Source organism: Hyaena hyaena, unplaced genomic scaffold (genome assembly GCF_003009895.1).
Source record: "Hyaena hyaena isolate Hyena2069 unplaced genomic scaffold, ASM300989v1 scaffold_770, whole genome shotgun sequence".
Taxonomy (NCBI): Eukaryota; Metazoa; Chordata; class Mammalia; order Carnivora; family Hyaenidae; genus Hyaena; species Hyaena hyaena.
Genome location: NW_024081405.1, coordinates 357,589 through 429,677, shown reverse-complemented (window position 1 = coordinate 429,677; position 72,089 = coordinate 357,589). Strand labels below are relative to the sequence as shown.

Genomic DNA, 72,089 nt, shown 5'->3' with positions numbered 1-72,089 from the left:
ACTAGGAAGGCCATTCCCCCAAGACCATAAAGAACGTGTGTGTCTGCCCGCGCGCACTCTCTTGCACTTTCTTTCTGAAAAATAAATAAGTAAACATTTAAAAGGTGCTTAAGGATGGCATCAAACCTCTGGAGATGAACTTGAGAAGAAAGAGGATTTAAATGGGAAGTATGCATCTTGGGAAGGATTGGGAATGGGGAGAGACTGGGGCTTACAAGGTGCAGAAAGTGAGTGCTTTCAATAATAAAAAAAGAAAGAGAGAGAGAGAGAGAGAAAAAAAAAGAAAGGAAAAGGAAAAGAAAAAAGAAAAAGAAAAAAAGAAATACTAAGCCAAGACCGGAAAACCTCTGCCCTGAGACCAAGATTCAGGGACAGTCTTCCCCGACAAAACTATTAAGAAAAGGACAGAGGTTTGGTGACAAAACAAAGACTCAGTTATCAAAACTGGGATAGATAATGGGAGCAAGGTTGGAGCTGGATGACAAGATCAGATCTGGAGGAGCAGCTGAGACCCAGCTGAGTCACTGTGACCCGGTGCTGAGTCAGCAGAACACCGCCCCTCTGATTGGTCCCCAGGCAGGGAGTGCGGAGGGAAGTCCAGAGCCCTCGCTGTGAGCAGGGAGGCACCGAGAGCAGAAACCTACCCTTGGCATTAAAAGGGCAAAGATTGGATGGACTCTTGCAGTCAGGGGCTCTCCAGGCACTAGCAGAAGCCAAATTCTTTGCAGTTTTTGCCTCACACTCACCTCAGGGGAGCTTGTTAATAATATCAGTGTTCGGGCCCACATCAGACTTAAGGGCTTAGAATCTCTGTGGGTAAGGACAAAGCATCTAGTTCCGGTGAATTTGATTCAAAATAATATTGAAAACCCAGAAGTTTAGATTCTAAACTTCATAAAGACATCCTTCCTCATCCTGGTTCTGAATTTATGTATTTATGTCTTTCCCCTCACTCTTTCTAGAAAGTAACTAGCCTCTAATAACCATATGGAGCTCAGACTGAAGTAGGTTCAATTAGTTTCTTGCTGTGATAAAATATATATATATTACAAAATATACCATTTTAACCACTTTAAGTGTAAAAATCAATGGTGTTAATTATGTTGTGTAACCATCACCGCTTTTTTGCTTTTTTGCTTTTTTCCTTTCCTAGCACTCCTAACAGAAACTCTATAACCATTAAGTAGTAACTCCTCATTCCCCCCAACCCTCAGCCCCTGGGAACCTCTAAGGTACTTTCTGCCTCTATGAATTTGCCATTTCTAGGCATTTCATGTAAGTGGAATCATACAGCAGTTGGTTTTGCAACTGGCTTCCTTCACTTAGTATGTTTTCAAGGTTCATCCATGTTGCCACATGTATCAGAACTTAATTTCTTTTGGGGCACCTGGGTGGCTTAGTCAGTTAAGCGTCCGACTTTCGCTTAGGTCATGATCTCGTGGTTCATGGGTTCAAGCCCCGCGTCGGGCTCTGTGCTGACTGCCAGCTCAGAGCCTGGAGCCTGTTTCAGTCTGTGACTGTTTCAGTCTGTGACTCCCTCTCTCTCTGACCCTCCCCTGCTCACGCTGTCTCTCTCTCTCCTAGAAATAAATAAAACATTAAAAAAATTAAAAAAAAAACTTAATTTCTTTTTACGGCTGAATCAAGTCTCATTGTATAGCTATACCACATTTTGTTTACCCATTTGCCTGATGATAGACACTTGAGTTATTTTCCACCTTCTGGCTATAGTGAACAATGCTGAAATAAACATTGCTATGTAAGTATTTGTTTGAGTCACACTTTTCAATTCTTTTGAGTATATACCTAGGGGTGGAATTTCTGGCTCATATGATAATTCTGTGTTTAACTTTGCAAGGAACTGCCAAACTGTTTTTTATGAAGGCTACAGCATTTTGTATTCCCATTAGCAATGCATGATGATTCCCATTTTTCCAAATCTTCAACAGTATTTTTTATTTTCCATTTTTAAAAATTATAACCATTGTGGTAGGTGTGAAGTGGTGTCTCATTATAGTTCTTTTTAATATTTTATTTTTTAAGTAAGCTCCAAACCCAATGTGGGGCTTGAACCCATGACCCTGAGATCAAGAGTCACCTGCTCACTCACCCTACCAACTGAGCCAGCTTGGTGCCCTACGTTATAGGTTGATCTGCCTTTCTCTAATGACTGATGCTGTTGACATCTTTTCACATGCTTACTGGCCATTTGGAGAAATGTCTACTCAATTCATTTGCCCAATTATAAATTAGCTGTTCTTCATTTTGTTGTTAAGTTTCAGGAGTTCTGTGTACCTTCTGGATATTAAACTCTCATTAGATAGGGGACTTGCAAATATTTTCTCGCATTCTGTAAGTTGTCTTTTCATTTTCTTGATAATGTCTTTGATGCCCGAACGTTTTTAATTTTGATGAAGTCCAATTTTGTTGTTATTGCTTCTGCTTTTAGTGTCATGTTAAGAATCCATTGCCAAATCCAAGGTCAGGAAAATTTACCTCTATGTATTCTAACAGTTTTATGGGTTATGCCTTTATATGTAGGTTGTTGATCTGCCTTGAGTTAATTTTTGTGTACTGTGTGAAGTAGGATAGTCTAACCTCATTCTTTCCCAGGTGGAAATCCAGTTGTCCCAGAGCCATTTGTTGAAGACTCTGCTCTCTCCCCATTGAATAGACTCAGCATCTTTGTCAAAATCAGTGGGCATATTACTCTTTAAGGGGTACAGAGTTTCAAATTTGCAAAATGCAAAGGGTTCTTAAGACGGATGGTGGTGTGATGGCTGCACAATGAAATGAATGACTTAACATCCCTGAACTGTACACTTAAAAATGGTTAAGATGATACATTTTATGTGACGTGTATTTTATAACAATTAAAGAAAATCAATTGGCCATATATAAGTGGGTTTATTTCCAAACAATCATTTCTATCCCACTGCTCCATGTCTATCCTTATGCCAATATAACACTGTTTTGCTTATTGTAACTTAGTAATAAGTTTTGAAATCAGGAATACTCCAACTTTATTCTTTTTCAGAACTGTTTTGGCCCCTTGCAATTCCATAGGATTTGAGGACTATCTTTCCCATTTCTGCAAGAAAACATTGTTGAATTTTTATTTTTAAATGTTTGTTTATTGAGAGAGAGAGAGAGAGAGAGAGAGAGAGAACACAAGCACAGTAGGGGCACAGAGATAGGGCAATAGAGGATCCGAAGTGTGCTCCATACAGATCGTGACCTGAGCCTAAGTCAGATGCTTAACCCACTGAGCCACCCAGGTGCCCCCTCTGTTGACATTTTAATGAGATTGTGTTGAATCTACAGTTAGCTTTGGGTAGTATTGCCATCCTAACAATATTAAGTCTTTCAATACATGAATACAGAATGTCTTTGTATTATTTAGATGCTCTGTCAGTAATCTCTTGTAGTTTTCAGTTCAGGTAGGTGCTTACGTTATAACATTTTTCTCCCCTTTATTCAATATGACAGGCTTTAGATCAAGCAAAAAGTAGAATGCAACTTTCAAGAAGGCAATTAGTATTTCATTCATTGTGGTGTCACCCATCATGAGCAGAAAAGACTTACAGATCACATGGAATTAAACTAGCATTTGATTGACGATGCTTTCTGTTCAGAGTTCTGAACTAGGTGCTAGAGGGCCCCAATTTGCATAAGGTTAGTTACCAGTGTGACTGTCAGGTAGAAATTGAAACAGTGATGGTAGAATAGGAAATGCTATAAAGCAGCCTTGTGCAGAAAGCTAAGGGCACACAATGGGGGTTGGTTGGGGAAAATGTCAAATAGGAGGCTTTGACCATAGAGTGAGATTTTGTCGATCAGCCAGGGGAAGAGGGAGAAGGGCATGTGTGTGTTTGTGGTGGGAGGTGAGGGGGAGAAAAATGTGGAGGTAAGGTAGAAGTGCCTTAATCATAGCTGATTAGTCAACCAGTTCATTGATTTGAACAACTGTACAAAAATTTTAGGGTGCATATCTTTTTTTTAATTTCTTTTAATGTTTATTTATTTTTGAGAGAAACACACAGAGCGTGATCAGGGGAGGGGCAGAGAGGGAGGAGACACAGCACAGAGCCCGACGTGGGGCTCGACCTGAGCTAAGTCAGACGCTCAACTGACTGAGCCTCCCAGGTGCTCCTAATTTATTTTTTAATGTTTATTTATTTTTGAGAGAGACAGAGAGCGAGCAGGGGAGGGGCAGAGAGAGAGGGAGACACAAAATCTGAAGCAGGCTCCAGGCTCTGAGCTCTCATCACAGAGCCCAATGTGCGGCTCAAACTCACAAACCGTGAGATCATGACCTGAGCCAAAGTTGGATGCTTAATCCACTGAGCCATCCAGGTGCCCCAAGGCACATATCTCTTAATATGCTCCGTTCAAAAAAATATGATACATTTAAAAAGTAATACTTGTGGGACAATGAGAGAAATAGAATAAAGACTATGGAGTAAATAATAGTAATAATTTTATCATTGTTAATTCCCTGATTTTGATACTTGTACTACGGTTATGAAAGAGAGTGTCCTTAGGAAATACACACTGAAGTATTTAGGGGAAAGGGAGCATCATGAATGCAACCTACTTTCAAATGGTTCCGAAAAAAATTATATGGGGCGCCTGGGTGGCTCAGTCGGTTAGAGTCCGACTTCAGCTCAGGTCATGATCTCAGCTCATGGGTTCGAGCCCCACATCGGGCTCTGTGCTGACAGCTAGCTCAGAACCTGGAGCCTCCTTTTGATTCTGTGTCTCCCTCTCTGCTCTTCTCCCACTCATGATCTCTCTCTCTCAAAAACAAATAAAACATAAAAAAAATTTTTAAAGAAAAAAATAATATGTATGCATACAGAGAGAAAAACATAAAGAAGATAATAAAAGTGGTAAAATGCTAATAATTGGAGAATCTGAGTGAAGAAAAGTTTTTATGCTATTCTTGCAACTTTCTTACAAGTTTGGAATTGATTCAAAATAAAAACCATCCTCCCAAAAGTAATGTTGTCGCTCCTTTACAATACAAACTGGGTCCTAAAAGAAAAATGTTTTGCACACACAGAAAATATATCTGAAAAGACACCCCCACTATTTATTAGTGACTACTTCTCAGGAATAGACTGAGTGGAGAAAAGAAGGATTTAAAATTTTACTTTGTAAAATTTTACTTTATATATTCCTGTATTGGTTATTTTATTGAAAGTATGAATTAATCTTGTAATTAGAAATAAAAACACAAAAGATATTAAAAAGAAAACCCTTGGGGGTGATAATTAACAAGAGAAGAATATCTTTCTAGGGCGCCTGGGTGGCTCAGTCTGTTAAGTATCCTGCTCTTGATTTTGGCTCAGGTTATGATCTCATGGTTTGTGAGTTCAAGCATTGCATCGAGCTCTGCACTGACAGCAGGGAGCCTGCTTGGGATTCTCTCTCTCCTTCTCTCTCCCTAACCCTCTGCACTCTCTTTCTCTCTCTCTCTCCCTCTCTCTCTCTCAAAATAAATACATAAACTTTAAAAAAAACACCTTTCTATTGTATGATAACAGAGAGGGAATGGTAAGAAAATGCATTTTTAAGTAAAGAAAAGTATATATTTTTACATATTACATAACAATCAACAAATATATGTCAACATGTAAACAATTATTGGCACTTAATGAGAATGATTTTTTCACATGAAAAGATGCTCAACATCATTCATTATCAGGGAAATACAAAGAAAACCCACAATGAGATACCACCTCGCATCTGTCAAAATGGCTAAAATTAACAACTCCGGAAACAACAGATGTTGGTGAGGATGAGGAAAAAAGAGAACACTTTTGCACTGTTGGTGGAAATACAAACTGGTGCAGCCACTCTGGAAAACAGTACGGAGATTCCTCAAAAAGTTAAAAATAGAACTACCCTATGGCCCAGCAATTGTACTACTAGGTATTTATCCAAAGGATGCAAAAATGCTGATTCAAAGGGGCACATGCACCTCAATATTTATAGCTGCATTATCTACTATAGCCAAAGTATGGTAAGAGCCTGAATATCCACTGACTTGTGAATGGATAAAGAAGATGTGGTATATCAGAGCACCTGAGTGGCTCAGTTGATTAAGCATCCAACTTCAGCTCAGGTCATGATCTCACGGTCCCTGAATTCAAGCTGTGCTGACAGCTCAGAGCCTGGAGCCTGCTTCATATTTTGTGTGTGTGTGTGTGTGTATGTGTGTGTGTGTGTGTCTTTCTCTCTCTCTCTCTCTCTCTCTCTCTCTCTGCCCTTCCCCTGCTCACTCTTACTCTGTCTCTCTCAAAAGTAAAGAAACATTAAAAATTTTTTTAAAAAAAAGATGTGGCATATATACAATAGAATATTACTCAGCAATCAAAAGGAATGAATCTTGCCATTTGCAACAACGTGAATGGAACCAGAGTGCATTATGCTAAGTGAAATAAGTCCATCAGAGTAAGACAAATACCATACGATTTCACTCACATGTGGAATTTGAGAAACAAAAGAGATGAACATAGGGGAAGGGAAGGAAAACTAAAAATGATAAAAACAAAGAGGGAGGCAAACCATAAGAGACTCTAAACTATAGAGAACCAACAGCATTGCTGGAGGGAGAGTGGGTGGGAGATGGCTGACTGGGTGATCGGCATTAAGGACAGCACTTGTTGGGATGAGCACGGGGTGTTATATGCAAGTGAAGAATTACTAAACTCTACTCCTGAAACCAATACCACATTATATGTTAATTGACCTGAATTCAAATAAAGAAGAAAAAGAGAAAAAAATGAGAATGATTATGTTTTTCTGTCCTTGAAAAGCTTTTTTTTCTTTTTTCCAGAAACTGAGAGCTTAAAAGTCTCACCACCCTCTTCTCCCAGTTCAGCGCTGCAATGGTAAGGAAAACCACAGCAACTCTCTTAATAATTTAAGCACAAAGCTCCCATCTTCACCTTAATTACTGCCTGCATTTTGCCGAAGCTAAGGTTGTTTTTGTTCACAATGACTTCTGTAGGCTGACACACACAAAAATTACAGCCTGTTGTAGTTTCCTAAGCCCACCCGCACAATCAAACTAAATTAAGCACTTATTAAATTCATGCACTTAAAAAGAGAAAATAAAAATGATACCAATCAACCAATTTCCTCCCCCAAGTCCCAAAATAGAAGATCATTAAGTCATGCTTTCCCTTGGGTTCGATGTGGCTTAAAATGAAGTGTTGATGAAGCATCCTAAACCAAGGCATGGACTCACCCCCTCTTTCCAGTTTGGAAGGGGGCCAAGGGAGTAGGATACAATTTTAAGGCCTCATTCCATGGGGAATATCTAATGCCAAGCTCAGAAACTTCAGGTGATCAGGACTCAGAGCTTCTATACTCTTTTATGCTGTTGTCTTCCAGCTCATTCCTCCCACGTTAGTACACTCTCCCACTTTAGTCACGGTCCCTCGGCCTCACGACATAGGCAAAGAAGCACAGACTTTTTTTTTTTAATATTTTTTATTTATTTCTAGGAGAGAGAGAGAGACAGAGACAGCGTGAGCAGGGGAGGGTCAGAGAGAGAGGGAGTCACAGACTGAAGCAGGCTCCAGGCTCTGAGCTGGCAGTCAGCACAGAGCCCAAAGCGGGACTCGAACCCACGAACCGCGAGATCATGACCTAAGCCAAAGTCGGACGCTTAACCGACTAATCCACCCAGGCGCCCCAAAGAAGCACAGACTTATCCGTTAATGTCCTGGGTTGTTAACTCTCAAGCCTTGGCAGAGGAGGGGCTAGCTTGACTAATCATCTATTTTACTTGTGATCCTTCTAATAAATGAGAACATTCTTCTAGTTGAGTTGTTTTGTATCCAAGCACAATGTTATTTTTTGACTCCTGATATATTTGGAACTAAAATATGTTCAGTATATAAACTCTGGACATTAATATGACTTTATGTTTCTTTTTCTTCCTTAATAAAAGAAGAAAACAACCTATAAAAGAAAATCCCCAATCACAGGAGGAAAGCTACTGCACTTTTTAAAGTATAAATCTCACATTTTAATGATCACCAATATACCTTTTAAAATATATATTCTACAGGTTGACATTCATCTATTTATTCAAAAATTATTTGTATGGTATCAGTATGATGTTGACCAAACATATTCCCTGCCTTTAAGAACAATATACTTTAGGGGGCACCTGAGTGGCTCAGTCTGTTAAACCTCTAACTTCAGCTCAGATCATGATCTCTCAATTCACAAGTTCAAGCCCCACATCAAGCTCTGTTATTGACAGCTCAGAGCCTGGAGCCTGCTTCAGATTCTGTGTCTCCTTCTCTCTCTACCCCTCCCCCACTCATGCTCACTCGCTCTTTCTCTCTCTCTCTCTCTCTCTCTCTATCCCTCTCTCTCAAAAATGAATAAAAACATTTTAAAAAGTTTAATTTAAAAAAGAACACTATAGGGACATCTGGATGGCTCAGTAGGAAGAGCATGCGATGCGATCTCAGAGTCGTGAGTTTATGGTCCACATTGAGTGTAGAATTTACTTAAATATATAATACTTTTTTAAAAAGAACAGTATATGTTAATAAACATTGTTTTAAATTTTTCTAATGTTTATTTATTTTTGAAAGAGAGAGAGAGAGAGAGTGTGTGTGTGTGTGTATGTGTTTGTGTGAGAAGGAGAGGGGCAGAGAGAGAGGGAGACACAGAATTTGAAGCAGGCTCAAGGCTCTGAGCTGTCAGCACAGAGCCTGATGTGGAGCTTGAACTCATGAAGCATGAGATCACGGCCCAAGCTGAAGTTGAATACTTAACTGACTGAGCCACCCAGGTACTCCAACATTGTTTTAAATTTTTAAACAAAGACCAATATGAAATTACCTAAATATATCATGTTATCTTAACAGTTAGATAATATATTCTTTGGGGCAAGTTTGCCAAGAGACACACAAAAAATAATAGAAATTACTCTCAAAGAATTATATGTTTTGGTGACAATGAAGTCAACTTCCTGTCAAGTTATTTGGATGTATTTATGTATGCCTATATATATTTTACTCTCTCCTGAGATCACTTTATTTTAATAGCATTTAATTTGCATTAAGATGTATTCTGAACCAGGAAAACACCAGGAAAAGAGTGTCTTCATTGAAATATTGCAATTATACCAAAAGGAAGCCCATGTGTTTATTTCCCTCTAGAATTTTAGAAGTAACATTTTAAAAAATCATAACTGTATCAGACAACCAGCTAATCCTTTTTTTAAAGCCATATTTCTGTATTTTTTCCTGCCAAAAATAGTTCCCAGGTAGATCAGAAATTTAAGCATAAACATATGACACCATAAATGTACCAAAAAATGGGTAAACTTTTTATAGTTCTGCATCTTGGAAGTATTTTCTCCATATGACAGTTATTTCAGAAGCCATAAATAAATGATAAAATATTTTATATAAAATATTTAAATTCTAAAGGGTAAACATTACTCTAAATAGAGTTGAAAGAAGAATCAGGAAAAATATATTTGCGACAAACATAACATAAAAGATGGATGTATTTAATAAACAAAGAGCTCTTACAAAAATAAAAGCAGTGATGAAATCAAAGAGAGACTGGGAGATGGGGAGGCAATTTCCATTACCTGCCCTCCATTCTTTGATAAGGACAATTGAGTTTTTTTTGCAATCGTATGTAAAGTACTGTGCAATCACAATTTCAAGGCAAGGTCCTTAGCTTTAACCTTGCTAACAAGGTTGCTCATCTTAAGTTCTTCCTATATAAGAATTCTGGTGTTGCCACTAATAAAAAGGCAATCAACTCAGTGGAATAATGGCCAAAGAACATAAGTAGGCAAGCTCAAATAACCACATGAAAAGGTATTTAGCCTCAGTTATGGTTAAAGAAAGTTATCTCTTTGTTTTGAGTCTATATTTCTTGGATTTTAGGCTGCTTAGTTGCTCTGCATTACAAGCTCTTTCTTATTTTGTTTATTTTTACTTTTTAAAATTATTTTATTTATTTATTTATTTTTGAGAGAGAGAGAAAGGCAGAGAGAGAAGGAGACAGAGAATCCCAAGCAGGCTCTGCACTGTCAGTGCAGAGCCCGAAGTGGGGCTCAGTCCCACAAACCGTGAGATCATGACCTGAGCCGAAATCAAGAGTCAGAGGCTTAACTCACTGGGCCACCCAGGTGCCCCTGCAACACAAGCTTTTTGATAGATTCAAGAAATGTGATTTTGTAGTTAATCTCTATTTTATTATAGTTAGGGTGGAAGTGACACTCTTTGCACTTGCCTCATTCTGGATGGAAACAGAACTCCCCAATTCAGGACCACTTGAGTGGCTCAGTCAGTTAAGTGCGCCTGACTCTTGATTATGGTTCAGATCATGACCTCACGGTTCAGTTGGTCAGATTGAGTCCTGTGTGGGGCTCTGCACTGACAGTGTGAAGCCTGCTTGGGATTCTCTCTCTCCCTCTCACTGTGCCCCTCCCCAGCTTGTGTGCGCTCTTGCTCTCTCAAAATAAATAAACATTTAAAATAAATAAATAAGTAAATAAGTAAATAAATAAATAAATTATTACATCCATGGGAAACTATTAAAACTATAGTTATTAAAGAGAGGTGAGAATATAGGTACAGGCTTAAACACCAAAATTTATTAAGTGAAAACAAACTTTGAGGACCAATGATCACATTTGTGTAAAATAATGCACATGTGTGTGTATTTTAATTGATATGCCTCTAAACAGCATGACTGTTTCTCCAAGAAAAAAATTCAATAAGGAGTGTTTTTATCCTATGTACTTAAAATGCTTTCATATTGTTTAAAACTACAAAGCCTGCTTGAGGTTTTGCAGAAAAATTAAATTATACTTGAGGGGGAAAAATTGTTTTTTATGTCAAAAGCAAAACATCTGCCACTTCAGTTTGACATTTTTTCATGTCCTGTTTACCAAACTAGAAACAAACACTGAATCATAATTAAGTGATATTATTGGAAAGAAGTGCTGCCCCAGGATGGTATGCTTAATGACATATTTGCACAGTGGTGTACATTGATGGGTAAATGCAAAAGAAAGACTGCAGACAGGAAGAAGCAGGTAGCATTAGAAAGAAAGAAAGAAGAAAGAAAGACAGAAAGAAAGAAAGAAAGGAGGGAGGAAGGGAGGGGAGAAATAAGTAGGGATGCCTGGGTGGCTCAGTTGGTTAAGCATCTGACTTCGGCTCAGGTCATGATCTCATGTTTGAGTTCGAGCCCCGCCTTGGGCCCTGTGTTAATACCCTAGAGCCTGCTTTGGATCTGTGTTTCCCTCCCTCTCTGCCCCCTCCCCCACTCATGCTCTGTCTCTCTCAAAAATAAACATTAAAAATTTTTTTAAAAAAGAGAAATGTGGGGCGCCTGGGTGGCTTAGTCGGTTAAGCGTCCGACTTTCGCTTAGGTCATGATCTCGCGGTTCATAGGTTCGAGCCCCGCGTCGGCCTCTGTGCTGACTGCCAGCTCAGAGCCTGGAGCCTGTTTCAGTCTGTGACTCCCTCTCTCTCTGACCCTCCCCTGCTCACGCTGTCTCTCTCTCTCTCTCCTAGAAATAATAATAAAAAAAAAACTCTTTAAAAAAAGAGAGAAATATGTAACATTCATCAACATGACACCTAGTTCGCTTATTTATTTATTTATTTTCAAGTAATCTCTATAATCTCTACAACCAATGGGGGGCTCAAACTTATGACCTCAGAGATCAAGAGTTATATGCTCCACTTTCTGAGCCAGCTAGGCACCCCTGAAATACCCCACTTCTTGTTAGTTTTCTTACTGATTTCCTTTTCTCATATGCAAGAGGAAGTAATAATCCCCAAATCTAAGTATTTATGTCTTGGAAGTCTAAAACTAGATGCTAATTGTTTTTATAAATAATAAAGTCATATTAAAGGTCAGAACAAATAAAGGATCAAGGGAACTTGCTGTCATTGAGTTTACTAAGTTGAACCTTCATGTAATCTCCTTCTCTGCAGACCTTTTATATACTATGCGGTAGTCATTTACAGCAACAAGTCTGGACCTCTTTTCTGAAGGTAAGTTGGCTTGTCTTCTTGACCTGTTATAAATGAAGGGAAAAAATTATAGGCTCTATTTTATTCATTCATTATATCCTTCCTTCATTCATTATTCTATGTATGCATCATTGAATTTTTTTGTATACACTTACATGACTTTTAGTACATTTATTAAACGTATTGCATTATGCAATCATCACCAGAGTCCAGTTTTAGAATATTTTCATCACCCCAATAAAACCCCCACTGCCCTTTCGCAATTAATCCCTGTTCCCACTTCAGCCCTAGGAAACAAGTAATATATATTTTTTTTATCTCTACAGATTGGTCACTTCTGGACATTTCATATAAAATAAATCGTATAATATGTAGGGATTTTTTGGCTAAGCATAATGATTTTTAGGTTCATCTATGTATATACTATGTATCAGTAGTTTACTCCTTTTTATTGTTGAATATATGCCATTGTATCGCTATTACCACCCTTTGTGTATCTACTCAGCAGTTGATGGATATATGTCACTGCTTTTGTTTGTTTGGATTGGTTTTGATCTTGGTTTGGTTTAGTTTTATTTAAGTATAGTTGACCTGCTGCTTTCCTTTGGCTTTGACCTTTGTGCCTGAATGTCAGAGCATAGACTGACAATTTTCTGTCTGTGCTATCTATGTGCCTACTGACAACTTTAGACAGTAAGGCGTATTCTTTTTCTCTAGAGGGTGTGAAGCGAGGCTTTGCCAATTTTGTGTGTCTGTGTGTGAAGGATAAAGTGCTTTCTCGGTGACTGGTAAGGATAAAGGCAGTATAATTAGACCCAGTCACTAGTCCAGTGCATCATAAGTACTCCAAACCATACGCCACTTTGACAGGATGCATGCCCGCCACACTCCACAAAAAATGTACTCACACAGTCTCAGATTGTTGCCACTACAAAACAACAGTCCCACAAAACAAAAACAATGACAATGATGACACCACAGTAAACCTCCCAGGAAATAACAAGAAGGATGATGCTCTTCTGGGGGACATCCTGTGAGGAAAATGACATCAAAGTATCAAATGCCGAAATGAGAATAAAAATGTTACCCTGGGGGTGTCTGGGTGACTCAGTGGGTTAAACATCCAACTCTTGATTTCAATTCGGGTTATGGTTTGTGAGTTTGAGCCCCACATGGGGCTCTGCACTCACACTGTGGAGACTGCGTGGGATTCTCTCTCTCTCCCTCTCTCTGCCCCTTCCCCTCTTGTGCTCTCATTCTCTCTCTCAATAAATAAATAAATAAATAAACTTTAAAAAAAGATTTAAAAAAAGAATTTAGAAAACCAATTTTATCCTGATGTAAATATTATCCACATGCCCCAATCCCCATGATAATAAACAACCCACTCAGAATATACTCTGAGAACTGTATGTAACAGCATAAATGGTCTACTTGAAGGTTAGGAATTATTGTAAAATGAATACATGTCCAAAGAAGTGATTTAATCTTGTATTTTTTAGTTTCTTCTTTTTAAAAACTTTTACTTTTTTAATATGCAAAAGTAGACAAGACAATGTTCAAAAGAAACGCAACTAGCCATAACACAGGCCCCCAAACCATCAACCCAAAGCCTATCTGCCCCATCCATAAATTAAATCTGCCCCTCCTCCTATTATCTCATAGCAAATCTCAAGTATCATATAATTTTATCCATAAATATTTCATCATGCAACTCTACAAGAGAAGTCTTTAGTTAATAATGTAACTACAATACCATGATCACATCTAAAACATTTTAACAATAGTTGCTTAATACAAAAGTTCCCATCATTGTTCCTGTGACTTGAATTTATAACTTCAAGTAATAAGCCCAGATGGCGAAACAACCTCTGTCAGATAAGGACTCGGGGAAGAGAGGTTCCGTGCGAGTCCTGATAGGACACACACGGCAGCATTTCTTCTCACTGCCAAGTGATCCCGTTAGGCTGGGGTTTAAGGAACTGAAAGAAATTCAAAAATAAGCTCAGAAAACGTATGCCATATGGACGCTAAAGGATTACTTTCCCCCTTTGATTATGAAATGACTAACTATTTTCAGCTAAAATGTGTGGGATCTGTTTCAAAAAATGGAATATCTTTTCCTCACTGAGCATATTGATTAGAGACATAATCTAGACTGTCTGGGAATAGTTTCTCTGTAGCTGAACAAATCACACCCTTCAATGCACTGTTTAATTTTAGATACATCTTGTCACATTTATTTAAATGTTTTGGCTCTGGATTTTTTTCCCCTTTTGGTGTGCCTGATGTCCACATTTATAATTTAGCTGTCATCTTTCTCAAAAGGCAATAGAAAAAGCAATTCCAGGTTTTGTCACATACAAGTGGTGTGAACGTATACAAGTTACTTAACCTCTCTGAGCAAGAATTATTTTTCATTTGTTGACTAATGAGGATTTGTGAAGATCAAATGAGATAATGGATTTACCACTGTGCCTGCATGTACTAGATAATCAAAAAATCATAGCTATCATTAATGAAAGAGGAATTTTCTACAAGAGAAACATATAATTTATCAAAAGTTCCCCCCAAATAGTTTTTGCATCGTCATTTATTACTTCTTATCTATTTCTCACCTAAACCATAAGCTATTATGCATGGATCAGTTATCTAAGGAATAATGTTCCTTCTGTCACTGCCTTGACTGTAAACAAGTACTTAGAGTAACATAACTGTAATGAATAGATACTCTTTAAAAATTTTTTTTTAATGTTTACTTATATTGTTTTTGAGAGAGAGACCGAGTGTGAGCAGGGGTGGAGCAGAAAGAGGGAGACACAGAATCAGAAGCAGCCTCCAGGGTCTCTAAGCTGTCAGCACAGAGCCCGACGCGGGACTCATGACATCATGAGCTGAGCCGAAGTCGGATGCTTAATCGACTGAGCCACCCAGGCACCCCACAAATAGACACTCTTAGGTCATTCTATTGTGAACCTTTTTTTTTTTTTTTTTTTTTAATAAATCAGGTCTATAACCAACCATTCTACACACTCTATCTTTTCAGAATAAAATGTCAAACTTTCTGTTTAAAACTAATAGAAAAAATAATGAGAAAAAACAAATCAAAACAAAACCTTCATTCTCTATTTTAGTAATAATACAAAAAAATCCAAGTCATTAGGCTCTATTTCACACCTGACTCTGCCTGAGGTAAGAATATGGAGAATACAGAAAACTTCCATTTTTATTCTTCCATTTGTAGGCATACATGAAATAATTTATAGTAGAATATTAATGAAATAGGATGCTAGTTCAGCAAACAAATCTATTGATGCTCAATGTATAGTTTATTAAAATCTATATTAAATATTTTAGTCAATTTTCTCTGCCTTTACAAGTAAGTTTAAACATGCTGTGAGTAATGGATTCTGTGACTGATAGTTCAAGTTCCTGCCATACCTTACAGTTAGCAATAAATTTTCATTATGTAGTTCTACAAAAATGAAGAGTGTGATAAATCAGCCAAAATATGTCCTGACCTTAACACAGTTTCTGGTACTACTCTCTAGTGAATTACTTCTCTTTCCCAAAAGGGGACACACCACCATAATTCCAGCTCACTGTGAGCTCTGGCTCATTTTTTTGAAGTTTTATTACAATGTGTCATGAGTATTCGTGAAACGTGTCTTGAAATATCCTTTGAGAGGTCAGATTCAAGAGCACTACTGTGGTCAATCACCCAGAAGGACAGCTACATACAAAGTCGAAAGCAATTTCCCACTTGCCTTGGCAACTGGCTACAAGGTGAGCTGCGGGCAGAGTAGCTGGCCATCTTTCCTTGCCATTCAAAAAGCTACCGAAGCCTACTCCAGACTCAGTTCCACATAGATGCTGGTCTACAAAATCCCTGCTCTCAGGGTGAAGGCACAGTAAATAAGAGATTAGAGTAATCAGTGTTAGTTACTCATTAATTATTTATCCAGAACCCACTATACACCAGATGCTCTGTTAGGCACTAAGGATACAACAGCAAGTGAGATAGGCAAAAGTATTTTAATGTGCTGTGATGTACACAGGATGCCATGGAGGCCCAGATAAAGAAAATATAAGTTCGCAGACAGACCAGAAGTTAGGGAAAGCTTTTCAGAGGAGGTGATACTTCAGCAAAGTTTGGAGAGACAAAGAACAAAGATGTTAGATAAAGGAGGCATTCTCGGCACAATATAGGAGGTGTGAAGCAGAAGGATGTATTTGGGAAACTACTGGTAGGTTAATAAAGCTACTGTTTTATCTGAAAACTGTAGAATGTCATTGAAAGATCTGAAGCAGAGTGTTAGTGATTGTATTTACATTTAGTGTTTATTCAGCCTGCAGTACAGACAATGGACTGCAGTGGGGATAGAGAGACCAATTAAGCAGGTATTGTTATAATCCTCACTGCAAAGTAGGAAGGGAATAGATAACGTTTCTCATACTATAGAACTTTGCAGCTGATTAGGATAGGAAAAGGTGGAATGAGAGGGGACTAGGAGACTTCCAGATCTCTAGCTGTAAAGGCAACTGCTTGAGTTATTGATACTAATGAAAACTCTTCATTGATTAAACATTGAAGAGCCTTTATGGTGCATTCAAGAAGCCTAAGATTAGATCACCTTCCCAGCCACTCTGGACCCAACATGGGTCTCTGAGTTAAAGAAGGTGAGTTATGGGGTGCCTGGGTGGCTCAGTCGGTTAAGCGTCCGACTTTGGTTCAGGTCATGATCTCACTGTTCGTGGGTTCGAGCCCCGCGTCGAGCCCCGCGTCGAGCCCCGCGTCGAGCCCCGCGTCGAGCCCCGCGTCGAGCTCTGTGCTGACAGCTCAGAGCCTGGAGTCTGCTTCAGATTCTGTGTCTTCCTCTCTCTCTGACGCTCCCCTGCTCACACACAGTCTCTCTCTGTCTCTCTCTCAGAAATAAATTTTTTTAAAAAAAACATTAAAAATAAAGGTGAGTTATTCCTGGGGCTCCTGGGTGGCTCAGTCAGTTAAGCCTCTGACTTGGGCTCAGGTCATGAACTCACTGTTCATGGGGTCAGGCCTCCTCTGTGCTGAAAGCTCAGAGCCTCAAGCCTACTCCGGATTCTGTGTCTCCCTCTCTGTGTGCCCCTCCCCCAGTTGTGCTCTGTTTCTCTCTCTCTCAAAAATAAATAAACATTAAAAAAATTTTTTTTCAAAAAGAAGACAAATTATTCCTGAAACAATGAGTAATTGTTAGCTTTGAGGAGGACTTTGATGACTAAGAATGAACCGTTTTCAATATGGTTTAAGGGTTAGTTATTATCTTCATTTTGGTGACATAACCTGCAGAAGGAATTGAAAATTCCCTTATGAGTTCTGCAGTTCTGATTAAGTCTTGTACATTAGAAAAATTAATTTGGAGGCATTTATATATAACTGGAACTATAAAGAACTTCTGACCATGTAACATTAGTTTATTAAATCAGATATTAACTATTTTTCTAACAGTGTCTGAAAAAACTGCCCTAAATTGTGACGAATACCTTACTGTAATTTTATTGTTACTAAATATAAAATTTTGTCTTTTTCCATTTGGGGGAACATTTTAAAGATAATTTGTTGTATATACCTTATTATTACCTAATTAATGGTCGTCATTTTCTCATGGACTCTTGGAATAGCTTGCAAATTGATTTCTCAGCACAATTTCAACCCCCTCCACTTTACTCTGGTCTATCCCACTTTATTTTTTTTTTATTTTTATTTTTTTTATTTTATTTTTTTAAAATTTTTTATTTATTATTTCTAGGAGAGAGAAAGAGTGAGCAGGGGAGGGTCAGAGAGAGAGGGCGATACAGATTCTGAAATAGACCCCAGGCTCTGAGCTGGCAGTCAGCACAGAGCCCGACGCGGGGCTTGAACCCACGAACCGCGAGGTCATGAGTAAGCGAAAGTCGGACGCTTAACCGACTAAGCCACCCAGGCGCCCCTGGTCTATCCCACTTTAAAGATTTTCTTTTTGGGGGCCTCTGAGTGGCTCAGTCGTTAAGCATCTGACTTTGGCTCGGGTCAAAATTTCACAGTTCATGAGTCTGAGTCCCCACATCTGGTGATCTTGGGCCCCACTTCAAGTGAGCCCCACTTCTCTCTCTCTCTTTCTCTCTCTCTTATTCTCCCTCTGCCCCTCCTGGGACTCACTCTCTCCCCCTTGCACTTTTGCGCCCTCTCACTTTCTCTCTCTCAAAAAACAAAAACAAAAATAAAACAACAACAACAACAAAAAAAAAACCCAAGATTTTAGATGTGGTTCAGTTGGTTAAGCATCCAAAATTTTCGGCTCTGATGTTGAGGCTCCTTAGTTTGAGCTACACATCGGGCTCTGTGCTGACAGCTCAGAGCCTGGAGCCTGCTTCAGATTCTATGTCGCCTTCTCTCTCTCCCCCTCCACAGCTTGTGTTCTGTCTCTCTCTGTCTCAAAAATAAATAAAAAAAATTTAAAAACCTCAAGATTTAATTTTTAAAAGTTTTTCTAAGTAATCTCCATACCCAACGTGGGGCTCAAATTTACAACCCCAAGATTAGGAGTCAAATGTTCTAGAGGCTGAGCCAGCCATGTGCCCCAGTCTACCCCAGTTTAAAAGAAGTGAACACAGGTGCACCTGGGTGGCTCAGTCTGTTAAGTGTCCAACTCTTGATTTGGGCTCAGGTCATGACCTCATGGTTTGTGGGTTCGAGCCCCATGTCACGCTCTACACTGATAGCATGGATCCTGCTTGGGGTTCTCTAGCTCTCTCTCTGCCCCTCCCCTACTTGCATGAGGTCTCTCAAAATAAACCTTAAAAAAAATTAGAGAAGGGGTGCCTGGATGGCTCAGTCAGTTAAGCATCCGAGTTTGGCTCAAATCATGACCTCACAGTTCAGTTTGTGAGTTTGAGTCCCACATAGGGCTCTAGGCTCACAGCCTGGAGACTGCTTCAGGTCCTGTCTCCCTCTGCCTGTGCCCCTCCCCTGTGTTCACTCTTTCTCTCAAAAATAAACATTAAAAAATAATAATAAAAATAAAAGAAGTGAACGCAAAGTGATAAAACTGAATACAAATATGACATTGTCTTTCCCTTCCTCAACGTATTTTGAGTGGGGACTAATAACTATAGCATAATGTCCAAACTCCCCAGCATATCAGTAAGGGGCTTAATGATTTGGACCCACCACTTTTTGCCCATTGACACCTACCCCTCTAGCTTTCCCAAATTTCTTACAAACTCATGCCACATGCAGTTGTCTCAACCTGTAATGCCCTTCCTGTAGCTCAACTGGAACACTGCCACTAGGCTTCTAAAGTTCATGTACTGTCCCACTTCCCTTGGAAAAATTTCAAGGTGTTCCCCGGTCTCTGCCTTTAAAGCACCATGTTCATCCAAGCATGCGCTTTTATCAATAGTTTTAAAAGTCTGCAAATGTGGCTAGTAATATTGTTTTATATTTGTACTTCCAGTGCTTAAGAGAGCATCAGCTTGAATCCAAAAATGGATGAATGGATACCTCCCTGAAGCTGTTCCCACCTTCTGTAGGCAATTGATTGGTTTCCTTCTTCCATTCTCTAATACTGTCTATATATTTCTAGAATAGTATTTATTACTTTATATGTCTATCTCTCCAATATAGTCTGTGAGTAGATACCATTCTTTCCTATTCTTGTAATTTCTGCATCTAGCATATAATATGCCCTGAAAAACTTGAAAGCATGCTTCTCAGACTTGTGGGTGGTACTATATTTTATGTGTCGAATGCCAGACTTTTGATTCAAAAAGGCCTGGGTTTTTGTTTATTCATGATATGGAAAGGCTGGAAAGACGGACCCAAACAAGCCAAATTAAATTTTGCAGAAAGAGGTATAAAGCTCCAAGTTTTGGTACACATTAGGTTTTTATTTGCAAGGTCAGAGAGAACTGAATCAATAGTATGACATGACTGAAAATAAAACACAGAAACACATGCTATGAATTAATAAAACACAGAAGCTGGAGCAAGAGAGTTGTGCCTTGTACTATGAACTCTTCAGATGTATAATTTATGGGGCATATTCACAAAATAGGAAAATTCCAGAATTGGGTATATGGGCTCATAAGTAGCCTGACAACTACAAAAATAGGAATAGTCAGAAGAATAGGAATGCCTGGCTTGGGAAAAAGAAGCAAAGAGAGCAAGGGAGACAGGCTATGTGGTGTCAGTTCAAGGGTTCCAGATCCCATTCAACCTACTTTTTTTTTATTATTAGGTCTATATATGTGCCTCACTTTACAAATTTCCTCATTTGTAAATTACCTGAAATCACTCAGCTAACAGAGCTAGGGCTGAACTCCGATCCAGTATACTGAGCTGCTGGAGGAGTTGGGTGTCTTTAAAATGTTTACCTGTATAGCATTTTCCTTTTTTTTTAAACCCCTAGTTGTATTACCAAATGCATCAGTACCTCATAGATTGCAACTAGTCATGAGCCTTCTGTTCATCACTGGAAGCATTTGGGGAGAAAACTCATCACAGATGGATCGGAGAGTCTTGTATTTGGTTCGAGTTTAGACTTGAAAACCTAAGTTATTTCATACACTAATACTTCAAAATTCTCTGATAGAACAACTACTTGAATTAATGCATAACTACTTTATAATGATGCAGTGCAGTTTGAGCTCAGGAGTCTGACTGTCTGATTTGAATTCCTGCTCTGCCACCTGCCAGCGAAGAGGCCTTGGGCACATTTTTAGCCTCTCTTGTCCTCGGTATCCTCATTTGTAAAAGGGATAAATAATATTTAACTCATAAAGTTGTTGTGAGTGCAAAGACCTAGCAAACAGAACTCAACAAACATGAGTCTAGCTGTGTGTATGGTATCGAAAGAGATTGTCAAAGGAGAGGGTATGCAGTAAGAAGAGTCTAAGGGCAGAACCATGGAGAACACCAACATTTAGCTGGCGTACTGGGTTGAATAGTATTCCTCCACAAACTCTTGTTCCCTGGAAACCTTATTTGGAATTAGGGTCTTTGCTGATATAACCAAGTTAAATTGGGTTAGGATTAGCACCCAAATCCAATGACTGGTATTCCTATAAGAGGGAAATCTGGACGCAGAGAGATACACGGAAGGAAAATGATAGGAAAACATGGGGACAGGACTGTCATATGAAGACCAGAGACACAGGGAAGGCCAGGTGGCCATACACCCAAGGACTGTAGGCAACCACCAGAAGCCAGAAAGAGGCAAAGAATGATCCTCTCCAAGAGCCTTCAGAGAGCATGACCTTGCCAACACCTTCATCTAGGATTTCTAGCTTCCAGAACTGCAAGAATAAATGTCTCCTGTTTTAGGCCACGCAGTTTGTCCCACTTCGTTATGACATCCCTAGGAAACGAATACAGTTGGTGAACAGTCATGGAAAACACAGGATGGGTGAGAACACTTCATGGTTTCAAAACTGTTTCATAAATATATCTCAACAGATCTTCACAAATACCTTGTGAAGTAGCAGTAAAGTTTACAGGTTAGAAAACAGATCATCAGAAGGATTAGAAATTATATAGAAGGTGGCAGAAGAAACAGAATTTCATCCCGAGTGAAGCATCCTCTTCACTCTGACCCTGTGAAGCCAAATGCTTCATCCTTTCCCAGCCTTTTTGAAGCTTCCTTCCCTATCACAATTCCAACGTCATCCTCTGCCCCCTGGCAATCTGCTTTCAGGAGGATCACTGGGCAGTGAATTCTACATGAATTACATCGTCTAACCTTTTGCATTGTACAGCCTTAACCCTTAAAAGGGAAACACCTCCATGTTATACAATTCCAACTGTGTGCCCGTACTGGCACAGAAAGATTGACCAACTTTCCTCGGATTACACAGCTCCTCAGTTTTTGAGTAAACAGAAACCCTCGGTTCAATGTTCCTTCATTAAACTACCCTGTCTGTCCCTGCATAGAGATTCGTAGATACTACTTTCCTTGCTTTATTTCGGATTAAAATGAACACTTTCAGCGGAATGACTACCAAAAAGATTTTAAGTTACTTAATCTCTTTGAGCTTCAGTTGGCACAGGTAAGAAGATAACACTGATTCTCATTATTTTCTGCGAAGCATAAACGATAGGCAAAACACCTGGCTCAACAAATTTTGCCCCAAGACAGCACAAATCAAGGTTTTGGGTTTGTTGTTTTTTCCTGTGCTCATCCGCCGGCACCTAGAGACCAGCGACGCCCCCCAGCTCGGCAGCGGAGCCTGGGAAGCCTCCGCCCCGGGCGCTATTTGAGGGCGTGGCCGGTGGGAAGGACCCCGTTCCCTCCGCCCCCCTCGGGGTGCCCGGCGCGCCTGATCGCTTCGGCATTTTGCTCATCCCGCTCCCCGGTCCGCGGCCGCCCGTGTTTCTTCTAACTTAGTACCGGAGACGGGGACGGATTGGAGGATTTGAATCCGACGTGGAGTGAGGCACAGCCCGGGACAGCCCGGGCCCGGAGCGCCGCGGCCACTCGAGGTCCCCGCCGTCGCCACGCCTGCGCATTGTCGCTTCGGTCCCGCCCCTCCGAGAGCCGGAGCTGGTCGGTCTTGGGGCTGTGCTCTCCTCGGGACTGTTCTCCTTATTACCATGCCTCTGTATGAAGGCCTGGGGAGCGGCGGGGAGAAAACGGCAGTCGTGATAGACCTAGGAGAGGCTTTTACCAAGTGAGTGGCGGCGGCGCTGGCTGCGGTCGTCCCCGGGGGAGGGCGGGTGGTCGAGGATCGGCCCGAGTCCTCCCAGGCTCGCAGGGCAGGTCGCCGGGTCTCCACTTTTCCCTCCCGCACCTCCGCGAGGGACGACGGCCCGTATTACTTATTTTCAACATGGGGGATGCGAATCCCGAGGATGCGGTTCTGACTCTTAGGCCCAGGAAGGTTCGGGAGAATTGTCTTCCCGCTGGTGTCTTGCATGCAGGGGATGACAGCGATGGCTTAGACCCTTATCCCGGTCTTGTTTGCTTGGGAAGGTAGCAGCCGAACTGTAACGTAGACATTTATTGAATGGAGCGGCTGTTGGTACTGGAAATTCAAGTACAAGACAGAGTCATCGTTCCCTAAGAGTAGGGAGTCAAGTTAGAGAGACTGCACACATAAACAAAGAGGTGAAACCCTGTAGGTAAGACTCGAGATCGTTTGTTGCACCGTCCCCCTCACCGCCCTCCCGACTCCAAAGTCTTAGATTAGGAAATTTGACCTGTATAAAGGTAATTTGTAAACACTAGAGTGTTAAGTTTTCAATCTTTTGGATAGCGCAGATCCCTTTGACGACAGAAAGGAAACCACAGACCTACAAACCTTAAAATATTTGCATACGGTTTCAGAGCTTGTCCACCATCACAGTGGTCCTTGGACTTCAGGTTGAGAGCCCTTGTACTAGGTTCAAGAGAGGAAAGTAACAGCCAGAATTGCCTCATACAGATATTTGAAGTAGAAACATCTGAAAATCTTCATATATATCTGAACATTGCCAAATCTATAGCAGGTGTTTAATAATTGTTGAGTAAGTGGTCAGAACTGCCTATTTAAGAATTAGACCTCAGGTGTTCCAGAACTGGATTAAACAGTTATCGGTCCATGACATTTTTAGTGTTCTATGCAAGATCTTTATTTATGTTTTCTTATTTTTTTACAAAAACTTAACATTTATTATTGAGAGAGAGAGACAGAGCATGAGCATGGGAGGGGTAGAGAGAGGGGGAGACAGAATCTGAAGCAGGCTCCAGGCTCTGAGCTGTCAGCACAGAGCCCTACGCGGGACTCGAACCCACAAAAGGGGAGATCATGACCTGAGTCAAAGTCAGACGCTCAACTGACTGAGCCACCCAGGCATCCCTATGTTTTCTTATTTTAAAGGTTTTAACAGCATAATAAATACTAAATACCTTGAGGCTGACACCCACAGATAATTACTCTGGCTATGAAGAAATGAGAAGCAGAAAGCTACTATACAGGAAGGTGATAATTGACAAAGACAACAGGAGGGTGATAAGGTGAATTTCTGAAGTAAAAGAAAGGAATTGAAATCAACCAGTGGGTTGTTGCATCCTGGGGAATTTGAGGAGTACTGGTGTAAGTAAACATGATGTGACTAGTAGAAGACAGAAAGAACTATTTGGGGATAGAGCAGTACTGAAAACTAGATGGGACAAGAAGAGATAATGTTAAAACTAAACGTACATGGTAATAATTTTTAGCAGCATTTTTGAAAAAGCTTTGTTATACTAACATGAAACATACATGAAAATACCTAAGAACTCAGGAGAATCTTTTTTTTTAATTAAAAAAATTTTTTTTTTAAATTTTAAGATGAAATAGGGGCTCCTGGGTGCCACAGTCGGTTAAGAATCCGAATTCAGCTCAGGTCATGATCTCACAGTTCATGGGTTTGAGCCCCACATCTGGCTTGTGCTGACAGCTCAGAGCCTGGAGTCTGCTTTGGATTCTTTATCTCCCAAATCTCTCTCTGCCCTACCCTGCTTGCGTTTTGTCTCTCAAAAATAAATATAAATAAATAAATGATAAGAGAATGAAATATACAGTTTTAAAATAACAGTGAAGATTATAATAATACGGGCAGAAGCTTATTGTATGAGTTCATGATGTGTGCGCAGTGTGATTATGTCAGATATGCATAGTGTAAAAAAAGTAGACCAGAGGCGCCTGGGTGGCTCTGTTAGTTTAGCATTCAACTTCAGCTCAGGTCATGATCTCGCAGTTTGTGTGTTCAAGCCCTGCGTCGGACTCTGTGCTGACAGCTCAGAGTCTGGAGCCTGCTTCAGATTCTGTCTCCCTCTCTCTGCCCCTCCCTGCCCCTCACTTTCTCTTTCTCTCTCTCAAAAATAAACAAACATTAAAAACATTAAAAAAAAAAATAGACCAAAAGCAAACACATCAGTATGGAATCTAATAATATTAGAATGATGGAATTATGAGTAACTCATAATTATAACACTGGATTTCTACTATATTATGTGATTTCATTCACACATTATGTGATTTCATTCACACATAATGTGGTAGAAATCCAGGGCTATAAAGATATGCCGCCTGAAACTAAGGTAAAATTTATTTTTTAAAAAAAGTTTGTTTATTTATTTTGAGAGAGATCAGGGGAAGGGCAGAGAGAGGGAGAATCCCAAGGAGGCTCCATGCGGTGAGCATGAACTATGAACTAATGATCTGAGCTGAAATCATGAGTTAGATGTTTAACTGACTGAACCACCTAGACACCCTAGGTAAAATTTAAAACTAAAAAAAAGTACATACTGATCTGAAAATCTGAAATAGTATGTATACTGGTTTACAGTATCACTAATTTGAAACATATTTTTACCTGTAATACACAGTAATGGATTGGATGGTATTAATTTCTTCTCAGTTTCTTTGTCCCTATGAATTCATCAGAGATGTTTCCATATGTTTTTTGTGACCACTGCTTTGAAACAAAGGCAGAAAAACTTGTTTCTGTAACAAACACACAGAAAGAATGTTACAATAAGTTGAATGTTTCAATTTTCTATATATTTGCAGGTGTGGATTTGCTGGAGAAACTGGTCCAAGATGCATAATTCCTAGTGTGGTAAAAAAAGCTGGCTTGCCTAAGGTATTTTTTTTCAACAATTTAGCAAAACAAATGCTATATTGTAAAATATTTTTAATGTTTTTATTTTCTATTTATTTTTATTTCTGAGAGAGAGACAGACAGACAGACAGCATGAGCAGGGAAGGGTCAGAGAGAGAGAGAGACACAAAATCAGAAACAGGCTCCAGGCTCTGAGCTAGCTGTCAGCACAGAGCCTGACGCGGGGCTCAAACCCACAAACCATGAGATCATGACCTGAGATGAAGTCAGATGCTTAACCAACTGAGCCACCCAGGCGCCCCTGTAAAATATTTTTAAAAAATGCTTATTGGGGTGCCTGGGTGGCTCAGTCGAGTAAGTATCTGACTTTGGCTCAGGTCATGATCTCATGGGTCATGAGTTCAAGCCCCACATCGGGCTCTGTGCTGGCAGCCTGGAGCCTGCTTCAGATTCTGTGTCTCCCTTTCTCTTTGCTCCTCCCCTGATCACTCTCTCTCTCTCTCTCTTTCTCTCAAAAATAAACGAACATTAACATTTTTTAAAAAATTTAAAAATGTTTATTATTTTGAGAGAGAGAGTCAGAGAACCCGCACACCTGAGCAGGGAGGGACAGAGAGAGAGAGGAAGAGTGAGAATCCCAGAATCCCAAGTAGGTTTTGCCCTGTAAGCACAGAACCCAATGTGGGACATGATCTCACAAACCATGATGAGATCATGACCTGAGTTGAAATCAAGAGTTGGATGCTTACCCAAACCGACTGAGTCACCCATGTGCCCCTGTAAAGTATTTTTTAATGTGACTTCAAGTAAGATTGAGTAGAACAGGGGCGCCTGGGTGGCTTAGTTGGTTAAGCGTCTGACTTTCGCTTAGGTCATGATCTCATGGTTCGTAGGTTCAAGCCCCGTGTCGAGCTCTATGCTAACTGCCAGCTCGGAACCTGGAGCCTGTTTCGGAGTCTGTATCACCCTCTCTCTGACCTTCCCCTGCTCATGCTGTCTCTCTCTCTCTCTCTTTCTCTCCTAGAAATAAATAAAAAAATATTAAAAAAAAAAAAAGATTGAGTAGAACAGTGCTAAATATATAACTTATGACTGTATTCCAAGAAAAATTTTTTGAATCTTTATTTCATTTTAAAAGTTTCCTTCCAAAGCTAATTTGACAGATTAGGAATTATGGAACAAGAGGAAGAATAATTTTGCCTGCCATAGAATACACCCATTAAAGTCAAATACAGATGCTCCTGCCCTAACTTAATATTTGCATTCCTGAAAAACTTCCCTTTGATCACAAATGGGAAAAACAGGGCTGAGGCAGACCATATAAAACCCATGTAACTTTGCAAAATAATAATTGATCCCTCAAGAAAAAATTGGAACAGCTTTGACTTGCAACTGAGAGTGGCTGGAGGCTCTCTCAGAGATATTAAAAATAAAATGAAATGATGGCTTGAAAATGTTGGTCAGTGGGTGTTCAGAAAGTGCATATGGAAGGGAGTTGTAAGCCTATGGGGCTGTTATTAAGGTGGAATCAAGAGGAAATGCAGCCCAATAAAGAGTCATGAAAGGGTCTGCTCGGGAAAGGGAGCTCCGGTACAGAAAATCATTTAAGCTTTGGAAAAATAGATCTGAAAGGATGCCTGCCTGTGTGGTTACTGAGGCGACAACTCTCTTGATAAAACTTAATAACTGTTATCATAATTCTAGCTCCTCTTGCCTAACATGAACTAGTAGCAATCATAATACAAATTGCATGTTATGCAGACATTATTCCCTTATTCAACAATGGGATATGATCATATTTGGTTTTATAAAAGCACATATTGTAGCAGAATAGGTTAGTACATTAATTTGTATTTGGTATTGAGATGCATCATTAAGATCAATATGAAATACATTGATTCAGAAGGCTTTTTAATTATGCTTGATTAGGGAATCAATTTATTGATCGCAAAATTTTCTGCAAATCCTTGGATAAGCGTTAATATAATAGATACTTGTGGTGTGGTATTCAAAATGTCATGGAAGTTCCTTTCTATTCACTTTTTATGTTGTTTTGCTTTATAATAATTGATTTTAATGTGATACTTGATAAGTTACTAGATAGATTCCTGACTGGACTGAGAACTTTAACATTCTCATTGACACTTTTCTTACTGCTCTCAGCTTTTTTTTTTTTTTTTTTTTTGTTTGTTTATGAGAGAGAGAGAGAACACAAGTGGGGAAGGGGCAGAGAGAGGGGGAACAGAGGATCTAAAGCAGTGAGCCTGATGTGGGGCTCAAACTTGCAAATCGTGCAATCATGACCCAAGCCGAAGTCTGACACTCAACCGAGCCACCCAGGCACCCCAGTGCTTTCAGCTTTTATCTTCATCAAAAGACAAATCTCTGTGAATATTAATCTCTAATGAGCCATACACGGTTTCGAACCTTTTTTAAGCTACATAAAATCATGAAATTAGCTGGGCTAATGGTCTTGTCATTAAAAGAGTAAATAGAGGTCTGCCAGTGATACATCAGTGTACTTAACAGCTTCCTGAGGATCTTAATTGAAGCCATTGTTATGTATTGGTGTTGACTCAGCACTCACGGTTTGGGAGTATTTGCCTGTACTGTTTTAGTGCTAATATTGTATGTTCTCATGCTTACCACACATATTTATGAGCATGTACTTTGTGCCTGGTATGTGTTAATTAAGGGAGGATGTATCATAGACCAGAAACAGTTCTTGGCTCTTAGACTGGGTGGTCTAATGGGAAGGTAGACATTTTACAAGTAATTAAGTGAGGTGATGTTAAAAAACGGGAAAGTGTCAGTGCTTTGAGAGCGACTTGCAGGGACTGGACCAAGTCTGGAGTGTCTGAGGAAGCTTTTGATACTTTTTAATCAGTGCTGATTTCTGTCAGTCCTGGCAAAATGGTAAGTCCATACAGAGGACAAATGCAAGTGAGCATAGCTCTTTGCTTGTGAACGCATACTTTTATCCCTGCACACCAAAAGTTCTGCCTTCTTAGATGGGCCAGTTCTTAAAGATTCCTAATTTAAGTGATTAATTTATATTTAATGTTTGCATTTACTCTCAATATAATACTTTTGATTTATTATAGGAAAATGCATTAGAATAAATAAGCATATTTTAATTTGAGATTATTTGGTTATTATAAGTTAATAAATGATTTTAATTTTTTTTAGCCTATCAAAGTTGTTCAGTATAATATCAATACAGAAGAATTGTATTCCTACCTAAAGGAATTCATCCACATACTGTATTTCAGGTAAGATGTAGTTGTATTTTTTTCCCCCAGCTTTTGTGATTAGATTTTCCTAATACCATAGTGATATTTGGTTGTGTTACATCTGGTGCAAAAAAGAGTTGGCTTCCATTACCATTTTTACTTGTTTATTTTCAAGCTTTTCCAATATATATTTGAAGACTAGATAATTGGCAAGCGTAAGGAGATACTGAAAACAAATGTTCATTTATAAAAGAGGTTGGATAATTAAAGTATTATATATCCATATAGTGAAACACTTTATAGACATTAAAAAAGATTTCTGTATTTATATGTAGTAATACAAAAGGTGTCTTAGATATGTTGATATTTGAAAAAAGCAAGTCGCAAAACAACATCTATGGAATAAATACTTCTGTTAAAATACATGCAAACACATAGACAATAAATGAATGTATACAGACTGCTCTAAGTGGTGGTTTCTGGGTAGTGGAAGTATAAAGTATTTCTACTTTCCAAATTAAAAACTTCTATTTTATTTGGAGTTTTATGAGCATATATTACTTTTGTAACCTAAAAAAAGAAAAAAAATCTTTTTAGCGGTTCAAGTGTGTATTCAGACTAGGCTGTAACTTTTGTTTTCTGGGATGATTGCATTAATAGATATAAAGATCCTGACACAGTGCACAGCATGTATTAAGAGATCAGGAATGTTATCTTTGCTAGGTAATAAAATGAAGATGTCTTTCTGTTCTTAACAAACTTCCATCATGTGCCAAAATAAATACAAAATTTTAATTACTTTTATAAATAAAAACTGTTACCTTCCAGGCATCTATTGGTGAATCCTAGAGACCGCCGAGTTGTGGTTATCGAGTCGGTATTATGTCCTTCCCACTTCAGAGAGACCCTCACTCGTGTTCTTTTCAAGTATTTTGAGGTACCTAATTTTCATGTTGTTTCTTTTTAATTTTTTAAATGTTTATTTTGAGAGAGTGTGTGTGCAGGGGAGGGGCAGAGAGAGAGGGAGACACAGAATCCGAAGCAGGCTCCGTGCCCTGAGCTGTCAACACAGAGCCCAACACAGGGCTTGAACCCGCAAACTGTGATATCATGACCTGAGCCAAAGTTGGATGCTTAACTGACTGAGCCACTCAGGCACCCCTGTTGTTTTTTGTATGTACTAAAGCTTAAACTGAAAGATCCTCATTTAATTTCCTGCATTGTATATACTACACAATCCATTTGAGAAACCAGATGAGAGTACACTCAAGTCACTTCAAATTGACCATTTATTTTCTTTTCTTTGTATGGTTATTTCACATGTAATCAGTATTTCATCTAATACTTAGATAACTGAAGATTTCTTCTTCTTGATATTTGTTTTTAATATAGGTTTTTATGTTAGGGGACTTTTTTAGAATTAAAACATAAATTCTTTACTGTAGAACTTATGATGTGTTTTATCAAGGTCTTTCCAGTTTCCATTATTATGCTGACTGCTGTAAATTCTTCAGTTCTTTCATAATAGCCTTTAAGTTCCTATTATATAAAAAAAGATTCTTATTATTATCAAATATTCAAATAATGTCTCCCTTACAGTAAGTGTGCAGTGCTAGGAATGACTCTCAATCTTGACATGTGATAATATTACTTACAGCTTTCATTTTATAGAAGTCAAGATTATTTAAAAACCAAAATTATGGTTAAAGATGATTACATTTCATAGTAGGCCAGAATCCTTATTACTCAGTTTTTTGAAAATTTTACGTTAGACTTTTAGGCTTTTCAACAAGGGAAACTAGAAGATAGTAGAAAAACATGTATAATGTGTGAGAAATTGGGGGTGCCTGAGTAGCTCAGTAAGTTGAACATTGGACTCTTGATTTTGGCTCAAATCACAATTCCAGGGTCGTGGGATTGAGTCCAGTGTTGGGCTCTGTACTGAGCACAGAGCCTGCTTAAGATTCTGTCTTTGCCACTCTCCCCTGCTTGCACTCTCTCTCTCTAAAAATTAAAAGAAAAAAGAAATTAAGCATGTAAAAATGTATTTTTCATATATTCTAGTGAGCTCAAAATATATCAAAAATCGCAATCCTTTATCAGTAAAGGACAGTTCATATTTCTAAGTTATAGCTTAGTAAGACAGGCAGAGAGAAATAGGTTACGTATCCTCCTGTGCTTACTGATGTCATAAACTTAGGGATTTGGTTTGCCATATAGAAAACAAAGCAGGAAGCAGCATCAGCAATTAAATAAATAAAAACAGATGAGTCTCTATATTTATATTTAGAGCTTTAGGTGTGTTTGTGTTGGTATCCTTATCTTGTATGTGGCTGGAAATCTGCTGTATCTACTTAGATAAGAGAAATACAGCCATTTTTTTTTTTTTTTTTAGCATTTGGTTATGAGGACTTTCATATTTTGATTGAACATTTACCTAATATTTGAAGTATCACCAGATCTGGCAAATTCTCACTGAAAAATGTCACACAGAGCAAAGAATTTTTCTAGATCTTAAATTTAATTTTAACTGCTATATTATGTTTTAGAAATAGAGTTCAGGGGCGTCCGGGTGGTTCAGTCAGTTAAGTGTCCAACTCTTGATTTCAGCTCAGGTCATGGTCTCATGGTTCATGAACTTGATCCCTGTGGCAGGCTCTGTACTGACAGAAAGAGAGAGAGTGAAATTTTTTAGAAAATAAATAAAAATAGAATTCATATTACAAACTTTGTGAATAAAGATAATCAGCAATTTTTTTCTTGGGGTGCCTGGGTGGCTCAGCCAGTTAAGTGTCCGACTTTGGCTCGAATCATGATTTCACTGCTTGGGAGTTTGAACCCCATGTCAGGCTCTGTGCTGACAGCTCAGACGGAGCCTGGAGCTTACTTCAGATTCTGTCTCCATCTCTCTGCACCTCCTCATGCTCTGTCTCTCTGTATCTCTCCCTCTCTCAAATATAAAATTAAACATAAAAATAAGTTAAATTAAAAAAATTAAAAAGAATCTTTTTCTTGATTTTTCATTTTGATAGCAGAGGCATCTCTTTATTTTTTAAATTTAGCATCTTCCTTCATATTTATGTTTCTGTACGTCTTCTTTATCCCTTTGATTTTTCCCTCCAAAAGAGAGGGAGCAGGAATCAATAAAAATGCTTCATAATTGTCATTTGGAATAAAAACAACTTAGAGGATTTAAGGAGTGTTTTTATTTATTAAGGTATAGTTTGATGATTGTGTAAATTCAGACAAATCAACAAACTAGCCATAAAATGGTTGAAGAGCTATCATTAATATGTTATTACTGTGAATTTTTTCAGGTATATTTGAAATATAAGAGAAACACCTTTAACTCCTAATACTTGAGGTTTTGTTGTTGTAATTGTTATTCTGGGTTTGCCCTTTCCCAGGTTCCATCTGTCCTGCTTGCCCCAAGTCATCTAATGGCTCTTCTGACACTTGGAATAAACTCAGCCATGGTCCTGGATTGTGGATATCGGGAGAGCCTGGTGTTACCTGTATCTTTTTCGTCAAGCAGCTTATTTCACAGCTTTTACTTTACTTTAACATAATTGGGCTTCTTACGAGTGGTGTTTTGGGTTACCATATACAAATACGAATTCCCACATGGAAAAATGTCACAGGATTGTGATGAGACTTAAATTTTATCGAAATTACCATTATGACTTGGTCCCAGTATATACTCCAGAGATCAGACCTCTTGAATATCATGTTCAGTTTTTAAGAGGAACATCAGCTAATTAGGATGTGTCATAGGACTTCACTATCTTAGTCAAGTTCTGAGAAAAGATCATACAAAGAGTAATTTGAGAAACTGAAATGAGAAAGTTAAATCAAGAAAAAAACATGAAATCTGCCTTCAGATAGCTGAAGGACTTACTCTGAGGAAATGAGTACGTTTTCTTCTGTTTCTATTTCTAGAAACTATTACAGAGGCAGTAGCACATAGGGTTTATGATTTTGGGTTTGGAATCAAATTCGTAAGTGGTAAATCTTAGCTGTGCTTCTTACTAGTTATATGATGTTAGTCAGGTAATCTCTTTGGGCCTTAGTTCTCTTCTCTATGAGATGAGAATTAAAATATTTCCACCTTACGGAGGGGTACTGTGTGACTTGAATGGGATAATGTATGTGAAGTATTTAGCATACGATCTGGCATGTAATCACTTGCTCCTCAAATGCTCTAGTTTTTGTATCAGTCACCATTGGGAGGAATTTCTTAGTAATTCAAGCTGTCCCAGAATGGAACCAGAGACTGAATACACTGGTGCATTCCTTGTCATTAGAAGCATGTAAGCAGAGTATAGGCAAAGGTTGTTAGAAATGTCACAGTGCGCATGGCTCCATTGAAATGGAGGTTGAAGTACATAAATCCATGATTCTTGGGCAGTTTTGAGATCTACATATGTATTTATTAGAAGAAATACTTGTGGGCGTGAAATCAAGAATCAGTAGCTCCTAAAGAACTAAATTAGGTAGTATCTTTCTATTTATCTTTTTCTAATTAAAAAAATTTTTTTAAGTTTATTTATTTTGAGAGAGAGAGAATATGCACAAGACGGAGAAGGGAGAGAGGGAATCCTAGGCAGGCTCCACACTGTCAGTGCAGAATCCATTGTGGGGCGTGGCGCTCAAACACATGAACTATGAGATCATGACCTGAGCTGAAACCAAGAGTCAGTTGCTTAACTAAGCCACCGAGGCACCTTGGTAAGAGCTTTTTAAATATAAGGTATTTTGTGTTTAAATCTTGTAACAACCCTGCAACGTAAGTATTTTACTTATTACATAAATGAGAAGATGCAAAGTTGGGATAGATAGTTGACTGCAGGTCATATAAGCATATCGCTAAGGTATATAACCCATGTTTATTTCCAAAGCCAGTGCTCTTACCAATATACTCTTTTCTTTTTTGTAAATATTATACTTACAGACATGAGCAAAAACAATATGGAAAATAAGGTAGCAAATCTTCAGTACAGTATTGTCCATTCTCCTCTCAGCTCTAATAGGAATACAATGTGAGACATATATGTAATTTAAAACTTTTCTAATAGCGGGGCACCTGGGTGGCTTAGTCGGTTAAGCGTCCGACTTTCACTTAGGTCATGATATCGCGGTTCGTGGATTCAAGCCCTGCGTCGGGCTCTGTGCTGACTGCCAGCTCAGAGCCTGGAGCCTATTTCAGAGTCTGTCTCCCTCTCTCTCTGACCTTCCCCTGCTCGCTCTGTCTCTCTCTCTTCTAGAAATAAATAAAAATATTTAAAAATAAAATAAAACTTTTCTAATAGCTACATTTTTAAAAGTGCAAGTGAAAGATGAAGTTACTGTATTTTATTTAACCCAATATATTCAAAATATTAGTTCCACATAAACTAAAAATTCTAATGAGACATTTTATAGGGCTTTTTGTATGTGTGTGTTACGTCTTCTAAATTTGGTATTGAGTGTGTTCTTACAGCACATCTCATTCATACTGGCCGCATTTCAAGTGCTCCGTAGCCACATGTGGCCAGGCCAGTACTTACTATATTGAACACCTCAGTTGTAACTAATGAATTCTGTGAGAGCGTGTGTGTGTGTGTGTTTGTGTGTGTGTGTTTAACCTTTGTCTTTGGAGAAAAATATGAAAAAAGACTGATTTTTTTGTAGATCTTTTAAAAATATTGAGAACCTATTACCAAAGCTGACTTAATATGCAGAAGGTAAGGAAAATACCAAGGAAACCACGTCTGATCTCCTAAAATGGTTACATCCTTGACTACCCTATAGATATATGAAGGGATCCCAGTACTGAATTGTTGGGGAGCACTCCCTCTAGGAGGAAAAGCTCTTCACAAGTAAGTTTCTTGGGATTTAGCACATTTGCTTCACCTGTACCACAGTATTTTGACAGTGATCAATAGAAGGTAGATAAACATTTAATGTTATTCATTCCCTTCTCAGCCTTTAATGGATTTACCTTTTAAGGATAAAACCACTTTTGTGTAAAGCATTATAACTACTGTGATGTAGTAAAAGTATTAAATAAGAGAAGATATCAAGTGCAATATTTTAATTCCAGTAACTTTTTTGTTTTTTAACCTTCAGAGAGTTGGAAAGTCAACTCCTGGAACAATGTACTGTTGACACAGGTGCTGCTAAAGAACAGAGCCTTCCCTCCGTGATGGGTAAAACCATTTTCAACTATTTAAGACTGGTTTACATTCCCTTTTCATTCTTTAACTCCTATTGTTTTTTTTTTTTTAACCCCATTGTATAGTTACTCTCTTTTCCCTCACATCACTCTGATGACATTGCTCCAATTATAAGGTTATTCTTAACCTCTTAATCACCAAGTCCAAGAATTTAATTTTAGTCATACTTTCTAGAACTTGGGGCATTGTGGATTATCATACACTCGTTTTTTTTGGGGGGGGAGAGGGGCAGAGAGACAAGTTGGGGGGGAGAGAGAAAGAGAGAGAGAGAGAGAAACAGAAACCCAAGCAGGCTTCATGCCGCTGGCACAGAGTTGACATGGGGCTCGAACTCATGAACCGCAAGATCATGACCGAAGCCAAAACCGAGTCAGCCTCCCAACCACCTGAGCCACCCAGGTGCTCCTGTCATATACTCTTGTTATTATTACTTCCCTTGGTGTTCAGGACTCTCTTCCTTTAGATGTTCTGTTATTTCTCCAGGTGTTCCTTGGTTTCCCCTATTTTTGTTTTCTCTACTGGTATTTCCCTAGGGATCTGTTTTCTTATTCCTTTTTTTTTCCCTACTGGTTTTTAGCAGTGATTTCATCTATTTCCATTAACTTCAGCTACATCAATATGCTGTTGATTCTCAAATGTATCATTGGGCCTGACCTTTCTAACTTTCCAACTGATTATTAGATGTAAACTAGGCATGTTTAGGTACCTAGCATTTAAGACCTTCCAAAGGTGAACAAATTATCTCTTCTTCCAAATTCATTTCAACCAATTGTTATCAGATAAAGATGACATCTTCCTTATCTCCCATTTTAGAAAACTGGGAGTTAAAAATCCTTTCAGTTCTCCCTCAGAAATCTCTTTTTAATCTCCTATCTTTTTCTCTATCATATATATCACTGAACATCTGAAAACAGATTGTAAAGTAGACCCTCGTTGTTCCTTGCGTGGTTTATTTCAGGAGACAATTCTCTGAACCGATTTGGTCTATTTTATACTGTTACCAGGAGTAACTTCCACAGTACAAATCTGATTACACTGCTCTTTGGCTTGAGGGTTTCTGTCGACTCCATGGCTTAAAATCCAAATTATTTATTTGATACACACGTTTCTTCCGAGGCTGACTTTCTGCCTTGTAGCCCTGACTATTCAACTTAACCCTGTGTAGCTTATTTCAGCTACAGTAAATTTCATAGTTTTCTAGGCACCACTGGTTCTTCCATGAACCTGAGCCTTCATACCTGGATGTTGTTTGCCTGGTTGGGTTTTTCGATCTCTCTACATGACTCAGCTGGAGTGTCATTTTATTGTGAAGCCTTTCGCATTTCTCCCAAGCAGAATAAATTTCTCCCCTTTCTGTTAAGCTCTCACCAGTATGTATTATAGCATATATGACACATCCTCATTTATCTGTTAACTCACCAATTTCCTTCAGTAGACTTTGGGGATCTGTCTTACTTGTTTTTCAGTCTGCAGCATTTAGTATACTACCTGGGCACCAAATAAATGTTGAAAAGAGACAGGTTTTTAGGACATTTATCCTTGCTTATATTGTTTCCTGTTTTTCTTTTGGTAGTTAAGATAATAATAGCATTCTTCTATATATTTTTCTTTATTTTATTTAGAGAGAATGTGCAAGCAGGGAAGAGGGGCAGAGGAAGAGAATCATTTAAAAAAATTTTTTTTAAATGTTGATTTATTTTAGAGAGAGAGACAGACAGAATCCGAAGTAGGCTCCAGACTTGTCAGCACAGAGCCTGACATGGAGCTCAAACTCACAGACCATGAAAATCATGACCTAAGCTGAAGTTGGATGCCTAACTGACTGAGCCACCCAGGCGCCCCACCCCCCCTTTTTAATGTTTATTTTATTTTTGAGATAGAGAGAGAATGTAGGCAGGGGAAAGGCAGAGAGAGAGAGAAAAAGAGAGAGAGACAGAATCTGAAATAGGCTCCAGGCTGTCAGCACAGAGCCTGGCATAGGGTTTGAACTCATGAACCGTGAGATCATGACCTCAGCTGAATTCAGATGCTTAACGCACTGAGCCACCAAGGTGCTGCAGAGAGAGAGAATCTTAAGCATGGGCTCAATCCCAGGACCCTGGGATCATGACCTGAGCCAGACACTCAACTGACTGAGCCACCCAGGCACCCCTAACTTATTATTCCAGAAAAATTTTGTTACTCTTTCAGTATATCATGAAGACAGTTAATTTATAAAATGTATACAAAGATAATGAGTTTAATGTAGCATTCCAAGGTATTTTTAATAAAGATCTTTAAAACTGATGATAACATTTCCTTACAATTCTGAACTGTACATTTTTGGATACCCTTTCTTTAACCAACCATTGTGTCCATCGTGTTCTGTGATTCTAATCTTTCCCTGACATATTTTCCCAAATCTCAGTCTGTGATATCTTTGCAGTCCTAATTGAGAAATTAAATCATAACCACTGTTTGCTGAAGGACACGTGTAGGAGGATCAGAAATGCAAATATATTTAAAATATATCTTGTCAAGGCCCTTAGCAAAGAATAAAGGCAAATCTTAGGTATACTTGGGTATCCTTATATAACTTTGAATAAGTTTTTTCATTTAGTTTTTGGAACCTAGTTCAAAAAGAATAAATATATTAAAGTAACTTACAAAGACTAACCCAAGTACATTCATTCGCAAAGTATACACTTAAAAGCAAATTCTCTAAAAATATTATGCTTCTTATTCTCCTAAATTAACTGAAATTTAAATGTGATTTTTCATAGCAGAGACGATGAATGCCTCTTGTTTCTATTCCTTATTCAAGAAGTTTAAATGGTTATTATTCACGAAGATTAGGAACCCCTTCCTAAAGTAGTATCTACCTTCAACTAAAATAAGGGTTTTATTTTTAAGCTTGGTTTATGTTTGTTGTTTTTTTTTGCCTAAAGAAAACTGTTTCTCATATTACAGAATTTCTTTGTTACATGTTGGAATTCATTTGAATATTCCTTTTTTTTTTTTTTTTAATTTTTTTTAATGTTTTTTTATTTATTTCTAGGAGAGAGAGAGAGAGACAGCGTGAGCAGGGGAGGGTCAGAGAGAGAGGGAGTCACAGACTGAAACAGGCTCCAGGCTCTGAGCTGGCAGTCAGCACAGAGCCCGACGCGGGGCACGAACCCACGAACCGCGAGATCATGACCTAAGTGAAAGTCGGACGCTTAACCGACTAAGCCACCCAGGCGCCCCTCATTTGAATATTCCTAAAGAGAATATAACATTAATCAAATGTTAGTTTTTAGCACTTATTCTTGTATTATAGGTTCTTATAATCTAGTTACATTTCTCTCATCTCTTTACGGCCAAATTAAAATTTTTTTGGAAATCTGTATCCTTTTGTGAGGTACATTTCAACACATAAGGATAGGAGTCTTCAAAGTTTTTGATCACATACTGACCCTATCAGTAAAAAGCTTTTCAGCATATACCTTCAATACATATATATTTTGTTTATAAGTTGTATGTATACTATTATTACTATATTATGAAACACACAAAAGTAAGAATTTGGAAGATAATGATAAATAATAATCTAACATCATGCTTAACTAATGCTGGAAGTTTTTTGCTCCTCAAAAGAGCAGTGTGATAAAATACTTTTTTTAAAGGTTATGGCTTGACATTTTGAACATGTGGCTCTCAAGTTTAATTTATATTAATACTTAGTTTTAGTGGCTGTCATCACTTAAAGATATAGCTAATGAGATATGTAAGTTCAGATGGAAGAAGTGCATGATTACCCTTATTAAATCATGGTTCCACTTTCAGCTATAAATTTCTGTCTTCCTTGATATAAATAATCTGTTCTTATAAGTCAGAATATTTTTACATAATTAACAATGAGTTAAGTCTTAGTTTAGAAAATTAAAAAAAATTTTTAATGTTTTTTATTTATTTCAGAGAGAGAGAGAGAGAGAGACAGCATGAACAGGAGAGGGTCAGAGAGAGAGGGAGACACAGAATCCGAAACAGGCTCCAGGCTCTGAGCTAGCTGTCCGCACAGAGCCCGATGTGGGGCTCGAACCCACGAACCGCGAGATCATGACCTGAGCCGAAGTTGGATGCTCAACCGACTAAACCACCCACGTACCCCTAGAAAATTTTTAATTTAGGTTAAAAAATGTTGTTTCTGATTCTTACTTGGAGAACTAGATTTTTAGCAACAAAATCACATAACAATGGTAACATATCCAAACATTCATCCAGAGGCTCCCCAAATTGTATAGATTTCTTTGAATAGGTACGCTCTTGCTCACTTTTTTAAATGTCACCTTTACCTTGAAGAAAAAAGTTGAGAGTCTGTGTCTGTCCTTTCTAAAAACACGTATCAGGTTAGCATATTACTGACATTCATTATCACAGAAAGGATAAGCAAACTCGAAACCTCACTTTTTGTACAATAAAAATTAATAACTCGTGTTTCTTAGTATTTTACCACAAGATACCCAACAAATCTTTTTATAGTAGAAAGGATTTTTGTTGTCAATTTTTGTCTAGTGCCAATTATTCTACTATATTATTAGATCTTCTGTTTATCAAATTTTTGAGTGTATGATATACAGTAGGACTTGGTGCACATCTGGCTTCAACTTCTGTCTTTTGGCTTGGCTTTGCAAAGTGATGAAGTTTCTATTTGGCTTTTAGAAAGCGACAGTACTTAGATTTTTAAAAATTTTGCTGAAATGGAAAGCAGAAACAGTGCAATTTAACAGACTGGTTTTGCTTATTATTAAACTTCTCTAAATAAAATTTCTGTTTTAGGTTCAATTCCAGAAGGTGTCCTAGAGGACATTAAAGGTAAACTAAGTTTCCATTTTTGTCCCTTTTATCTGTAAGTATTAGTTTAGAGGGCATGTGTTTCTAAATATTTAGACATACAAAATATATCCAATTTGTAATGTAATATCCTGAAAATATTTAATATACAGGATAGACTATGGAATAATGTAAATAAAGTTTTGATTTTTCTTTAGATTTATGGAAGCTTTTGGGATTATTTATGATGTCTTATTGAAGACTTCAATTATAGAGTATATAGTAATACTAGGGAATTAATAGTTTGCACAGTGTGAATTAATAGATATATTGCTTAAGAAAGCCACTGATTTTATGTTGTATAGAATTTTTTTTACTCTAGTTTTTAAATAAAGATAGACAAGGTTAATCATTTTACTGACTTTAGAGGTTGGTCCCTGTGTTTGGTTCACTTTATTTTTTAAATTTTATGTTTTAATGTTAATTTTATTTTTAAGAAAGAGAGACAGAGACAGAGATGGTTAAGGGCAGAGAGAGAGGGAGATCTAGAATCCGAAGCAGGCTCCAGGCTCTGAGCTGTCAGCACAGAGTCCAACTCGGAGCTTGAACCCACAAACTATGAGATCATAACCTGAGCTGAAATTGGATGCTTAACCAGCTGAGCCACCCAGGCACCTTGGATTCACTTTAAAAAGATATATTACTTCTTTGCTACAGTGCATTTTTATGATAATGTTTAAATTGACTTTTCTGGTATTTTGATTCACTGAAAGGAAAAGCATTCCAAATATAATTTAATATTCATCAGTACTGAGAATGTTATGTAAAATTAATAAGAGAGAATCAGACAATAATGAATTTTAGAATTAAATGAGATAATCTGGTGTGGTTGGGGCCCTGAAATATTAAGTGATGTGGTCAGTGTCATACTGTAGGTAGGGTTAGAGATGGGGCTGAAAAATGAATCTTGTTCTATATTATATTATTTACTTATGTGGTATAATTACCTAAAATTTCTTCAGTTATTGTAAAACCTGAGTTTTACACTATATATGTACTTATCTTGCTTTGATATTTATGAGAACTTGAATAAAATAGATAATGCACAAGTAGCTTGAGCACCTAGCTTACTGTCTAGCATGCTAGTATGTTGTAGATTCTCAGTATATTTTAAACTAACGAAAGAAAAGACTCTTATATGATACATACATTTTAACTAAAATGTTTTGCGAGTGATTAACCAAGTCATTAGGTTTTTCACATTCAACATTAACTTTGTTTCTACTTAAACTTTGTTATTCCTTACCTATTTCTGAAAATAATTTGAAGCAGCTTATTATAAAAGGCACTTTGCAACTGATATAATCTTTGAAAGAATAAATGTTCCAAGTACAAAAAAAAAGAAAAAGGTGATATAGTAGAAGGAAAATGGTAGTATGCTAGAGGGAGAAAGTAATATGCAGATAAGAGCAGAAGTTAGCCTTGTGTGCTGACCAAGATTTCTATTTTAATTTTATTTTTTATTTTTTTAGAGAGAGAGAGTGCATGCAAACGGGGAGAGTGGCAGAGGAAGAGAGAGAGAATCTTAAGCAGGTTCCACACTGAGCATGCAGCCGGACACAGGGTTTGATCCATGACCCTGGGATCATGACCTGAGCTGAAATCAAGAGTTGGACCCTCAACCAACTGAGCTATTCAGGCAACCCTGGCCAACCAAGATTTTTAAAAAGAATCAGATAGGGGCGCCTGGGTGGCTTAGTCGGTTAAGCATCCGACTTTTGCTTAGGTCATGATCTCATGGTTCGTGGGTTCGAGCCCCGCGTCGGGCTCTGTGCTGACTGCCAGCTCAGAGCCTGGAGCCTGTTTCAGTCTGTGACTCCCTCTCTCTCTGACCCTCCCCTGCTCACGCTCTCTCTCTCTCTAGAAATAAATAAAAAAAAAAACCTTAAAAAAAAAATAAAAAGAATCAGATAGATACATAAGATTAAGTATAGCAGTGGTTCAGAGGAACATGCTACTCAGAACAGCTACATTTTCATAATGCTAAATTTTATTATCGTACTCTTTATGCAGGGTATATAAAAAATATATACTTTTCGGGGCGCCATGGTGGCTCAGTTGCTTAAGCGTCCAACTTTGGCTCAGGTCATGGTCTCGCAGTTTGTGGGTTTGAGCCCCGTGTCGGGCTCTGTGCTGACAGCTAGCTCAGAGCCTGGAACCTGCTTCAGATTCTGTGTCTGACCCTCCTCTGCTCATGCTGTCTCTCTCTCTCAGAAATTAAAAAAAAGGTTAAAATGTGGTTTTATGAGAGATGAACACACAACATGTCTTATTCCTCCATGAATGAAAACTTTTTTTTATTTGTGAATAAATTGTCATAACCAAACTAAAGGCAGAGATAGTTGGTAAAATCTGAAGGAATGGGTGACCAGTATGTCCACTTAAATAGAATTATTTTAACTGGGATATAGATCGATTCAATCACAAACCATAACAAAGTCTCCTTTTCTTTCTTACAAGTGCGCACTTGCTTTGTAAGTGATCTGAAACGTGGATTAAAAATCCAAGCGGCAAAATTTAATATTGATGGGAATACTGAGGTAAGTTAAAAATAAACATATATTCTTTTTTTCACAGGTTATTACCTATGTATTTATGCTTATGATATTTATATTTCAGCGTCCCTCACCACCCCCAAATGTTGACTACCCATTAGATGGAGAGAAGATTTTACATATTCTTGGATCAATCAGGTAGACCTTAATTTTTATGAACAAAATAATGAACTAGAATGAATATTTGGCTTTTAAAAATATATAAGCCTTTAATATTGCAGATTTAACTATTTTATGTGTTTTTCAGTAGGCCTCCTTGTTCATGATTAATTATATTATGCAACTTTTTAATTTAAAAAATTTTTTAAGAATTTTCTTTCCTGTTCTTAGTAATTCAGAATTAATGGAACTATTCTTCAAGATAGAGAATAAAGTACAACACTTTAAAACAGGGTTCAGTAAACCTTTTTTGTAAAAAGCCAAATGGTAAAGAGTTAGGTTTTATGAGGTCTCTGTTGCAAGCACTCAATTCTACAGTTGGGAGTGCAGAATCAGCCATAAACAATACATAAATGAATGAGCATGGCTGTGTTCCAGTAAGACTTTATTAACAAAGACAAGTGGGCTGGATTTGGCTTACAGGTCATAGTTTGCTGGCTCCTGATTTAAAACGTTGGCATGTTAACAGACACATGAAACGATGCTCAGCATCCCTCCTCATCAGGGAAATACAAATCAAAACCACACTGAGATACCACCTCACGCCAGTCAGAGTGGCTAAAATGAGCAAATCAGAGAACTCTAGATGCTGGCGAGGATGTGGAGAAACGGGCACCCTCCTACACTGTTGGTGGGAATGTAAACTGGTACAGCCCCTCTGGAAAACAGTGTGGAGGTTCCTCAGGAAACTAACAATAGAACTCCCCTATGACCCAGCAATAGCACTGCTAGGAATTTACCCAAGGGATACAGAAATGCTGAGGCATAGGAGCACATGTACCCCAATGTTCATAGCAGCACTCTCCACAATAGCTAAAACATGGAAAGAGCCTAAGTGTCCATCAACAGATGAATGGATCAAGAAGATGTGGTTTATCTATACCATGGAATACTACATGGCAATGAGAAACCATGAAATCTGGCCATGTGTAGCAACATGGATGGACCTTGAGGGTGTTATGCTGAGCGAAATAAGTCAGGCAGAGAAGGACAAATATCATATGTTTGCACGTATAGGAGGATTAGGAGGAACTTGACGGAGGAACAAGGGGGAGAAGAAGGGGGGAAATGGTGGGGGAAAGGGAGAGAGGCAAACCATGAGAGACTCTTGAATGCTGACAGAAACTGAGAACTGATGGATGTAGGAGGGAGGGGGGATGGGCATAGAGGAGGGCACTCGTGGGGATGAGCACTGGGTGTTATGTGGAAACTAATTTGACAATAAACTATTTGTAAAAAAAAAAAAAAGAAAGAAGGAAAGAAAGCATTCTTCCAAATATGCCGTATCTTAAGGACCAGTTACTAATTTACTTTTTCATTTTCTTTAGATTATTATATCCAATGATGCTTTATAAGCTACAGACTTACATAATTCTGTTGATGACAATAGCATTTTTTTATATGCAAGCTTCATAAAATTTCTATTTACAGAGGCACATGGGTGACTTTGAGCATCTGACTCTTGATATCAGCTCAAATCATGATCCCAGGGTCATGGGATAAAGCCCCACACCGGGCTCTGCACTGAGTGTGGAGCTTGCTTGGGATTCTTTCTCTCTCCCTCTGCCCCTCTCCCCTGGTCACGCATGCACTTTCTCTAAAATAACAGTAAAAATAAATAAAATAGTTTGCAGTTCTTATAAAAAAATCAAAAATAAAATTTGTTTTTATAAAGGTTTCATTTGTTAAATATCAGATCAGAAGATGCCACAGAAAAGACTTTTGTAGATACTGAAGATCCTGTTGGATTCTGAGAAAGGATGAACAGGAATATACAGATGTTACAGATGGTAGGGTAGGAGAGCAACAGAGTGAGAATGTAATGCTTTTTGGTAGTACCTTTTACCATTTTACCTCTTATTTAGGTTATATTCATTAAATTACTATTTTAAATTTTCTCCAGGTTGTATAGTAGAGCCCAAAATACGAGAAGAAAATAAATGTTGAAGGAAATTAATATGGAGCTTTTTGGTTACATAATAGCTTTTTGGTTATTTGGGAATAAAAAGCCACTGTGTCTCACATGTCAAACCCAATAGGTTTACAATTTTTACTAATATGTTTTTCCTACTAAAAACCTAGTTCTATTGAAACCTAATTAGACACAGTTCAGACCAGTAGTTCGTAAATCAGAAGGTCATTTGAATTTTTAAGTGCAGTGAGAACTTAAAATTATTTGTGTATCAGTCTTGGTACAGAATTCTTACTGATATTTTCCTTTAAACTTTTATAGTTGTATTACCTATATTAAGAAGATTTTAAAAATTGTCTTTTCAAAGCATTCAACATAGTTCACATAGGAAAACAACTTATATTCTACCCCTCGTATTTTGGTGGTTACATAATAATTGTAAAATTATGTAATTTCAATAGCAAATCTATTGACAATAAAAGACTTGCAATAAGAAAACTGTTGCTTTGTAAGCATTCAGCTCAACTGGTAGCAGTGGAATTATGCAGGCATAACAGCAAGTGGCTGACTACCTGTGAGTGTTTAGCATAGTGCTGGCCTCAGTGTACTTAGTGATGAAATGGGGGATTAGTGGGTAGGTGGAGTCTCATGAAGAGAATTTCATGTTCGAAGAAGATTCAAGAAAGCTTCAGAGTGGTATGCATAGTCTGATCTAAATCTTATTTATAAGAAATACTGTTTATATGTGCATTTGTGTAGACAGTTTTGCATTGCATTGCTTCGGATTTAGTTTGGCCACCAGTTACACAAACCTGACAGTAGTGGCTTCACCAGTATAGAAGTTTGTCTCTCTCTTTTGAAGTTTGTTTGTTTTTAAGAGAGGGAGAGAAGGAAAGAGGGAGAATGCGAGCTGGGCAGGGGCAGAACGAGAGAGGGAGAGAATCCAAAGCAGGCTCCATGCTATCAACACAGAGCTCCACACAGGATTTGAACTCAGCGAACTGTGAGATCATGACTTGAGCTGAAATCAATATTCAGTGCTTAACCGACTGAGCCACCCAGGCACCCCTGACTCTCTCTTTTAAAAGAAGCTCGGAGGTAGATAGTCCAGGAATGGTACGACAACTCCCATTAGGGACCCAAGCATCCTTCCATCTCTCATCCTTTTGGGGATAGCCCTGTCCTTAGATACCAGGGTATTCGATGGAGTTAAAGCTACTATATCCATATTTAAGGCAAGCACCCCAGCAAGGGAAAGAAAAAAGTGCTCCCTCTCCTTTTTAAGGACACGTTCTTTCAGAAGTTCCACATACTGCTTCTGCCTTCCTCTCCTTTGTTCCTTAGCTGCACATCTAGCTACAGGGAGGCAGGGAAATACGGTGTTCCAACTGGAGAGTGGCATTATATCCAGCTTAAAAATGGAGCTCTCTCCTTTTTTCAAACTACAGGATTTACAGGATATCTCAAAGACGATACAGGAAAGCCTCAGGGACTCTTCATGTAGCTTCTCCCTGTGGTTACACCTTCCTTAACTGTAGTGCAATAGCAAAACCAGGACATTGGCACCAGTGGAATGTGTATATATAGTTCGTATGATTTTATCACATACAGATTTCTGTAAATCACGCCGCAATTAAGATACAGAACTATTCCATCACCACAAAGACCTTCCTTCTGCTACTCCAAAATGGGCTCTTTTGAGAACAAAGAGGAGAATGGAGAATGGATATTTTATTAGGCAACTAGCAGCTTTGCCACACGTTATTTTTAGAAATAAAGAAATGCTTGGGGAGGGGATTGTTTTTAAATCTTTTGTATCACTACAGATCTTTTTTTTTAATATTTGTATTTTTGAGAGAGAGCATGTGTGAGCAGGGGAGGGACACAGAATGAGGGGAACAGAGGTTCTGAAGCAGGCTCTGTGCTGACAGCAGAGAGCCTGATGCAGGGCTCAGACTCCTGAATGATGCGATTATGATCTGAGCTGAAGTTGGACACTTAACTGACTGAGCCACCCGGGCACCCCCAGATCTGTTTCTTGAATCTTAACCAGCTTTTATAGAATCACTTCTTTCCTATTATTAGGCTTAAGGAAGTATAACTGGACAAATGTATGTTAATCTGTACATAATAATAATTGTAGCTAATATATAAGGGGTGCTTCCTATGTACCATGCACTGTTCTATCAACTCACTGAATCCTCACCTCAACACCTATGAGGCAGGTGCTAGTCTCCTCATTTACAAAAGCAAACACCTGTGTTTTAATTTTTTTTTTTTTTAAATATTTTTATTTCTAGGAGAGAGAGACAGAGTGAACAAGGGAGGGTCAGAGAGAGAGAGACACACACAGACTGTGAAACAGGCTCCAGGCTCTGAGCTGGCAGTCAGCACAGAGCCCGACGCGGGGCTCGAACCCACAAACCGCGAGATCATGACCTAAGCGAAAGTCGGATGCTTAACCGACTAAGCCACCCAGGCGCCCCAATTTTTTTTTTTTTTTTAATGTTTATTTTTGAGAGGGAGAAACAGAGTTCAAGTGGGGGCGGGGCGGGGGTGGGAATCTGAAGCAGGCTCAGGCTCTGAGCTGTTAACGCAGAGCCCGATGCCGGGGCTCGAGCCTATGAAATGTGACATTATGACCTGAGCTGAAGTGAGACGCTCAACCAACTGAGGTGTCCCCAAACACCTTGTATTTTAGTAATTATTCTATGTTAACCTAGTATTGGTACTTAAAAAATAGAACTGATGATATATTCTGTATCATATGATGCCAACAAGGCACTCTCTGTTTTTAATCTCCCTAGAGATTCAGTTGTGGAAATTCTTTTTGAACAAGATAATGAAGAAAAATCAGTTGCCACCTTAATACTGGATTCTCTTATACAGGTATTTTGATTTTGCAAAATGTTTCCATTTATAACTACAGCCCTTTAGAGAAACAGATTTTTTAAGTAATCTCCACACCCAACAGCTTGAATTGACACTTTCAAGATCAAAAGTCACATGCTGTACAGACTGAGCCAGCCAGGTACCCCAAGAACATTTTTAAATGTTCTCTTCTGTGTTTTTATTTTAGCTATTGGTTACAAGTTTAGCTTTTCTGTTAAATTTTACAGTTTCAGAGTTTGACCTTGGCAGTGAAATAGGGTTCTTAACATTTCAAAAGGGATAAGTGCTATCGTGTATTTTTTTCCTAGCAATAGTATCAGAATTTTATTTTGTACATAGTACAGCTTGTAGTTTCTTTAAGTGTAGGTTTGTGTAGTATTGAATTTTAAATTCCATAGGGTATGGTAACATCTCCTTTGTTTAATGACTGGAGTCACAGAACTCCATGTGAAATACCATTGATTTAGAAGATACTGTCTAACTCTGCTCAGAGATTCTTATGAAAACCGTAGCATCGGTAAAAGACTTTAACATTTTAATTTTTAGAACTGATGTGAAAACATAGTTTTTCTAAGAGTGTTATCTTCCCACTTGACAACTGGCTTTGGATATAATACTGTGAAGTTACCACCTTAGAAAAATTAAGTTTGCACATACTTTCCTTACTAAAAAAAGAAATGAAGTTCTTTTATTTCTTCTCTTATTCTTTGCTCCTCAGTTATTCTACCTTGAAAATGAGAACACTCACATGTAACTACCATGCGCCCTGTGGAATTTTAATTTCTAAGCTGTTGGATTTTAAAGTCTTTAAAGTTCTGCATAAGTGCACGGCAATGTTATCATGGTTATATTTGCTGCACGAAAAGCTCTCTTGTTAAACACACCTTGCTGTGCCTTTTTTCTGTGGTAATAGCACTGATCACGTATTTAATTTGTAATACATAATCTGTATGTTTTCTTGAATCCAGTCAAGCATTATTTGTACAGTTAAGGATAAATTCTTTTTTTTCTCTTTCTTTCTCTTTCTCTTTACTAACAGTGCCCAATAGACACCAGAAAGCAGCTTGCAGAGAATCTGGTAGTCATAGGTGGCACATCGATGTTGCCAGGATTCCTCCACAGACTGCTTGCAGAAATAAGGTATCTGGTAGAAAAACCAAAATATAAAAAAGCGCTTGGCACCAAGACATTCCGAATTCATACTCCACCTGCAAAAGCTAATTGTGTGGCCTGGTTGGGAGGTGAGAATTTTGTTTTTATGATATAAATGGTTATATAGTAATTGGTTCCTGAATGGTATTATTAATGGATAAAATAGGTGATTCAGTGTTAAAAATCACTGACTTAACAAACTAATAGAACTATTAAATAATTTTCTTTGAACATTGACTTTTCCTTGAAGTGTTAATTTTCAGAATTATATACCTATTTCTCTTGGCATTGCACTTTAATTTTTTAAGTAAACTTCATCCAATTAAAGTCATTTCTCATAATAGTGATAGTTGCGCCTTAATTCCAATGATGCTGCCATTGCTCAAGACATTTGTTTTAGCTCCTTCTAAAGCTACCTTGTGAGCCATATATGAGAATTGATCTCTTTATTTTATAATTACACTTTATTTTGTGACCAAGTTCATTGAATCATAGTTTATAGGAAATGATAGTTTCATTGAAATAAGGAAATAGCCTATAGATAGAGAGTATATACATATGTACTTTGAAGAGAAAAACAAGCATGGATGTGTATACTTGTATAATTCTGCTACGTGATTAGCTGCTAATTTGCAGCTAATAGATATCTTGAGCATTAGAATAAGTATTGAGATTTTAAATGAGTGTTGCATTTCTTGTAAAGTAGAATTTGGTCAAATGTAATTTTGATTTAGGACAAATAGATTTAGTCACTGCATTATTTTTTTAAAGGCTCCCTTGTGGGTCTTTATGAAGTCTTTAGCATAGACTCGAGTGGCATTATCATGATGATTATTGCGTTTTACAGTGCTATTTTATTTATTAACACACAACCTTGGGATTGTGGCAAAGAAAAGTTAAAGTATTATTTATTGTATTTACATAGAACTGAAATTACTTTCAACCCCACTCTACCCTCACCTGCCTTTAGACACAGTAATGCTTGTTAGCATGCTCACTGTAATCGCTGTAGGCTATTTAAGTCACTTTCGACACAGGAATTGTGGCTTACCCTGTTATTCAAAATATAGGATCCAAAACAGCTGAAATTGATTTGAGGAATGAATATGCATTGCTGAATTTCACCATTTCTCTGTTGTCATATAATGAAGTGAATGTATGTGTACATACATTTTTTTTTTAAACCACACAGGAGCTATTTTTGGAGCACTGCAAGACATACTTGGAAGCCGTTCAGTCTCAAAGGAATATTATAATCAGACAGGCCGTATACCTGATTGGTGTTCTCTTAACAACCCACCTTTGGAAATGATGTTTGATGTTGGAAAAGCTCAGCCACCTCTGATGAAGAGAGCATTTTCCACTGAGAAATAAGTTTGATTAAAATTCAGCTTTGCTTCAGATCAAGTATCTACTCAATTATAAGCAAATTGTGAAGTATATAGGATACTGTTAGAGATGACTTTATGGAAGTGAAAACATTTCTGTAATTACCTTTTGCATTAAGATTCTTTTGACTTTTGTTTTTCTTGTGTAATGGTAAAATGGTCGCTGATGCTTATGAAATTCGTTGTATTTATATCAATAAAATATAGTAAAACAGCTTAATTTTGGAAGTTTGTTACATAGTTTAGTTTCAAAAAGAATATAACATTTTCCCTCCATTTTCCGCCCGCAATTCCCATAATCTGACCTGAGCATTGGAGAATCCATTAGTTTCATTATTTTCGGCAATTATTTCAAGTATAAATAATGTTACCGTTACCAGGTATTTAAAATGTTAACATGGGTCTGTTTCATCAGATTCTTTTGTTTTGGTATTTATGTGTCCATGTTATAATGCTGCTTTTCCAGGAATACGTTTGACTCTTTGGACTGAGAATGTTTAGTAACATAGTTAAAACATTTGTTAAGCAAAGTGTGCAAATGTTCACTTTCTAACTTTATATAGTCTCTTTATGAACAATTCTACATTTCTAAGAAGAAAGAGATTTCATTTTTTTGCAGAGACATTCCATTTTATGTATTTTTATGTAAGTGCTTTATAAACGTGTATTCATAATGTTTTAATCTCTTGTGCTTTTTATCTTCTCAGGATGGGGATGCTTGGAAATACTCAGTCATTGTTTAATTTTTATTTTTGTTCTTCATTTGTTTTTAACAAACTACTTCTTATTGAAAATTTGATTTTATTCTTTCCACGTGCCTTTGAAAATTGTACACCTATTCCTGAAAAATGTACTCATGTTCCTGAAGACAGAGTAGGAATTGATACATTTTCTGAACTATATATCCCATGTCCATTCTTACTCATAGTTTAATAATTTTGATTGTTCTTTTCTGGGTCCTTCCTGGTTTTGCCATATGTTTTTTGTGTGAAGGCATCAGCACCAGCTAATACTTGAAAGAGCTGGTTCCTGGCATGAAGAATAGGAAAGAGTGTGTGTGTGTGTGTGTGTGTGTGTGTTTAAGAATACTTCTGGCTATACTTCATCTCCATGTACCTAGTATTAGCACAAGACTAAGACTCAGCATTTATTGGGCTGTCTGCTTTGTAGCTAGTATGGTTTTAGACACATAGATGCCACAATAATAAGATCTGAACTTGCCCTTCGGAGGTTTTCAGTGTAATAGAAGTGGATGGGACACAGCTGATGACACAGACAGAATGTGGTAGCAGCCATAAGGACATCAGTTTCTTATGTTGAAGAAAGATTCATAGAGGAGGCTCTTGCTCTTGTTCGTGAATGCTGAGTAGAATTTTAATATCTGGAGTTATTCTAGTCAATGTGAACTGAATTCTCCACACAAGATCTTAAAACATTTGGCATTGAGATGAGGCATTGCTAATTATAATTTAGGATGAGGTCATGAAGAACTTGAAAAACATATTAAAAGCAGCAGATAAAACTATGAAAGTCAATTTTGTCATCCAGTTTCTTAATAGATTCCTTCTGGAAAGTGAGATTCTTTAATCCTCTGGACCTGCTACTCTTCCACAGCACCCTTTCCCTAAAAGTAGTCATCTTCCTCATAAGCACAGATATCTCTATCTCTATAACCCATGCACTTAAACTTTCACCTTGTAATTGATTCCACACAGGTTTTATCTTCCTTCTTTTCTGGAATATAAGCTCCATGAGAACAAAGCCCCTTTATTTGTCAGCTTTGAAACCTCTCAGTGGGATTGCCAGCAGTAGGTATACCATTAGTTGTCAATAGTACGGATTCACTATTGACTTCAAGAGATTTTTTTTTTTAAGTTTCTTTTTTTTTTGGTTTGGTTTTGAACAAGACCACGAGAGTGAGGGAGAGGCAGAGAGAGAGAGAGAGAGAGAGAGAGAGAGAATCCCAAGCAGGCTCCACACTGACAGTGCAGAGCCCAGTGCAGGACTTGGACCCACAAACTGCAAGATCATCACCTGAGCCAAAATCAAAAATTGGATGCTCATCCGACTGAGCCACCCAGATGCCCCATGATCTCACTATTGTAGTAACATTATCTTTTTTGTAGTAAACAATTTTTTAAATTTTATTGAATTTGAATTATTTATGAGAAGTTTTTCAACACTGAATAATATGAAAAATAAGATCTCTGACTGAAATAGCACTTTATAGGCAGTTAGCTATAAAGTGATAGACACCTACCAGTTGAGTTTAAGGAATGGAGACCCCTGTTAGGGGTTGAGCTGTGTGCTGCAGCAGGGTAACATTGAAGTCCTAACCTCCAGTACCTGTGAATATGACCTTACTTGGAAACAGGGCCTTTACAGATGCAATCAAATTAAGATGTCGTTATGGTAGACCCGAATCCCATATGACTGGTATTCTTCTAAGATGAGGAAAATGCCATGAGACAGATACACAGGGAGAAAACAAGTATTAATTAACTAGGGCAGCAATTGGAGTTCTGCAGCTGCAAGCCTGGGACCACCAGTGATTGCTGGTGACACCAGAAAGCTAGGAGAAAGAAGCCTACAGCAGGTTCATTTCCATTGTTTTAAGCCACCAGTTTGTGGTACTTTGTGATGGCAGCCCTAGGAAACTAATATACCCTGCTTAATTCAACAGTTCAGCATGTATTTATTGAACATCTGCCAGGTGCTAATTTAGGTGCTTGAGTTACATTAATGAGCAAAGACAAAAAGCTGTCATTCCAAGGGGTAGAGAAAGTAAAGAATCACTAACAGTAAGTTAGAAGGTAAGAGCAGTTATGGTGAAAACAATGTAGGGTAAAGTGGGTGGTGGGGAAGTTGCGGATTAGAACAGTGGTTGGTCTCATTTATGATTTGAAGAAAAATTAGGCAACTGTGACCTAATTTATATTTGGCCTCTGCCCCTGGTTGCTGACACAGATTACACCAAATGCCCAAGAATTTTTTGGGTAATAGAAGTGGTTTTTTCCTAATGAGGCAATGCCTAGTGGGCTCCTGGATCACTTCAGGATGAGGGCTGGTCACCAGAAAGACCCAAGCCATGGATCCAAAGCTTAGAGCTTTCAGGGCCCCTGGGTGGCTCAGTCGGGTAAGTGTCCAGCTTCAGCTCAGGTCATGATCTCCTGGGTTGTGAGTTCCAGCCCAGCATCCAGCTCTGTGCTGACAGCTCAGAGCCTGGAAGATTCTGCTTTGGATTCTGTGTCTCCCCGTCTCATGCTCATGTAGTAATAAACGTTGGAAAAATTAAAGAAAAAAAAAACAAAACTTAGAAGTTTCACATGCACGGATACCCGGAAAAGGAGAGGGGCAGGAAATTGAAGCCTCCATTTAAGATCTCAGCCCTACTACAGAGTTCAGAGAAGGAAGCCTTATGGAAGGAAACCTTATGGAAGGTCTGGGCTTCCGCATACCTTGCCTTACGCACCTCTTCTCAACATGGCTGTTCTGAATTGTATCCATAATAAACCAGTAGTAAGTAAACCGTTTTCTAGAGTTCTGTGGGCTATTCTGGGAAATTATCAACCTGAAGGCTTGTGAGAATCCCGGATGGATAGTCACCTGGTCAGAAGTGCGGGAGGCCTGGTCTTGCTGTTGACTACCCACAGAATACCCACTTTAGACAAGTTGGTCACTCTCCCAGCTGGAAACAGCAAACATCCTCTTGCTAAATGAGTGACTTTATCACTTTCAACGCTCTCTCTCCTGTGGTCTGCTCTCCCTATAGAGAAGTTTTATTAAGATCATAGACTTGCCCTTAAGAACATCCAATCCGGAAGGGGCTCTCCCTTGTAAGGACTCCCACTCCTGCAAAATTATTCAAGTAAAGCCCAGATCCTATAATAGGTTCTTCCTAACACTTTCTTAACAGACACCCCACATCCCTCCATGCAATGTGTATTGAAGCAAATATTTTTTTTTTTATTTCCTGAAGGGGGATTGTCGGGGTTAAGAGATGGGAGAATGGTGAGCACAGAGGACTGCAAAGAAATAGAATGGTAGCCTGCGGGGAAACTAGGTCAGAGTTTTTATTCTGTTTTAAAATAAAGAAATAACAGATCGTTTGTTGGGGGGGGAGGGACACGAGGGAAAAACTGGTCGTTTGGTAGGAGGAAAGCCGGTGGCTAGCACGCGGGGGTAGGGGCGCGGGTGCTGCGGCTGCGGTGGGCCTGCGTTAGGAGCGGGGCTCGCCCCCTCCCCCCACCCCGGGCGGGGTCCGGCGCTGCGGGAACGAGCTTCCTGCCCGCGGTCCCGCCGCGCGCGCGTCCGTCTGTCTCTTCAAACATCTCAGTGAAGAAGGCGGAAATCCTGCCTCCCCAGATACCCAACTGCCTCTCCGAATGGTCACATCTCCGTTCTTGTGTGCCTCTCTGCCAAGGGCCTCACCTTTAACGGAATACTAAACTTCATTTCCACCCAATTGGGTGGATGGATCCCGAGTACAGTCCCAGGAACAAGGGAAGAAAACGTGAAGTAGGCACCGCCAGTGTACAGCCGACCACGGAAAGAAACGTTTCTCACGGTGGATTTATTTCTCCAAGGGATAGTCCTCGCTCGCCCCCCGCCCCTCTCCTTAGGACACGCCCCATACGGAGAGGAAGAATTAATAAACCTAAATGTGAAAGAAAGACATTTTCTTTGAAGTCCTCCCCCACCTATCCCCCCGCAGCTGCTTTTACGTAGGATCTGTTAGTTCTTGAAAAGCCGCCAAAATTGGGATTCATAATATTGTTCTGATAAAAGGAAAAACTGCCCTGTACCAGCAACGATGCAAGTATGCATGGGAACACGGAAAACCAGTCTCAACTTTAAACTGTAACCTTTCAGTTTCCTCTGTGCTTTTAAGGAGGTGGTTCAGCATCGCTGAGAGCGTTTGATTTCAAATGTGGAAGCGTAGCTTGAGACCGATTTCGTTTGCAAAATGGTCTTTTTTCCATAGATTTGCTTAATACATTAATTCAGTTTAAAGAACTCTTCTTAGATACGATTATTTGGAGGAACCCCAAAATACTTAAAGGGGAAAGAAAGAAAATCAGAGCCCAAAAAGCATCTTACGCCCAACGTGGGGCTCGAACCCACGACCCTGGGATTAAGAGTCCCATGCTCTACCGACTGAGCTAGCCGGGCGCTTGCACAACAGCTGTGTTTTTTTGTCCCTTGATCAGTATTCAACTACATTTGATTTTTGTTTCCCAATATTATTTTTCCTTATAAAAATTTTTATATCATATTATTAAATATGCACTCCCGAATCATTTTTAAAAATTCTTTAAAAACATTTTAAAAAATTTTACTTACATGTAATACTTTTACTGCATGTATATCCCAAGATCACTGAAAACTTACATGAGTCTTTTATTAGAATCATTGAAACTTTTAAAAGTGTTTTAAAATACTTACTGCCCAATATGTTATGTTCTTTACAAAAACGCTTAATTAAGGCTATCTGCCTTCTATCAAATGGCAAATTGGATTCCTACAATTTGGGGCGCAGCATTAGTAAACTAAGTCCAAGCTCTGTGACTTTAGTTTCACGGAAGAACAGAAGCGTTTAGCTATTTTTCCTTTAATACGATCTAGTCGAGGAAAGTTAAATTGAAGAAGGGGATTCTGGTTCAATTAAAATAAGGTCTGTCTTGGGTAACTGCCTGACGATGGAGACATACCATCCCGACTCAAATGACAGAAGCTGGGAGAAAAAGATTAGAGTCACTGAATCCTATGGTAAAAATCCTATGGAACGAATTCTAAAAGGAAGAGAGACGAACTGATTGTGATCAAATTTTGACAACCTGACACAATGGAATAATCTCCTATGGAAATACACATATTCTGAGATATTAGTGAACTTCTTTAGACCAGGAACTCTGAAAATCTCTGTGATGGGGGCCATCTAAAGTCTAAGTGTATATAACAAAGAATAACAAAGAATTCTTAAATTTCAGTATTTACAAATTTAACACATCGGTCATCACTTTTCTGAGATACTTAATTTAAAAAATAATAAGGCATGGCATAGAATAATAATATATATCTAAATACTCAAAGTATGCCTAGGATTTAAGTAGAATATTTAAAAGTTCAAGCTTAAGATATTAAAATACAGTTATTCACTAAGAGTTTTTGTTCTTGCAATTTCAAAGTATTTTTTTTTATAAGTTGGCAGAATGTACCTGGGGAATGAATTTGTATTTATTGGCATTTGCAACACATTTATTAAGTGCCTACCGTATACGAAGCACTGTGTTATCTTTTCCAGCAGAAGTATAAAACAGATTCTGATAAACTTAAAAAGCTTACTCTAAGAAAATATGCATAAATTACATACCAATTTTATATGCACTACTTCCAAAGGTAATTTAGAGTAATTTAATAAAAACAAGTAAATCCATACCCACCCCTTTACGTTTTCTAATGAATCAGGCAAATATTCAAAGAACCTGAGACCACGATTCAATGCATTCCTCCAAGATACGAGATAAATTAACAGTCCAGCCCCCAAATAGGCAATTCATCTGACAAGTTCAGAAAGGGCACCAAAGTCTTAATTCTTAATGGACATATAGTAGGCACTTGGTACTCAAATAATGCTTCTCATACACAAGTAGTTTAAAGTTTATCTGAACTTCTAACCAATTTAGAGCACTTGCAGTTGACCTTCAAGATGAAACCTCCTAACACTATATTCTTTAGCTTTCTTTGGCACTTTATTGGCCTATGGCGGTCAAAATACCCTCGTTAAAACCCCTCATCAACAAAATGAAACTAGAATATTTCAATGAAGGAGAGGTAAATTAAATGGCTAGTCTTACGGTAAATTCAAAGCTTTTATCCATTTGTTGAAGAATAAAAACTAGCCATTAATTATAATGCTTCACTAGCAGAGAGAAGCAACTGAAACTCCTCCTTCTCCCTTTTTTCTACATCCAATATTTCAGCAAGCCCTACATATCTGAAATCCATCACATTTCTACTTCCACTCCTACATCCCTAGTCCAAAACACTCCATTACTTCTTGCGCAAGGACTGCAATAGCTTTCCATCTAGCCCCCATGCTTCTACTCTCCCTTATCTATCAGTCTCCACACTGAAGAAAGACAGGTAGCTTAATATCTTAAATTAGATCATAATTCTCCTGCTTGAAAAACTAATGACCTGACAGTAGAAAGCTGATAACATATGTGGAATGATGGAATTGGAAAATCACCATTAGGCAAGCATAATAATCCACTCAGGCAGGAATTGTCGAATACTATAATTAGTTGGTAAAAGATTGAGGAGCGACTAGTAGGGTATTTACAAGAATAGTCTCAGAGGATTTCTTCACAAGATACTTATTAATTACAAAGTAGAAACTTTATGGTGGAGAAATCTTAAGCAAGTTAATATCATCAGTAATGGAACAAACTGACATCATGTGCCTACTAATATAATGCTATAACGTGATTGCAAGAAAATGTATCACCTGAATCCTATCATGAAAGACATCATACAAACCTAAATTGAGGAATATCCCATAAAATGTGTTGTATTCTTCAAAAAATGTTAATGCCCTGAAACATAAATATTAAGCAACTATTTTCCAGATTGAAGGAGGCTAGAATCAGGACAACTGTGACAGGTCAGACTGACCTGTAGGTTCCTATAACAAGCTTATATTCCTATAACAGTCCTAAATTTCAGTTTATAAATTAGCCAATCAGAGAGTCATTCTCTAAGTACCAGACCGAAAATTCAAACTTCCATGGTCTCTTCTCCTTTTTAACTAAAAGGTTCAACTATTTTGCCTATTTCCTCTTTTACTCTTTTTTGCCCATTTCCTCTCATTGAATGTAAACTCCGTGAGGGATGGGGTTGTCTCCTTCACGGTTTAATCAACACGGTTCAACAGAGTACTTGGGACATACTAATGTCAATAAGTGCTCAAGTAATCAGTCTTCTTAATTCTACTAGTTACAGAAACGATACTGATTCTTCTGAAGAATTCCGACTTCTGTGCAGTTGAGTGAAACTTCCTTCCTCCTTGTAAGAACAGCGGGGCGAAAGGGATGCCAGGATAGCGGGTCGGAACCAGGACACCAAGAGTTAAAGGGAGACTTCTCCCCTACTACTTTCTTCGCTCTTAGTAAGAGTATGAGAGCATCTCTCCGCTTTGCTTCAAGAAAGAATAAAGTAGCGAAAGAGAGGGATAATATAAAAGGTAAATTAATTTCTAGGAAATAGAATGGAGCAGCTCCTCAAACGACCCGACGCTTCTGACGACTCAACAACACTCAGGACAGAAACTTGAGTACGAAGGAACCCCTTCTGCCTTTCTTCCTTTCCCCCCCACCTCCTTTGCTTCCGCACACGCGCACCGCCCGCCACGCTCAGGTCCCTCCTTTTTCCCACAAGCCTCTATTTCTCCGGCAGAGGTTAGAGGAACCAGCCTCAGCGGACAAGGCTATTGGATGAAAGAGCAGCCAATGAGAGTGCCTGTTACTAGTCTGCGGGCTGCGGTATTGGGGGACCGCTTTAGGCCTTGAAGCCCTGCGCGTCTCGGAGGTTTCTGCACGATGAGTTCAATCGGGACTGGGGTGAGTTTGAGGTCTCGTGGCCTAATGGACAAGCCGGCAGATTAGCGTCGGAAGGGAGCTTGGACGCGCCGCGTGGGGCGGGCCGTCTCGACGCGCGCCGGCACTGCCTTGGGCCAGATGGGCCGCACTTGTCTGGTGTCCGTCTCTCTTTCCTGCTGATTTTTAGGCCCTCGTTTGGGGTGACCGTGACCTGAAGCTTTTCAGCTCAGGTGTAGCGGGCGTGGCGGCGAGCATTGTGATTGGGAGCCGCTTTGGATTGCTGAGTCACTTTCTTTGGCCGCTTAGGGAAACCGAAAGTGGAAACTCGAGGAGCCTGAAGTAGCGTGTGAAGCGTTTGGGAGACGATTAGCTTCTGGAGAACCACCGAGGCCAGGCGGCTTGAGATCGCAGGATCTGAGACGCAGCTTTCTCTGGACCGCCTTTGCGGGTCCCACGGTGCTGCTGACTCACTGCGCCTTCCCCGACTTGCCTTCCAGTGCGACCGTCCGCTTTGCGGGTGTCGCCGGGACCTCTGTCGGGGCCGAGCTGATAGACACAGGGTCTCAAAGGTGAAAGCTGAAGAACCCTTTACAAAAGTTTTTCCCTTTGTCCCAGCTTTTCCTGTACGAATGACTTAACGTCACTTTGAGGTGTCGGTACGGTAAACTTTAAATCATTAGCTAGGGACTTAACCGCTTCTGTTCACAGACTTGAGAATTTTGGAGTTGGACCTGTTAACTCGTTCGGTTTACTACTTTCCTGTGTTAAACGTACTGCACCTGTGCAGTCTTTAGCGTATTCCTTTAGCGTATTCCTTTTATGTATATCTCCGTGTAAAAATCCAGTTTTTGTTTACAAGTATGTATTCGTTGTGTGCACCAGAGGCATTGACTACGGGTGTCATCAGTTCCCACTGTTCATTAAGATTTTGATACTTAGCTGGGGCGCCTGGGTGGCCCAGTCGGTTGGGCGGCCGACTTCGGCTCAGGTCATGATCTCACGGTTCATGGGTTTGAGCCCCGCGTCGGGCTCTATGCCGACAGCCAGATCAGAGCCTGGAGCCTGTTTCAGATTCTGTGTCTCCCTCTCTGACCCTCCCCTTCTCTCTCTCTCTCTCACAGAAATAAATAAAAAATGTTTAAAAAATTAAAAAAAAAGATTTTGATACTCAGCATTAAGCCCAGGTACTGGTTTTTCTAGTTTGATAATTGGAGTGGTTTAATCCATTCGGTTATGAGATGCTAAGGTTATGTCATAACAGTTTTAGATTAGTAGATGCTCAGGTAGGAGTATTGTAGCAAATTGACTTCACAACTACATTAATATTACCTTCAATTAATAGTGTTTTATTCTGAAAACCCTTTAAAAATACTTGATAAATATAAAACGTGAGGTATTTTGGTGTTACAATAGTACAGGATCTTGTTTTAATAGATTAGGAAATTGAGACTCAGCAGGTACCACTGTTGAAGTGAAGACCACTTTGCATTTAGGGTAAGATAAAAATTTCCTACATCAGCCTAGGAGACTCAATAGTTTAGCTTTTACATACCTCTGATATGATTAATTCTTTCTGCCACTTAGTGCTGAAGACATGGTGGCCTGTTTCTTTTCCTACATTGTGCTAGCCCTATTTCTACCCTAAGATTTTTATGCCAAAGGCCATGGTGGCTCCTCCATATCCTAAATAGCTAGTTACTTGTCATTTAGGTCTGGGTGGGCCTAAATAGATAAATATAAATATACTCTAGCAAGGCCTTCCCTGATCAGGTAGTCTGTACTAGGCTCTCAGATTGTCTCTTCACTCTGTCTTATTTTCATCATAATCCTTTTTTCCAGTTTACTGCTGTATTTCCAGCACCTACATTTGTGCCTGGTTTCATTTGAAAATGAAAGACTTCAAGAATGAGTATCCTTTGGGGCTCCTGGGTGTTTTAGTAGATTGAGCCCCCAACTCTTGATTTCAGTTCAGGTCATGATCCCAGGGTCATGGGTTTATGCTCTTCGTTGAGCTCTGCTAAGTGTGGAGCCCTGCTTAAAATTCTCTCTCTCTTTCCTTCTCTCCCTCTGACCCTCTCCCCCACATATGCTCTCTCTCTCTCTTTCTAAAAAAAAGAATGAGTAGGGGCACCTGCTGAGTGGCTTCGTAGGTTAAGCTTGGACCCCTAATTTCAGTTCAGGTCAGGATGTCACGGTTCATGAGTTCAAGCCCCTCGTGGGGCTGTGTGCTGACTGCTCGGAGCCTGCTTGGCATTCTCTCCCTTACTCTGACCCTCCATTGCTTGCGCGTCCTCTTTCTCTCTCAAAATAAATAAGAAAACATTAAAAAAAACTTAAGAATGAGTATTGTTTGTAATCTTTTATAGTGACTATACATAATAGATGTTCATTAAATGTTTAAATGCTATATTATTTCTGTAAGGTCTTTCAGTTTGTTAGTGCCACAGCAATGAATTAACCTCTTCTGATTCCATTTCTGTTCTACCATATCATACTACAGGCATACCTTGTTTTATTGTGCTTCACAGATTGCTTTGTTTTTCCTTTCTACAAATTGAAGGTTTGTAACCTGTGTTTCAAGAAAGTCTGTTGGTGCCATTTTTCCAATAGCATTTGTTCACCTCACGTCTCTGACACATTTTGGTACTTCTTGCAACATTTCCAACTTTTTCATTACTACTAAATTTGTTACAGCGATCTGTGATCAGTGATTATCACTCACTGACAGCTCAGACATAATGATACTGCACACCTAGTAGACTACAGTTTAGTGTAAACATAACTTTAATATGCACTGACAATCCAAAAAATTTATTCACTTTATTGTGCTGATTTGGAACCCAGAGCATGTCCATTTTGTACAAAAATGAGCTTTGTGTTTGTGTGAAAAACATGTGACTTTACCTTGGACTTGTATCTGTAGCTTTTCAGTAGCATAAACCTAAAGTAGCTTTTCTCTTAGCTGCTTTTGCTGCTATGACTTGCTGCCTTTTCCTCTTCAAAGCAAAATCTTTGAGATTTAACACTCCTTCCTTCCTCTCATCTTTCTGATGTGTAAGCCATTTAGAAAGATGGTAAGGCTGTTACTGCTAAAGATACATAATTTCAGCTTATTGTTGCCTTTTTCTCCCTAGTATGACCTGTCAGCCTCTACATTCTCGCCTGATGGAAGAGTTTTTCAAGTTGAATATGCTATGAAAGCTGTGGAAAACAGTAGGTAAGAAATAATGTTTTACTTGAAATTTAGTATGTTTTAACCAGATATCAAGTATCTCCATTTCCATATTTAAAAAAAAATTTTTTTAAATGTTTCATTTATTTCTGAGAGAGAGAGAGAGAGAGAGAGAGAGAGACAGTGACAGCCTGAGCAGAGGAGGGTCAGAGAGAGAGGGAGACACAGAATCCGAAACAGACTCCAGGCTCTGAGCTGGATGTCATCACAGAGCCTGATGCGGGGCTCAAACCCATAAACTGTGAGCTGAAGTCGGACGCTTAACCGACTGAGCCACCCAGGCGCCCCCATATTTTTGGTACTTAGGCTTTGTTATGTTACTTTGGCACAAAATAATAGGTGCCCTAAAATAACCTCAATTTATTGGTCATTTGTAGGTCTCGTTTTAGGTCTGATCTTTCCATAAACCTCAGTCCTATATTTCTAGTTAGTTCCGAGATTATCCACTTAGACATTGTATCATGTCTCAGATGTAGTCTATAAACCAAATTCATTATCATCTTTGCCAACCCATTTTCCTTGTTTAAAATTCTTGATTTATAGCATTGTTTCCTTGGCTGTTAGGTTTGCTTTGTTATTTTATCTTTTTTAAAAAATTTTTAGAGAGAGAGTGTGAGAGTGCAAGCGGGGGAAGGGAAGAGGCAGAATCCCAAGCAGGCCCTATGCTGGACTTCACACAGGGCTGTGAATCATGAGATTATGATCTGAGCTGAAATCAGGAGTCAGATGCTTAACCGACTGAGCCACCCAGGCACCCCTGTCTTTATTTCCTTGTGTTTTAAGTGGTCTGTGCAGTCAGTCATGTCCAGCAGGATTTTTTTTTTTAAATTCTTTTCTTTTGCAACACTCCAAAAGGTGTGGGATCACTAAGATATCTTCTTGTTGGACTCTCTTCCTTCACTTGGTCTTGTATTATTTAGAGTAATGCGCCAAAATGATTCCTTGGTTAAACTTGTTAGCTTGTTGACACATTTTGAGTCCTTTACTGAAGAAATTTTGTAATCAGTTATACTTACACGATCATTGTGTCTTGGAATCTAAAGCAGCTTTATGATGAATTAAAAGACTTTTTAAAAATAATTTATTTAGAGGCGCCTGGGTGGCTCAGTCGGTTAAGCGTCTGGCTTCAGCTCAGGTCATGATCTCACAGTTCATGGGTTCAAGCTCCGTGTCAGGCTCTGTGCTGACAGCTAGCTCAGAGCCTGGAGCCTGCTTCTGATTCTGTGTCTCCCTCTCTCTCTGACCCTCCCCTTCTCTTGCTGTCTCTCTCTCTCTGTCTCTCAGAAATAAATAAAATATTTTAAAAAATTTATTTAATAAAGCTTCATTCACATCTCTTAAAGAACTTTTTTTTTTTTTTTGCCTAGTAAACAAATAGTCTTGGTGTTTGAGCCCAATTTTTTATTCATATAATGAAATCTTTTGGATTAGAGGTGGAGTAGGGAAGTGTTTCCAAAATTTTATTTTATTTTTATTTTTTAAAGTTTATTTATTTATTTTGAGAGAGAGAGCAGGGGGAGGGACAGAGAGAGAGGGAGAGAAAATCCCAAGCAGGATCTGTGTTGTCAGCATGGAGCCTGACGAGCTCTATCTCATGAGCTGAAATCAAGAGTCAGATACTTAACCTACTGAGCCACCCACATGCCCCTGTTTTCAGAATTTTAGTAAAGTCCACATGTAAATACTTTTTGCTAGTACCACATAAAAGCAAAAATGAACATAAGGTATTTGAAGGATGATAGGTTGAATTCAGTAGTGTGTGGGATTTATAATAGGAAATTTAATAAGCTAGATGGGCTTTGTATATTCTCCAGATTTTTGAAAGCTAGACCAAGGAGTTTAAACTCAAAAGGGGAGCCATTGAAGACACTTGATATAGTAGAGAAGTGTCTGAAATTTTTTGTGAAACTTGTGTGTGGCTCTATTCATTTATCTGGTTGTTTCTCGTCAGAATTCCCTTTTTATTAAAAGGATTAGAAGGGCTTCCTGGGTTGGTTAAGTGCCCAGCTTGGGCTCAGGTCATGAAGTTGCCATTTGTGAGTTCAAGCCCCGTGTAGGGCTCTGCTGTCAGCTCAGAGCCTAGAGTCTGAGTTCATGTTGTGTCTCCCTCTCTTTCGCCCCTCCCTCCCTCTCTGAATAATAAACATTAAAAAATTTTTTTTAACGGATTAGAAGAACAAAGTTAATGATATATTTTCATCTTGAAGTGGTAGCATAAACTTTCTCCACATTTTACTTAAAAGAATAAGATCCATTTTGTTTTCAGCAGTTGTACAAAATGTATATTCTTTTATATATTTTTATAAGCCTTAGTTGTTGCAGAAAAAGCAAATGAGCAAAAGAAAAGAACTCTAATCTTACCCTGTTTAATTTTTAGTTTGTATATAGCCTGTCTTTTCTGGGCATTTTTATGTACCATTTTTAATGGACATGAGCTAAGTCAGCAATGTTATTATAGTGTATTATCATGTGTCACACTGCCATTTTGTACTATTTTGTTGGCATCTTTTCTCAGAAGTATTAATCTTTTTATGTCATGATATGCTAGATTTTTTTTGTCATCTCGTGATGTTCATTTATATGGACCTAATTTATCACACTTTATGTTGCCCTCTTTCTTGTTTTCAAATGTATTTGTTTTAAATTTAAATTTAGCATGCTTTAAGAAATGTTACCTATTTTTATTTTTTTTACCTTAGGTGTATGAAGTTCCTTTTATTTTCAGGTAAAAAAAAATTGATTTTTTTCCCCTACTTTTTCCAGTACAGCTATTGGAATCAGATGTAAAGATGGCGTTGTCTTTGGGGTAGAAAAGTTAGTCCTTTCTAAACTTTATGAAGAAGGTTCCAACAAACGACTTTTTAATGTGGATCGACATGTTGGAATGGTAGGTTACATTTAAAATGTTCCTTTTTGCCTTGTCCAATTTCTTGTGAAGTAACTGTAATATATTAAATTGTGGATAAGAACTCATTTATTACTTCAGCACCAAGGCAGAAACAGATCAGAGAACAGCCACAGAAGTAATCCCAGAGAGTTACTGGCTTGTGAACAGTTCACTGTCTAAAAGTAGCGTTCTTATAACCTGATTGGAGATACATATGAAAAGCTACCTTAAGGAAAGGAGGGGAGAAGGGTGGGAAGTATGTGCAGAAAAGAGATCTTGGCAGCGTAGATCATCAATGAAGGTGTATGCTTTAGAGGCATAGAGTTTTTAGCTTTTCATATCTCTTCGTATTGTAGTAAAATGGAACACCAAGAAAGGATGTTTAGTGAAGGGAATAAACACCGTATTTTATTTCTTGCAGCTCTATGTAGTTACTGCTTTGCATAATTCCAAGGGAAGCCATAAATACATTACTGGCATATATTGAAGTCCTCCTATATAGATGTCAGACTATAAAAGCAAAAGCAAAACAAAGGAGTGATTCTTTTTAAAAAATTTTTTTAAATGTTTTATTTCTGAGAGAGACAGACAGACAGAATGAGCAGGGGAGGGTTAGAGAGAGAGAGGGAGACACAGAATCTGAAGCAGGCTCCAGGCTCTGAGCTAGCTGTCAGCACAGAGCCCGACATGGGGCTCGAACCCATGAACCATGAAATCATGACCTGAGCCGAAGTCTGACGCTCAACCGACTGAGCCACCCAGGTGCCCGCAAAGGAGTGATTCTAACCTTGGTTACTGAACAGGCAAGGAAGAAAAGAGAACATGTGTGTACTAGATACTGTGCTAGAACGTCTTTACATAAATTAGCTTGTGCACGTCTGACATCCCAGTGCAAATAATATTAATCCCATTTTCACAGATAAGAAAACAGAGCAGGTAAAGAAATAAACTGGGATACAAACTTGGTTCTACATGGTCTACATGTTACTCCAGAGTCCATTCCACAGGGTGAGAGCCTATAGACCCACTCATTCTGCTGTTACCTTTGGTATTTCTAAATGAGATGTGTAACAAACACAAAAAGGGTGAAAGGTATGTGTAGAAAAGAGACCCTGGCAGCATAGATCACTAATGCAGGTGTAAAATATAGCTGGTAAACTGTAAAACTACAGATTTTTTTTTTTGCTTCTTCAATGATTAGTTTTTATGAACATGTTTTTTCTCCTAAACAAATGTATTATGCCAGTGAAACTGGTAATGGTTTTTCCGCTGTCATTTGACCCTCTATATTAATTTATTCTTAAAATTTGGGTGTAGTTGACACACAGTGTGAAACTGGTATGTTTTGATGTAACTTGCCAGATTGTAACCTAGCTGATAGGAAGGAACTAATGAATTATAGATTCTTTCACTTAGTAGAAAAAGTTTCCATAGGTGTATTTTGAAAAAAGTTGTGTGTGCTTAAAGGTACGTTAGTGACAGGAAAACTTTGTCCTAGAACTTTAAAATGTGTCCCATTTGTTATTTAAAGCCAGGAAACTGATGGCATTCCTTACAGCTGGAGATCGGCAAACATTACATGTTGAAGAGAGTTGGAGACAATAAAGGATTAATGTTTCATCTCCACAGTTGTTATCTTCAAGTGGTTTGAGAATTATTGGATTTCACAGTAAGCTTTCTCCAAAGCAATAGAAGGTTGTTTACATGGTGAAACTTACTGACTGGGGAACGTTGGGGAAATTATTCTAAACACAGTTTCCTCACCTGCCAAATTAGGGCAGTAGTAATACCTACCTCGGAACAGTTGTTACAAGGTTAAAAAATATGTAAAATGTAGGTAATGAGTGCTGTGTTTTAGTAATTTTCATCATTACTACTGTTAGTAGGTAGCACTAGACAAAAGGCTGTTCTAATACCACTTACTTTTAAATTCTGTAAGTGTTCTAAGCTGGCAATTCCTGGACCTTCTTGGTTTCTAGTACTAAGTGTTTTTGTAATTTTTCTCGCCGGCTTACCTATGCCAAAAGACCTACCTAGTGGTTCTGATTATTCATTTAGGTTCAAACAACTTAGTGTTTATGTCCCCCAAATTTAGTAACTGTAAGAGAAAAAAATACACAATTCAAGAAAAATATTTTTAAAGAAAAATTACTAACATGCACTGCACAACTTCTTAAACTTTAGAATCAGATTACATGCTGCCCCCCCACCCCAGTTTCCTGTTCCAAATGAATTTTTGTATGATACTTTTTTTTTTATTACAACAACCCAGGTGCTCAACAGTATGATGGCATTGAAAGGAATATGAATGATCTTGGGGTGCCTGGGTGGCTCAGTCAGTTAATTGTCTGACATCAGGTCAGGTCATCATCACGTCTCGTGGTTCAAGAGTTCGAGCCCCACTTTGGACTGTGCTGCCAGCTCAGAGTCTGGAGCCTGCTTCAGATTCTGTGTCTCCCTCTCTCTCTCCCTCCCCAACTTGCACTCTGTTTCTAAACTCTCTCAAAAATGAATAAACATTAAAAAAAATTGTTTTAAAAAGGAGTATGAATGATCTAATGTTGAAACTGAACTACTTCAACATCTGTATCCCCCAAGTTCCAGATGTTGCACAACTGAGTTCACTACAGTGCCGCAGCATACCTCAGCACGTGGTTTGGTGACTGGAGTTAACCAGTCTTGGAAGATGTGTGGTTTGTCATGTTTTGGTTTGTCCTTATAATTTATTAGTTAATAAGCTGAAAAACATTTGAGGTCTAAAAAGCTTTTAGACCCAAACTTTTAGTAACTTGAACACAGAACTGCTTTAGAGTTCAGTCCTGATCAAGATCAGTAGTTTTATTCTTGTTGTTGCTTATTTATAGTGAATTGGTAAATTGGGAGACATGGAGGATTAATTATAGAAATATTCCTTGTGAATGTCATCATTGAACAAAACAATGAAGTCACACTTGGTAAATTTCTGAATTGTAATTCCATGCTTCTTTCCTTATCCCATCCCATCAAAATGGCAGAATGCCTTATAAAGACCTTTAAACCAAATGATTTCTAATGGTGATGCTTGTTAAATATTAAGTAAGCCTACAGTAACTACCCATTTGACTTGTTTTGTGGTAGGAATGTATTTATTTACTAAATTGGGACCTACTTTCTTACAGGCGGTAGCAGGTTTGCTGGCAGATGCGCGATCTTTAGCAGACATTGCAAGAGAAGAAGCTTCCAACTTTAGGTCTAATTTTGGCTATAACATTCCATTAAAAGTAAGTTGATAATATGTTGAGGAGCCTTTTGAACATTAATAGAAATTTACTGATAAGCTCTTCTGTGTTTCCCCCTCATAGCATCTTGCAGACAGAGTGGCCATGTATGTACATGCTTATACACTCTATAGTGCCGTTAGACCTTTTGGCTGCAGGTAAGAATTCTGTGAGATATTCAGTCAGATCTGGACTATAGGTATCTGTTTGCCCTGGTATCTTAGTCTTCTTTTTTTTTTTTTCCTGGTATCTTAGTCTTTAATGCCCTTAAAAGTAGGAGCTATGACCAAGAAGTATGAGGACAGTGATCAAATAAAACTGTGTACATCAACATAAAAACTTTACAAATTTAAAGTGATGATAAAACAGAACTCATAATAACTTTAATCTGATTATAAATTCTCTGGAGGAATGTGATCAAAAGGTATAATGCTTCTAAGATAAATGCTAGGGATGTAATGTACATTATAACTGTAGTTAACACTGCTATGTGATGTATGGGAAGGTTGTTCAGAGTACATTCTAAGAATTTTCATCACAAGGAGAAAATTTTTTTAAACTTGTGATCATAATACATGTAAATCAGACCATTATGCTATACACTGTATAGTGCTGCATGTTAATTATTTCTCAGTAAAACTAGAAATCTGCGGTCCTACCTTAGAGTTGTTTAGTCATATTTAAATTACTGAGTACACACATTAGAGAAAACCTGAGCTTTATTCTACTAGCCATAAGTTAGGCCTGTGGACATTTCTTGTATTAGTTGTTCTTAAGATTCTCACTTAAATTACATTGAAATACTTTGCTTTCACAATTCATAGAATACCTTTCAATTTTTATTAGCCTTTGAACAGCACTCTGAATTCGTCATTTCTCTATTTTTAAGGGAGTAAAAATGGTGGAGAGAACTTTTTCAGTAAATATTTATTGAGCATATACTGTGAATCATAGATGTGTGTTGTGTGGGGGGCACAAAGATGAGTAAGTTATCATTGATAGAATTTTATAGGTGATATGATGAAGATATACACTGACTATGGTGGGGCACCAGTTAGGGAAAGGCCACTTTCATGAAGAAATGGCAAGGAAAAGAATGTGAGATGTAGGTGGAAAGGTGAGAATATTTCATTCAGAGGGACTGGTATTTCAGGTAATGTAGAAGTAGTCGAGTATACGTGGTGTGTAGAAGGATATGGATGATGCAGGAAGGGGCAAGATCATACAAAAGCCTGTGTTCCATACAAGGAAACGTTGAAGGGTTATGATAATCAGGTATATATTCTGAGAGATAAGTCTCATGGAACATGAAATGATTGTAGGGGTGGGAATTGGACAGTTGGCTGTTAGAGTAGTCTGTATACAAAATGATGTACATAAGATGAGGCTGGTTTCTTTTCTACTTTTAAGGCAAACTAAATCACAATGTCAGAAAATCACTAATATCATTGTTTAACAGCCTAATTTTAACTATCACATATAAAAATACATTAAACCAGTCTGGATTACTCTAGAAAAATAACTGGAGGAATACTGGGGAATAGTCAAGAAAGAATGAAGGGTGAAACAAGAGTTTGAGGCAGACTGAATGTATTCCCATTAGTTTTGTTATCTTGGCTTTTTCATGTTTATGCCTTTACCTGTTGGGTCTTCTTAGTTTTCCATCTGCCATTACTCCTTTGTCTACATTGCTGTTTTCCCAGATAAGTTTCATCAGTAAGTTTAATACTAAACAAAGCCATACAAATTTTGAACAATTCCAAGTATATACTAGTTTTTACTGAAACTACTTCATCAAAGTGCTTATTAGGACTTCTATGTATATTAGTAGTTTATCTTAGAAAGTATAATTGTATTTTTGTTGAATTTTTAGTATTTTTGTGGTATTTTAAGAACCATGGTCTAAACTTAACTTACTTTCATGCAGTTTCATGTTAGGATCTTATAGTGTGAATGATGGTGCACAACTCTACATGATTGACCCATCAGGAGTTTCATATGTGAGTAATTTTGAATCATGAATTTGTTTCTAGTTTAATTGAATCTCATTAGCATGTAAACCATAGATTTGGATTATATGAAATTTCTTTAACACTAATTCAAGGAAAGTAACAATTTCTGTATCATTAATAACCTGTGGGTATGAGGCAAAGGAAAGATTTATGGCTTTTTAAACATTTTGTAATGTTTACTTTTGAGAGAGAGAGAGACAGAGTGAGTGGGAGAGGAGCAGAGGGAGGGAGACACAGAATCTGAAGCAGACTCTAGGCTCTGAGCTGTCAGCACAGAGCCCAACATGGGGCTCAGACTCACGAACCCTGAGATCATAACCTGAGCCAAGGTGAGAGGCCTTAACTGAGCCACTCAGGTGCCCTGATTCATGGCTTTCCAGTATGCTGTTTATAGAAACTACGTAGTGAACCTGAAACTTTGACTATGTGATATTTTCCTTTATTGTGACAAATATTAGCAAGTTTTAAACTACTACTAATACATTACCTTTAAAAAAGGAATTTTAGGGGAGTCTGGGTGGCTCAGCCAGTTAAGCATCCAGCTCTTGATTTCAGCTCATGATCTTACCGTTCATCAGTTCTGGTGGTGCAGAACCTATTTGGGATTCCCTCTCTCTACCCCTTCCCTACTCGTTCTGTCTCTCAAAAATAAATAAAGTTTAAAAAAATGTTTTTTAAATTTATTTTTGGGAGAAAGAGAGCATGCAAGCGGGGCAGGGATAGAGAGAAGGGGACAGATCTGAAGTGGACTTCATGCTGACAGCAGTGAGCCCAGTGTGATATTGAGCTTGAACTCTCAAACTGCAAGATCATGACTTGAGCTGAAGTTGGATGCTTAACCCATTGAGCCACCCAGGTGTCCCTAAATAAACGTAAAACAAAAAGAGATTTTAAATGGGATTTCTTGCATCTTTAATTACCTTTTCTCTCTTCTGAGGTATTTATGGTTTTTACTCATTTAAAAAACAGACTATATTTTGTCATATACACAAGTATAAATGGGAATCCTTTAAAAAACTTTCAATATAAAAATTGAAGGTTTAGAGTATTGAACTGATCAATTACTTCAATTTCTTTGTGTCATGCTAAAAATTTTCCCATTTCTCTTCTAAAAAACATCTCTAGTTCTTGTAGTGTATATGTTTTTCTTGGTATATGCCTTTAATACAGATAATCTAGTAATTCTAGAATTAAGGTGGGGTTTTTTTTTTTTTTTGAGCTCCTTGGTGTTAATTAGAATGTGTTTGTATTTCTCCATATTCACTTTTGAAAGTCATTAAACAGTCTTCTGTTAACCTTTAAATAGGAACAGTTGTAGTCACTGATTTTAGAATAGTATAGCAATTCCATTAAATAATATATGTATCTTTTTGGTATGTGTTCTTTTAAATAGGGTTATTGGGGTTGTGCCATTGGCAAAGCCAGGCAAGCTGCAAAGACCGAAATAGAAAAGCTTCAGGTAATACATACTTAATGCTTGAATTTTCCTATATTATGCTCATGTAGTGAAGTTTTATCATACAAGTGAAATCGTATAATCTAAGATTACATAGTGTGGTTTGCTGTTTTGAGTAGAGCTTTCTGATTATAAGAGGCCGAATAAGCTGGTCCTATCTACATAGATATACGGTATGACATAGATTTAGAAAGGATGTAGATGTATGTGCTGTAGAGATGTGGGATACCTATAGAGTTGTTTCATGGGGCATTTTATAATTTTGATGGCTGATGATAAACCCCTTAATCTAGAAAAATACAAATATTAGTTTCATAAAATTTCATAATTGTTGAGGTCCCTTCATGGAGCTCTGTGAGCCTTAGGTTGAGAACTTTGGTGTTTTATTATACTATTTCTTAGAGTCTGTGTTCTGATGTTTCTCTTTCCTTTGTTCCTAGCTAGATAAGGCATAAAACCTCATCTTGTTACAACTACCCACTTTTTTGTTCACTTAAGAGCCATTAAGCTATTAGTGTAAAAAAAGTTTTTTTAAACATCTTGGTTTTCCTTTTAGTCAACGTGATCAACTTAATATTGAAACAATATCCACTATTATCAGAAACTTCCATTAAAGGCAGGATTTTATCAGTATTTTGGTAAAT

The 72,089-nt window shown here is 38.2% G+C and overlaps 2 protein-coding genes and 1 non-coding gene across 4 annotated transcripts in view; 2 read left to right on the top strand and 1 right to left on the bottom strand.

Moving 5' to 3' along the window:
• Window positions 1-22,564: 22,564 nt before the first annotated feature.
• Window positions 22,565-50,683, top strand: ACTR10 (actin related protein 10). The gene is made up of 13 exons (XM_039218694.1): window positions 22,565-22,727; window positions 25,593-25,665; window positions 28,834-28,916; window positions 29,706-29,814; window positions 32,285-32,392; window positions 34,668-34,735; window positions 34,986-35,065; window positions 39,890-39,925; window positions 42,404-42,483; window positions 42,563-42,636; window positions 47,377-47,458; window positions 48,501-48,702; window positions 49,806-50,683. Exons 1-13 carry the CDS (start codon window positions 22,651-22,653, stop codon window positions 49,985-49,987), a joined length of 1,254 nt encoding a protein of 417 aa, XP_039074625.1. The 5' UTR covers window positions 22,565-22,650; the 3' UTR covers window positions 49,988-50,683.
• A 4,417-nt stretch (window positions 50,684-55,100) lies between these two features.
• Window positions 55,101-55,173, bottom strand: TRNAK-CUU. The gene has a single exon. It is a non-coding gene; the product is annotated as a tRNA-Lys (tRNA).
• Window positions 55,174-58,504: 3,331 nt separating this feature from the next.
• The window catches only part of PSMA3 (proteasome 20S subunit alpha 3), a 19,906-nt gene continuing 6,321 nt past the window's right edge, over window positions 58,505-72,089 (top strand). The window contains exons 1-7 of one of the 2 annotated variants that reach the window (XM_039218695.1): window positions 58,505-58,622; window positions 61,736-61,818; window positions 64,597-64,720; window positions 67,879-67,980; window positions 68,062-68,135; window positions 69,905-69,977; window positions 71,383-71,448. In XM_039218695.1, the coding sequence (XP_039074626.1) occupies window positions 58,602-58,622; window positions 61,736-61,818; window positions 64,597-64,720; window positions 67,879-67,980; window positions 68,062-68,135; window positions 69,905-69,977; window positions 71,383-71,448 (543 nt within the window). In that variant the 5' untranslated portion in view covers window positions 58,505-58,601. The other variant, XM_039218696.1, reaches the window with a different exon arrangement.

Excerpts from the sequence above, each read along its gene's own strand:
- ACTR10 (XM_039218694.1), top strand. The coding sequence starts at position 22,651 with ATGCCTCTGTATGAAGGCCTGGGGAGCGGCGGGGAGAAAACGGCAGTC. Across the intron at positions 29,815-32,284 it reads TTCTTTTCAAGTATTTTGAG|GTTCCATCTGTCCTGCTTGC; the intron begins GTACCTAATTTT and ends GCCCTTTCCCAG. Across the intron at positions 34,736-34,985 it reads GGAGGAAAAGCTCTTCACAA|AGAGTTGGAAAGTCAACTCC; the intron begins GTAAGTTTCTTG and ends TTTAACCTTCAG.